Source organism: Pan paniscus, chromosome 3 (assembly GCF_029289425.2).
Source record: "Pan paniscus chromosome 3, NHGRI_mPanPan1-v2.0_pri, whole genome shotgun sequence".
Taxonomy (NCBI): domain Eukaryota; kingdom Metazoa; phylum Chordata; class Mammalia; order Primates; family Hominidae; genus Pan; species Pan paniscus.
The window spans coordinates 136324078-136396166 of record NC_073252.2 but is presented as its reverse complement, the minus strand read 5'-3'; the positions used below and the strand labels follow the sequence as shown (position 1 = coordinate 136396166).

General features: G+C 38.5%; 1 pseudogene; it reads left to right on the top strand.

Annotated features, from left to right (window-relative positions):
- The first annotated feature begins 41287 nt into the window (after positions 1 to 41287).
- On the top strand, positions 41288 to 44127 carry LOC100978155 (armadillo repeat-containing protein 1-like; annotated as a pseudogene).
- The last annotated feature ends 27962 nt before the right edge of the window (positions 44128 to 72089 follow it).

Genomic DNA, 72089 nt, shown 5'->3' with positions numbered 1-72089 from the left:
TGGTTTAATGACTGTTTTATCTGATATAAGAATAGCGACTTCTGCTCTTTTTGTTTGTTTGTTTGCATGGTAGCTCTTTTTCCATCCTTTTACTTTGAGCCTGTAGGTGTCATTGCATGGGAGATGGGTGTCTTAAAGACAATAGATTGTTGGGTTTTGTCTTTTTATCCAGTTTTCCGCTCTGTGACTTTTAAATGGTTTGTTTAATCTATTTACATTCATGGTTAGTAGTGATATGTGTGATTTTGATCAGGTCATTGCATTGTTAGCTGGTTGTTATATAGACTTGATTGTATAGGTGCTTTATACTGCCTATGAGCTATGTGCTTAAGCATGTTTTTGTGGTAACAAGTGTCAATCTTTTGATTCCATATTTAGCAATCCCTTAAGGATCTTTTTGTAAGGCTGGTCTAGGTAAAATGTATTCCCTCTGAATTTGCTCATCTGAGAAGGATTTTACGTCTCCTTCACTTATGAAGTTTAGGAGAAATTCTTGGTTGGAATTTCTTTTCTTTAAGGATGCTGAAAATAGGCCCTCAATCTCTTCTGACTTATACAAGTTCTGCTTAGATGTCTGCTGCTAGCCTGATGAGGTTATCTCTTTATGTGACTTGACCCTTCTGTCTAGGTGCCTTTAAGCTTTTTTCTTTTGTATTGACCTTGGTGAATCTTATGTACACGTGCCTTAGGGCTGGCCATCTTGTATAGTATCTAGCTGGGGTTCTCTGCATTTCTTGGATTTGCCTGTCAATGTGCCTAGTGAGATTAAGGAAATTTTCTTGGACTATATCCTCAAGTACAGTTTCCAAGTTGCTTATTCTTTCTTCTCTCTCAGGAATGCTAATGAATTGTAGATTTGTTCTCTTTATGTAATCCCATATTTCTTGGAGGTTTTATTCATTTTTTAAAAATTCTTTTTTCTTTATTTTCATCTGACTGAATTGATTTAAAGAACCAGTCTTCAAGCTCTGGGATTCTTACCTCAGCTTGGTCTATTCCACTGGTAATACTTTTAATTGTATTATGAAATTCTTGCAGTGAGGTTTTCAAACCTCAAAAATAGCTATTTGAAGAAAGAACCAAAGTAAACTAAAAGTTTTTTTTCGTTCAGCTCTTGGATCATTTTACTGGATTCCTTGGATTGGGTTTTAACTTTCTCCTGAATTTTGATGGGCTTCCTTGCCATCGTATCTGAACTTTATGTCAATCATTCTAGTCATTTTAGACTGGTTAAGAACTATTGCTGGGGAGCTAGTGTACTCATTTGGAAGTAAGGGGACATTCTGGCTTTTTGAATTGCCAGAACTCTTTTCTTCTCATCTGGTGGTCGGGGGATGGGGTTGGTGTTCTTTTAATTGTGGTGAAAGTTGAGTATAGTCAGTTGGCTTCATTTATGAATGCTTTTAGAGGGCCAGGGCTCTGTACAGTATCTTTATGTGTGGGTGAATTCTTGAACTTGGTTTCACAAGTGTATGTATTAGCAGGATAATTTTTGTTGTTGTAGTTTGGACTGTGATCCAGTAGATGGCAGTTAAGTGTAATGGCTGGTAGCTAGGTTAATACCCAGCCATGGGGCTCTTTTGTATTTCCTTGTCTTTGCAGTGATGCTCTGTTGTTGTTGTGGCGGAGGGAGAGATGGTCCCCTCGTCAAATCCACTCCTGGGCCTTGGTGGATCTCCCTCTGAAGACTTGCATTGCACGTGCACTTCTTTTGTTAGGTCTCCTGGGCTGTGGGGCCCTGTCAGGTAGAAGCTGCAGCAGGGAGATATGCCATAACCTTTCTAAACTGGCCCTATGGAGGACACACACCCTACTCTGCCCTGGCCTGAGAACCTGCACATCTCTCCCCTCTCAGTGGTCTGAGGGTGCAGCCTCCTCCACAGCTCTAGTGCTGGCCACAGATCTTGGCTTCATACTTCCAAGCTGTGCACCACAGTCCTGGGGCACCAGGATGCCTTGTGGCTCACAGTCAGGTTCTAGCTGCACTAGGGGATCCATTGTGCTCCTGGGTCACTGGGAAAGTACTCAGGTGCAGCACTGCACTCAGGCTGGGCTTTAGGGGCTGTGCTGTGCACTCATTTCTACAGGGCAGCTAGGCATGGGCCCTGGGAGGAGCTGCCAGGCAGAAGACATCACCGAGCAGATGCAGATGTCCCAGTCCCCCAGCGAAGCTGGCTCCACTCTCTCCTGGCTTGGAGGACAGTTAGGTCATGTGCCTCCTGGAGGGGGATGAGGAGCCCTGGGTGATGGGTGTCTATGGCCACTCTCTGCTGGAGCTGCCCAATGCACAAAAGCTCCCAGGCCCCACACTGTCTGAAGACCTATTTCTGCCTGTACCCCAGGGAGATTTCCCCTGCCAGCTCATACATCCATGGGGGATGTGGGGTCCCCTTATAGCTAGGATCCCAGAGGTCCACGGTAAAAGTGAGCAGTCCCTCAGTTCCCTCACTCACCCCTTTCCCAGAAGCCATTCTGGGCCAGAAACTTGCCCTGGTGTTCAGGTACCCCATGCAGGGTTCACAGCTTCCTCCCACTTCAGCCTCAGCTTCACCATTGCCTCTCCATCCACTCTTGGCATTTTCTCTCCAAAGATCTGCTAAAATATGGTGGTTTATTTGATAATTTGGATTCTTTTGGTTGGAGCAAGACTTCCTGGCTGTGTCTAGTCAGCTATCTTGTCTGTCACCCTCACCCCAGCAGCACTTTTTCTTTTTTTTAGAGACAGAGTCTCACTCTGTCACCCAGGTTGGAGTGCAGTTGCACAATTATAGCTCACTGCAACCTCAAATTTTTGGGCACAAGTAATCCTGTGCCTCAGCCTCTTAAGTAGCTGTAATTACAGAAATGGCTATCATATAATATGTTTCTTTTAGTCTCCATGATATACATTTGTTTAATCAGTGATATTACATGACTTAATTATGATTCTCCACTATGTCTTGTATATGACAGCAAACCTGCCTTTGAAAACTTGTTCCTCAAAGGTAACAATTTTGATCACTCTTGCAGTAGATGGAAGGCAAAGTATGTATATTTTCTAATTGAATGTATCATTTCTCCATAACAAAGTCACACAAAGCATGGTCATACGATGGAAAATACACTAAACTGTAGGTTTTTAAAAAAATGTTTTATTTATTTATTTTTCAGTAGAGATGGGGTTTTACCACGTTGCCCAGGGTGGTCCCGAACTCTTGGGCTCAAGCGATATGCCTACCTTGGCCTCCCAAAATGTTGGAATTACAGGCATGAGCCACCACATCCAGCTAATTTTTAGATTCTTCAAGAGGATCTATTTAGTTCCATTCCATTTTATTTAACAAGTACTTTTGAATTAACAACTATAAAATACTAGGCTTGTTGATATAGGTAAAATAAAGTCATGTATGACTGTTATCCACGGTCCAAAATAACATTATGGCATAAGATTAGGTGGTTCCTGGCTGGTAGTACATTAGGCTTAGTCAAAATCTTTCTAGTATAAGCTATAAGAGACACTATGGAAGTCTTCATGTACAATACTTTTAACAAACCCAATTCAAGTCTTAATTCTAAGTGCTATTCCCTAGTACTGATGTCCTGAATGTCATAGCCTGTTGCTGTTCATAATTGCTTTTGATGGAGCTTAAGACAGCATGACCTTTTCCTCCCTGGGTCTTATCACCACAGTTTTACCCTTAAATCTTGTTCTGGATTCATAAGAAGACCCAGGTTAGTAGCAGAAATAGCCCACGACAGTGCCTCAACTATCAGGAGAGAAAATGGAATTAATTACTCCTGATAGTACTTACACTTCTGAAACAGAGACTCATTTACTTATTGGGCATATGAAGGACCAAGATTAAAGTAGAGGTACCAACCACTTATTCCCTTAATATTCACCTCTAGACTCAAGGTAAAATAAGTTTGCTGTCCAGGTATCCTTCTTTAATGAAACTGGCTACCAATAGGTGCCATATCCGTCAAGCCTTTTGGACTGCAACTTATCTGCTGCTGGGCTTCTATTCAGAAACCAAAGAGTTGACTTAGTTTTCAAAGCATCATCCGAAGGAGAGAAGTGTGCTAGTCAGAGGCCAGTTTCTGGTTCTCCCAGTGATTTCTCAGTCCCTTTGTACCAGAGGAGAGAGTCTGATCCTCACTAATCCACTTCATCAAACTGGTCACATCAGAAAAAAACTACCTCCTAACCAGCTTGTTTCTTCTGCTTGAGAATGTTCTAGAAACAGAGATACTTCTTATTGAATCCTTTGCCTTTTTTAGCAGAGAAAAATATAGTAAATCTAAAATAAAAATACAAAAGATCTGTTGCTATTCATTTTCTTCTCTCAAATAAATATAAACCTAAATATTTTCAAAAATTTCAGGTACTTATTTTCCTTTTTCCTTAGGTATGATAGTCAAAACAGTACATTTAAAGAAATCCCTTTGTTCTTTAGCAGTTTATAGTCTGTTAAGGGAGATAATGCTGCAATAATACATGCTAGATGAATGGTACTGTCAGGAAATGACAAGTATTCCACCAGTTGACAGCTTCTCTTATGAGGATAATAGGATGTTTCCTCTTCCACAGAGATGCACAATCTCAGCCAAGAGGAGATGTTTGGGGTCTCTCAGTGGACACAAGATACTAGGAAGGGTTAAAACATATCAAGTAGTTATTAATTTCCACATTTCATTAAAAGGGAATTTCACTGGGAAATAAAGAGGAATGAAAACTATAATTGTAGCAGATTTTTATCAAAATAGAAAAATAAAAGTTTCTTTTCAGTCTATCAGAAATTTCCCAGCTCGCCTTCTACTTTTCACAATACACCCTCTCCTTCACTGATGAATTTACTTCCCTTAGCCACTGTTACTCATGTAGCAATTTACAAAAAAAGGCTTTCATAGTTAAACAGAGTATTTTTCTATTAAAAAAAAATCCTACAGCATTGAAGTAGGAGCATCTTTCCCTTCTCCTTCTTCAAACCTTTCTCCATCCTCGATGGTAATTTTCTAATTGCACCCATTCTTTATATGTCCCTCTGTGCCTTCTTAGCAGTTCCCCAGGTGGTTAGAAATGTTATTTGAAAGACACAGATACAGATGCATGTTATGCAATTAATAGGCCTTCACTAAGTGGAACCAATAGACCATTACAACGAATCTGTGCTGTCCACACTATCTCTCTTCATCTTTCTCTCTCCAGCAATAACCTGACCAAATGGCTAAAGAGATATGAAAACCTGTCTCTTTATCCCACTCTGTTTTAAGTGCCAAAGAAGAATAGGGCACAGATAATGAATTTGTACTTTCAGCAACAAATGTGCAAATTCTTCCATTCCAAGTATGCCTCCTGTCGAGGCTGCTGAATCAGGAGTTGTACCATTTACAATAGGAAATGGAATAATTTCCCTACTTCAACCCAGGGAGAGGCCGTATCCTGCAATAAATGGTCTGGCCGTATAAATAATAAAGTAAAAATGGGCCTAAAGCTGCCGGGATTTTTGTTTGCAGGAAATAGGATAACTCTAAGCAATTTATGGTACTGCTTCCCAGCTAGAGTCCAAGGGCTATTTAGTTAGTAATGGCAATAACAGGAATGGCTTCATGTCAAGATAGAGCCACAAGTACTAGGCAGAAAGGGAGCAACAAATATTAAAAGAAGTCAACTGCCAGCACGAGTTGATTGCAACTTGTGGCACTGGGGAAAATGGAGCATGCCAGGAGCATTAGCAGTGAGAACCAGCCATCGAAAAACCTCGGAGGCCAATAACAACTCAAATCCCTTGAACCCTGACTTGCTGAGGAAAGAGACAAAGAATAATTTATGAGCACTGGAGGCCTGATCTGTTAACACATTATTATTTTTGTCAGTCAGAGTAATTACTGACCTGAAAATACTATGGATATGCATTAAGAACAACATTCCTGGAGTGATTGCATGAAGTACAAATGCAGCAACAAATCCTCAATGTTCCCTAATATCAGATTCCATTCTCAATATTATTTAGTAGCTCCCACTTACTGAGCACTTACTATGTGTGGGTGTTACAAAAGATTTGCATGTTTTATCTCATTCAGTGCTCACCATGACCTTATGAGGTAGGCACTGTTATTAGCTTCATTTTACAGATGAGTAAGTAAAATAAGCACAAGAAACTATGCCACTTAGCCAAGGAAACAAACAAAATTGGTAAATGTAGATTCAGGAGTCAGACCCAATTCTGTCTGACTTCGGAGCTTGAGCCTGAATAACTATCTCATATTGTCTCATGTAATAAAAAAAACAAACAAATAATTATAGCATCCTCAGCTGACATGTTTTACATGCTTAATATACACTAAACATTGGGCTAAATATTTGTTTGTTTTTTGTTTTTGAGATGGAGTCTTGCTTTGTCACCCAGGCTGGAGTGCAATGGCACCATCTCGGCTCACTGTAACCTCTGCCTCCTGGTTCAAGTGATTCTCCTACCTCAGCCTCCTGAGTAGCTGGGTTTATAGGCAGCTGCCACAACACCTGGCTAATTTTTGTATTTTAGGTAGAGACGGGGTTTCACCATGTTGGCCAGTCTAGTCTCAAACTCCTGACTTCAAATGATCCACCTGCCTTGGCCTCCCAAAGTGCCAGGATTACAGGTGTGAGCCACCGTGCCTTGCTTGGGCTAAATGTTTGAATAAACTGGGATAGGATAACCCCTGTAACAAACAACCCCAAATCCTTTGTGTATTTTAATATAATACAAGTTTTTTTTCTTTTTTCTTTGTTTTGCTACCACATGTCACACGCCAATGAGGTAAGCAGAAGGTAGGTGTGGGTGGTTCCATGCAGTCATTCGGAGAACCAGGCTTCTTCCTAGTGAATATTCAACATGTGTACTCCAAAGTTACCATAAAAAGAAAGAGTGAGAGATTATGAGAAAGGCACACCTAATCTTAACTGCCTTAGCCCAAAACTGACCCAACCCTTGGGCTCATATCTTATTGTTGATAACTAGTTACTTGGCTCACCTAGATATATGGTTGCTGCAAAACAGAGTTTGTGCCCAAGAGGAGTAACACATTTGGTGAGTGTCTAGCTAGTTCCTGGCAGAGTATTTTACCTGCATTAGTTCATACTTCACACAACTTTATGAAGTTATTCTTTTCATGATAAAAATGAGGAAACAGATACAGAGAGGTTTTATTTTCTCAAGATCAAACAAGTAGTTGTTAGAGGTGGGATTATGATGGAGGGGGAATGAAAAAGAGATTCTCACACATGACAAAAATAAACATTTGTAAGCATTCTTTATCTTGTATCTGTTTATAATTTCATGGAATTATCACCAACAATTTCCTCTGTAGTTATTTCCTATATCCAAAAAGTAGTTCTCTAGCTCTGCTCACTTATTGCAATTCCCTGAAATAACTTTTCTTTGTTATCTCAGGGCTTTTGTATAACCTGCTGTTCTATTGTTTTTTGACTTGAGCCACTTTGACGCATCCTTTAGGTCAGAGCTTAGATAGCACTTCTTTAGAAAGTCCCCTTTGATTTCAATGCCTGAGTTAGGGATTTTGCTATGAGCTCCCTTAGCATCCTGGGTTTCCCTGGTCATCATACTTGTCACACTGTACTTTAACTTTTGAGTAATGGATCTGTCTTTCTTGCTATAGGCTAGGTTATTCCATAGCAGAGATGTGGTCTAGCTCATATATCTCTGCATCCTAGCATCTAAGGTGTCTGGTACACAGTGAGAGCCAAATGAATATTTGTTAAATAAGTGAATGAATGAATTAATTCCTGTATATTTTCCCACAATACTCTGAAGTCATACTCACCCCTCCATGGCTTTAATCTCAATAATTCACTATTCCTTCTCTTAGCTTCTGAATCTAAATCATTCAAGTACTCAGGTAAGCCTGAGTACTTAAATATGCTGGATATTGTAGTAAGCCCTGGGAAGATTCAAAGGAGAAAATTAATCCTCTTGTGCTGTCAAGGAGCTCACAATCTAGGGAAGGATAGAGGCTCTATTCTATCAGGGTTCAGGATGTAACCCTGAATTATGATGCAATCTGGTAAGGACCACTACAGAGGTATGTGGAAACCAGACTTTGTGAGGGCCCAGAGAAAGTAGTCACTGGGGAGGTAGGGAAAAGCCTCCAGTGAGAAGGAGACCTATGAGCCGGACTTTAAAAAATATGTCAGATAGAGACAAAGTGGATGGTCATCAAACACACAGGAAATCACATAAAACAAGTGAGGAATATGTAAATATTTCATTTTTGAAGGATATATATAAGAAGACAACCCAATAAAAATAGGCAAATTATTTGAAAGGCTATTTTATGAAAGAAGATAAAAGAATGACCAAAAATGATACATGAAAAGTTGCTCAACATCATTAGACATGAGAGAAACTCAAGTTAAAACTGCAGTGAGATGCCTCTGTATACCCACTTGAATGGCTAAAATTAAAGAGACCTAAATATCAAGTACTGACTGGCAAGGAAGTAGAGCAACTGGAACCCTCATACAATGCTGGTGGGAATATAAAATAGTATAGCCATTTTGGAAAACTGTTTGGCAGTTTCTTATAGGGTTAATTATACACTTTCCTGAAGACCAAGCCATTCCACTCCTAGATATTTACCCAAGAGAAATGAAAATATATCCACACAAAGATTTGTACATATGTTTTCCTAGAAGCTTTATTCATAATAGACAAAAACTACAAATAACTCAAATGTCCCTCAGTAGGAAAATGGATAAACAAATCATGGTATACCCATAAAATGGAATATTCCTCATGAATAAAAGGAAACAAACAAATGATATACCCAACAGCATGGGTGAATCTCGGAAACATTAGGCTGAGTGAAAGACACCAGACACAAGAATACATGCTGTATGGTCCCATTTATATAAAATTCAAGAATGGACAAAATCAATGAACAGAAAGGTGATCTGTGGTGACCTAGGGCCAGAGGTTGGAGAGTGAATGACTGCAAATGGACATGAGTAAGCATTTTGGGGTGATGGAAGTATTCTATATCTGGATTGTGACTGCCTGTGTTTGTTAAAACTTACCACGTTGTATACTTAAAATGGGTACATTTTATTGTGTATAATTTTTTTCCTCAATAAAATTTATTTAAAAAGTAAAACAAAACAAGGAGATATAGAAATGTACCTTTGAGACATGGCAAGAGGTCCAATGCAGTCATTATGCAGACTTTGTTTGGATCACTATCTTGAAAGGCATGCTGAGGTGAAGAGATATGCTGAGGTAATTGGACTCTACTCCATAGGCCAATGGATTTCAATTTGTTTACCATGACCACAGTAAGACATTTTATATTGTGACCCAGTCTCTCTCTCTCTCGTTCACACATACATGCAATTTCATGTGCATGCACACACCAACCTGAAAGAAAGTGTTCCATCAAACTATTCTAGTCAACCACATGTGCCACACTCTGATAACTTTTCTCTTCAAGTAGACTATACGGTGGCTAGACAAAGTAAATTAATTCCACAATTTGCCAATGTATTGTGTCTGTGTAGCTTGAAGAAACAAACTAGAAGAACCATCAACATTTTTTATTCAGATAAGTGACATATTTACAGAACTCTGGAAATCATTTAGAGGATAAAAAATAATGAGGGTTTGGAGGAAGAGAGATTAATTAGAAGATTATCAGAATAAGAATAATAGTACTTATGGTTGCTTACTCTGTGTCACATGCTCTTCTAAGCTTTTTACATATAATTTTACATAATCCTAATTGCAACACTGTCAGGTAGGAATAACTACTATCCCCATTTTACAGAAGAGCAAACTGAGGTTAGAGATATTAGGAACATGTTAAAGATCCTGGAATTAATAAGGACCAAAGTAGGAATGTGAATCCTAATTTATCTGACAGCAGAGATTAAATTCTTAATCTCCAGACTCAGAGGCCTCTGGGGAGATGTGAAGGCAGGAGTGTAGGGATGGAGAGGGAGAATGGAAAGTTATTACTAAGATGGACTCCTCAGGGGTTGGCGATCCAGACTAATGTAGAATTTACAGAGCAGGAGGAATTGTGGTTGACTCTCAACTTTTTAATTTGGATAACTGGGTGTATGGTAACACCATTGATAAGTGTGGAGAACACAAAATAATTTGTTTTGGTGGATAGGTAAGGGAATTATAATGGGGAGATAAAGAGTTTGCTTTGGGACACATTAAGTTTGAAATGCCCTTGAAGCATCCATGCCAGACACACCTATCTGCAGTTACAGTAGAAGGATCTGACCTCTCTCTTGCCATCTCTTGGTCTGCTTCATTGTTGGTCCCATTATCATTACAAAATGATTGCCAGCAGATCCGGGAGTCACAGACTTCCTTGTTCATTAGCAGAAGACAATAGCAATGGTCTTGTCTATTAGCTCTAATAATGCTGATTGGGCAGATTAAGCTACCTACCCACTCCTCCATCAGTCATTGCAATTAAGTGTACTATGAAAATCTCATTTCTCTCTTTGGAGCAAAATAGGGTCACTCAGACCCTATGGACCACTGAAGGGAGAAGGATGGTGAGAAAAATATGGCTGTTCCTAGAAGCTAAATAAATGAATCCTGGATAGCAGTAACAACAGAAGTCCATTACATGAGGCTATTCTTGACTCAAGCACAGTGGACTACTTATTGACCCCAAAACATCATGCGCTTTCTTGCATTAGGATCTTTGATAATGTTGTGTCCATTGCCAGGAATGCCCAGCCCTTTGCTGGATGAAGTGCTACCAACCTCTCATTGCATTCAATGATGCCAATCTATCTAATTAAATGATCTTGAATTGTCCTGCCTCTGAACCTTGTAACAATGTTTATCTTTCTTTCAGGCCTTTATCTTATTCTGCCTTTGTGTTACAGTTATTTGTAACCCTTTGTGCCCCTTACTTGTCTTGTTTTCCAATGATCTATAAGCTGCCTGAGGGCACGTGCTGTGTACCTCCAAGAGCACATTGTCCAACAATACACGTTAGAGTGGGTGTTCATTACAGGTTTGCTGACAGGAATTAATTTCAAGGAATTGTTTTATAGATCTGACCTGAGAGACATATGAAATAACTTGTTTTCACATGGAGACACATTTGAAAGAGACCCTATATTTTTCACTGTTGTTATTACCAGCTGTTCACAATGGAATGAGAAGTATTTGCTCTTTGATTAGATTTTAAAATTGAAACAGCTGCATGTGAGTTGAGCTCAGAAGAATATATGACAGTTTTATAGAGACATTTGGCAGTTGGATCATGAAATGAAAGTGTTGCCACTGTAAAACTATTATTTGTCCTGGGGAAGTTCTACAACAAAGGAAAAATAATTTTGCTTTTGTAAAGCATAAAGGCTGATAGATGGTAATTATTTTCTGCTTGGCTGCAATTATGACTTCCTAACATAATATAGTATATTAATGACTGTGCTGTGTTAATTAGAGAAATAGGTATATTACAAATATGAGATTTTAACACTGGCAAGGTATTTGAATCCTTAACTTTATGGAAAATGGTGTGAAACATTATTTTTCACTGTTGTGGCTTTGGACTCACAAAGCCAAAAAATTTGAGGAATGAATGTATAGCCTTATCAACACAGAGGATCAACTAATTGACATATTTTTGCACAATTTGTTCCAAGAAATGCTAAATCTGAGATGGGAAAGATGCAAATTCTATAACCTATGGTTATAGAGGGGGGAAAAAAAAATCTAATCCTATTGCTCTCTTCAAGTGACCCCTGGCCATTTTTCTCTTGGTTGTAAGGTTGTTTGTTTTTCTGTGTACTAATTAGATATAGATGCAGACCTAAATTTTGGAGTGTATGGTTTAAGTCTGGTTAAAACAAGACTTCTGTAGGGATTATCAGGCCTTTGTGCTGTTCTCAGGATCTTGTGTCTTTCTCAGGTGTGTTTAGAGGCAGCATCACATTATACCCCTTGGGAGCAGATAAGAGTAACTGGAGAGCACAGTTAATGATCGCTCTCCTACCTACTCTCTTTCACAGATTATGCTCACTTTTTCCCACTGATATACTGGCAACGGTTCTGAGGGAATAGTCATGATGAAAATAGCCAACATTTATTGAGTCCCAATGACATGCTAAACACTTTACATACAATCCTATTAGTTAGGTATGATTATCATCCCCGTTTTACAGGTGAGCAAATTGAGACTAGACTTGGGTTAAATAAATTTGCCCAAGGTTATATAATTAGAAAATGTTGGGATTTGAACTGTAAATATTTGCTTATTTTTTGGTCACTTTTACAAATATACTCTTTCATTGCTGTGACCTTCATTTCTAAAATGAGATGATAAAAAGCTGAATGTCTTATCAAAATTAATCAAACAGTATTTATAAACATATGCCTTGATCTGAATAGCTGTGTGCTCAGGGTGGGCAAAGTGAATCCAAGTATGGCCGAAGTGGCAACAGTGGCACTGCTCTTTTTTTCTGCCTTGAAATTAAAGTTTGAGGCTACATAAATATACAAATATAATCAATTTATTTGCCCTTTTAGTCTTTGAGGTTGAAAACCTAGTTTTAACAAAAATCTGTCAGTGCATAGTTAATAGATTCAATGTATATGCATCCATCTCCAGAATATATAAGGTTATGATTTTACATATTTGTCATAAATGGCTGCAGCATCCATATATTATTAGACTGAGCTTTTCTAATAGGGATAAATGTGCTGCACTGTGGACTCTCAAGATGGCAAGATACACAACTCATGCTCAGTGAAGCAGGGGGAAATATATTATCCCTCTGCCATGCTGTGACATGCATATATTCCATTCAAGCTTCATGAGGGCATTAAATCCAGAGACAGATTTAAAAAAAAATACAGAGACAGACTTCCATGCTGGCTTTTATGAAAGTTTCTGTTGGCTCAGTATTATTTGTGTAGTGTGCAAAAAGAGAAATTTTGTTAAAACACTATATTTTATAAGTTTTTTCTCCTGCAAGTTACATTTCTCTAAATTGCCTGAAAATCCAGGGAGACTTTTAATAAATGATAGGGAAAGGGTTCTAGTTCAGCAATGTGGAAAACATTTTTACACAGTTACTTACAAATTATCAAAATAATGTAAGTTCAATATTTTATTTCCTAAAGATCATAGGTTTTACCAAACTTGTTTTGAATAATTGTTTTCATCTGGCATGTTTCCTTTTGTACTTTTTGTGATAGCATTTTAGAACTAAAAATAAAGGCATCCTTCCTTAGTTAATAAACTTTATGGCAGATACTGATCATTTTATTCAGAATGGCTAAAGAAAGGATGATTTGGTAGTAAATTTTCACAAGAGGTATTATTTTCAATTTTTGTTTTTTACATAGGACAATACGCGAGTCAAACTAGTGGAACTGTTCGGCGGAGGGTGTTCCAGTAGCTCATAGAAAATACCCCACAATGCCTGTTTGCGCTAAATGTCAAACCAAGTCTAGAGTCAGAACTGTGTTGCTGAACCTCAGAGATCAAACATTATGATCATTAACTCTGTGGAGATATACACGTGAAGAGAGGACTTAAAACTCTGGGTATCACCTTCCTTGGCAACACTAAATAGATTTCAGGAGGGCATTAAACATACGATTGAAGCTAGATTCCACTTTGATCTCTGAAACAGAAATGGCATTGTAAATGATAATTTTACATTTGCACAGAAAACTTGACGATAGCTTTAGTTTAAGGAAGGGAAAACTAAGACTTGAGACTAAGCATATCAGTCATGATTCAGTTCAGTTGGCTTGATAGAGATAGCATTCTCTCTCACATTATTGAAGGCTGGAGGTTCGTATTCCAGGGTTGATGTGGCTTCTAAAAAACTGTTAGTGACTCATACTCTATCTAGCTAACTGTTTTGCCATTTTTAGGACGGTCCAGGATGATGACTAGAACTCTAGCCACTGTGTGGAGGAAGATATTAAAAGGTAGATAAGGAGAACCTGTCACGTTCTTAAAGGAAGTTTTCTAGAAGCTGTCTCATACCATTTTTCTTTATGTCTCATTGGTCCAAATTTAGTTCCATGGGCGCACCTAGCTGCAAAAGAAGTTGGGAAATGTAGTCTTGATTCTTGGAGCCATCTGCTCAGCTAAGGAGTTGAGAGTTCTTTCTAAGAGAAAGGCAAACAAGACATTGAGGTGCTAACCTACTATCTCTGCTGCAGTGAGATTAAATAATTGCTTAGGATCTTACAGTTTTCTAGTGGCAGAGATTAGAAGTATATCCCTTGATGGTACAGTACTCTTTAAATCAAAGAAAATGGCCCTCTAATCTTATATGGGGCAAATTTATGTATAGAGGGAAATGAGAATAAAGGTCATTATTATTATGTTAAAGTTAGGTTACAAAGTTTGGTTTTAAGCATCCTTCCATTCATGCATAGTTGCCTATGATAACATGATTTCTATTATATTTTTATCCCCCTCAGTTTAAAATAAACTTAAAAAGCCTTCTTAGAATATAAAGATTATATCCAAATTTTCCATCCATTAACATTGCTGAAACAATGATAGTCAGAGGATCATCTAGCTTCTGACCATAAATCTCAAGTGGGCAGTTTGCCCTGCCCGGACAGCTGTTAGTGTTCCCTGGTCAGCTCAGTCCAGCACCCTCTGGGACACTGCTTCACATCTTCTCTTGCTCCTCCAGCATCTGACACCCTTTCCCTTCACATTTAATTGATGGTCTTGTTTCATTTCACTGAGAGAATAAAGAAAAACACAAGATAATTTCTGTTACTTCCTACCACTATGAGTCCACCTGTGCCTGTATCCATATACTTGGCCTTTTCTTTTGTTATAATGCATGAAAAACCCTGTTTCTTTTGAAGCCCAGTTCCGCATTTATATGCTGGGTCCCATCCTTCTTGCCTGCTCAAGGACTTTGCTCCTGCAATTATGTTCTCTTTCTCTGACATTATTTTCTCCTTCCCTATCCAATCATTTCTACCAACATCCAAAGACATTCTAAAATCTTCCTTGACAAAATCCTTTACTCCAGACCTGATGTCACATCCCCTTTCAGGTGGGATTTCCTTGAAAGAATGATTTAATAGTCATTCCTTGGCCCATTCTACTATGGCTTTCATCCTCAACACACCACTGAAATCCTTCTTATCAAAGTTACCAATGATTCTCCTTTTGCCAAATCTTGTGGACATTTCTCAGTCTTAATCTTCCTTGAAGTATCAGTAGCACTGAACCCTGTTGTACGTTTCCACCCTCTGGAAGCATATTTTTTTTACTGGCTTGGGTAATTCTATTGGCCCCTTGTTTTATTCCTACAGCAATTGTGCCTTTCCATTCTTTTTTTGCTGGCTCCTCTTCTCCCTGATCTAAAGATTTTGGGGTGCTTTCTCTTCTTTTTCTATGCTTTCTTCCTAGGGAAGTTCGTTCAGTACCATAGCTTTAAATATCATCTATTTTTTGGTGGTTCTGGAATTTATAGCTCCCGCCCTTTCTTTTCATGTGGACTCCAGATTTTTATGCCAAACTCTCTCCTCAACATATCCACTTGGTGTCTAAAGAGGATGTTCAAATTTAACATGTTCAAATTAGAGCTCTTGATTCCCTTTTCCTAACCATTTCTTCTTCACATTTTAGAGAAAGACATTCTCTGCTTCTGATGGTACCCACAAGACTTTTCCTCCAAGTTGAGAGTTACAGAGTTAGCTGAGTAAAATGTAAACCAGATTATGTAAGTCATTTTTCTATTCAAAATCCTGCAGCAGCTCACTCAGAACAAAAACACTGCTTCTTACTATGGCTTTTCAGAATCCATTAGATCTGGCCTCTTTCTGTTCACAAGATTTCATTTCCTACTACTCTCGCTTTAGGCTCTATCACACTGGCTCTTCGTGTTTCTCAAAAATACTAATTTTCCATTTCCATTAGGACTTTTGGACATGTTATTTCCTCTGTAAGGACCACTTCTCTGATTCATATAGGTCTTTATTCTAGATGAGCTTCTCAAATGAACCTACTGTGGGTGTGCACAGTCCCTTCATCTTGATCCCTTTACCCAGGCTTATTTTTCCACAATACTCATGACTACGCAAGACTGCATGACAGGTACACAGACAATTTTGGTTTCTTTATTGTCTATCTCCCCTACAGTGTAGGTTCCATGAAGTTGTAGGCTTTGTCTTGCTTACTCTTTTATCCCCTAGATATGCCTAGAGAAGTTCAAAATGATATATATGCATGTGATATTAATATGTGAGTGAATGATTCTGCAGCCTTAGAGAGGCTTCAGTTAGTTACCTAAAGAAAAACAGAATTTAAGAAATGTTCTCATTTAATCTCTGCTGGATTGTTTAGCCCTCATGCCTTTGCTCTTTCTGGAAGAACATATCAGTATGAAGCAAGATCAAGAGTAGCAGGGAAGCAAAGGTCAGTCTGATGCATACTCTGCAAGGTTTGCATTCCAAAGATGGCATTATGGTCAGAAACAGATCCATTAGCTGCTTGAGTACATGTTGTACTTCAAACACGGAAAAACAGGGAGAATATTCTTCTGAATCAAGCAATAGCCTAGAAAATCCTGGTTGCCAGAATGCCTCTTCTCCTCCAAAGGATCACAACTCCTCACTAGCAAGGGAACAAAACTGGATGGAGAAGGAGATGACGAATTGACAGAAGTAGGCTTCAGAAGGTGGGTAGTAACAAACACCTCTGAGCTAAAGGAGCACGTTTTAATGCAATGCAAGGAAGTGAAGAACCTTGATAAAAGGTTACAGGAACTGCTAACTATAATAACCAGTTTAGAGAAGAACATAAATGACCTGATGGAGCTGAAAAACACAGTACAAGAACTTCGTGAAGCATACACAAGTATCAACAGCCAAATTGATTGAGCAGAAGAAAGGCTATCAGAGATTGAAGATCAACTTACTGAAATAAAATGTGAAGACAAGATTAGAGAAAAAAGAAAGAAAAGGAACAAACAAAGCCTCCAAGAAATATGGGACTATGTGAAATGACCAAACCTACGTTTGATTGGTGTACCTGTAAGTGCTGGGGAGAATGGAACCAAGTTGGAAAACACACTTCAGGATATTATCCAGGAGAACTTCCCCAACCTAGCAAGACAGGCCAACATTCAAATTCAGGAAATACAGAGAACACCGCAAAGATACTACTTGAGAAGATCAACCCTAAGACACATAATTGTCAGATTCACCAAGGTTGAAATGAAAGAAAAAATGTTAAGGGCAGCCAGAGAGAAAGGTCAGGTTACCCACAAAGGAAGCCCATCAGACTAACAGCTGATCTCTCGGCAGAAACCCTACAAGCCAGAAGAGAGTGGGGGGCCAATATTCAACATTCTTAAAAGAATTTTCAACCCAGAATTTCATATCCAGCCAAACTAAGCTTCATAAGTGAAGAAGAAATAAAATCTTTTACAGACAAGAAAATGCTGGGGATTTTGTCACCACCAGGCCTGCCTTACAAGAGCTCCTGAAGGAAGCACTAAACATGAAAAGGAACAACCAGTACCAGCCACTGCAAAAACAAACCAAATTGTAAAGAACATCAATACTATGAAGAAACTGCATTAACTAACAGGCAAAACAACCAGCTAGCATCATAACGACAGGATCAAATTTAAACATAACTATATTAACCTTAAATGTAAATGGACTAAATGCCCCAATTAAAAGACACAGAATGGCAAATTGGTTAAAGAGTCAAGACCCATCAATGTGCTGTATTCAGGAGACCCATCTCACATGCAAAGACACACATAGGCTCAAAATAAAGGGATGGAGGAAGATTTACCAAGCAAATGGAAAGCAAAAAAAAAAAAAAAAAAAAAAAAGAAATTCAGGGGTTGCAATCTTAGTTTCTGATACAACAGACTTTAAACCAACAAAGAGCAAAAAAGACAAAGAAGGGCATTACATAATGGTAAAGGGATCAATGCAACAAGAAGAGCTAACTATCTTAAATATATATATCCAATACAGGGGGACCCAGATTCATAAAACAAGTTCTTAGAGACCTACAAAGAGACTTAGACTCCCACACAATAATAGTGGGAGACTTTAACACCCCACTGTCAGTATTAGATAGATCAGCAACACAGAAAATTAACAAGCATATTCAGGACTTGAACTCAGCTCTGGACCAAGCAGACCTAATAGACATCTACAGAACTCCCCACCGCAAATCAACAGAATATACATTCTTCTCAGCACCACATCACAGTTATTCTAAAACTGATAACATAATTGGAAGTAAAACACTCCTCAGCCAATACAAAAGAATGGAAATAATAACAAACAGTCTCTCAGACCACAGTGCAATCAAATTAGAACTCAGGACTAAGAAACTCACTGAAAACTGCACAACTGCATGGAAACTGAACAACCTGCTCCTGAATGACTACTGAGTAAATAACAAAATTAAGGCAGAAATAAATAAGTTCTTTGAAACCAACGAGAACAAAGACACAACATACCAGAATCTCTGAGACACAGCTAAAGGAGTGTTTAGAGGGAAATTTATAGCACTAAATACTCACAGGAGAAAGCAGGAAAATCTAAAATGGACACGCTAACATCACAATTAAAATAACTAGAGAAGCAAGAGCAAACAAATTCAAAAGCTAGCAGAAGACAAGAAATAACTAAGATCAGAGCAGAACTGAAGGAGATAGGGACAGAAAAAACCCTTCAAAAAATCAATCAATCCAGGAGTTGTTTTTTTTTTTTTTTTGAAAAGATTAACAAAATAAATAGACCGCTAGCCAGACTAATGAAGAAAAGAGAGAAGAATCAAATAGATACAATAAAAAATGATAAAGGGGATATCACCACTGATCCCACAGAAATACAAACTATAAAATTCTATAAAAACCTCTAGGGAAATAAACTAGAAAATCTAGAAGAAACACACACCCTTCCAAGACTAAACCAGGAAGAAATCGAATCCCTGAATAGACCAGTAACAAGTTCTGAAATTGAGGCAGTAATTAATAGCCTCAACCAAAAAAAAAAAAAAAAAAAAAAACCCCAGGACCAGACGGATTCACAGCTGAATTCTATCAGAGGTACAAAGAGGAGCTGGTACCATTCCCTCTGAAACTATTCCAAACAGTAGAAAAAGAGGGACTCCTCCCTAACTCATTTTATGAGGCCAGCATCATCCTGATACCAAAACCTGGCAGAGACACAACAAATAAAGAAAATGTTAGGCCAATATCCCTGATGAATATTGATGCAAAAATTCTCAATAAAATACTGGCAAACCAAATCCAGCAGCACACTAAAAAGCTTATTCACCACGATCAAGTTGGCTACATCCCTGGGGTACAAGGCTGGTTTAACATATGCAAATCAATAAACATAATCCATCACATAAACGGAACCAATGACAAAAACCACATGATTACTTTAATACATGAAGAGAAGGCCTTTGATAAAATTCAACACCCCTTCATGCTAAAAACTCTCAATAAACTAGGTATCAGTGGAATATATCTCAAAATAATAAGAGCAATTTATGACAGACCCACAGCTGATATCATATTGAATGAGCAAAAGCTGGAAGCATTCCCTTTGAAACTGGCGCAAGAGAAGGATGCCCTCTCTCACCAGTCCTATTCAACATAATATTGGAAGTTCTGGCCACAGCAATCAGGCAAGAGAAAGAAATAAAGAGCATTCAAATACGAAGAGAGGAAGTCAAATTGTCTCTGTTTGCAGATGACATAATTGGATATTTAGAAAACCCTATTGTCTCAGCCCAAAATCTCCTTAAGCTGATAAGCAACTTTAGCAAAGTCTCAGGATAAAAAATCAATGTGCAAAAATCGGCCAGGCACGGTGGCTCATGCCTATAATCCCAGCACTTTGGGAGGCCAAGGCAGGCAGATCACGAGGTCAGGAGATCAAGACCATCCTGGCTAACATGGTGAAACCCCGTCTCTACTAAAAATACAAAAAATTAGCCAGGCGTGGTGGTGGGCACCTGTAGTCCTGGCTACTCGGGAGGCTGAGACAGGAGAATGGCGTGAACCTGGGGGGTGGAGCCTGCAGTGAGCCGAGATCGCGCCACTGCACTCCAGCCTGGGCGACAGTGAGACTCCGTCTCAAAAAATTAAAAATAAAAAAATCAGTGTGCAAAAATCACAAGCATTCCTATACAGAGAGCCAAATCATGAGTGAACTCCCATTCACAATTGCTACAAAGAGAATAAAATACCTAGGAATACAACATATAAGGGATGTGAAGGACCTCTTCAAGCAGAACTACAAACCACCGCTCAAGGAAATAAAAGAGGATACAAACAAATGGAAAAACATTCCATAGTCATGGATAGGAAGAATCAATATCATGAAAATGGCCATACTGCCCAAAGTAGTTTACAGATTCATGCTATCCCCATGAAGCTACCATTGACTTTCTTCACAGAATTAGAAAAAAAACACTTTAAATTTCATATGGAACCCAAAAAGAGCCCACATAGCGAAGACAATCCTAAGCAAAAAGAAACAAAGCTGGAGGCATCATGCTACCTGACTTCAAACTATACTACAAAGCTACAGTAACCAAAACAGCATGGTACTCCTACCAAAACAGATATATAGGCCAATGGAACAGAACAGAGGCCTCAGAAATAACACCACACATCTACAACCATCTTATCTTTGACAAATTTGACAAAAGCAATGAGGAAAGGATTCCTTATTTAATAAATGGTGTTGGGAAAACTGGCTAGCCATATGCAGAAAACTGAAACTGGGCCCCTTCCTTACACCTTATACAAAATTAACTCAAGATGGATTAAAGATTTAAAGACTGTAAGACCTAAAACCATAAAAACCCTAGAAGAAAACCTAGGCAATACCATTCAGAGCATAGGCAAGGGCAAAGACTTCATGACTAAAACACCAAAAACAATGGCAACAAAAGCCAAAATAGACAAATGGAATCTAATTAAACTAAAGAGCTTCTGCACAGCAAAACAAACTATCATCAGAGTAAACAGGCAACCTGCAGAATGGGAGAAAATTTTTGCAATGTATCCATCTGACAAAGAGCTAATATCCAGAATCTACAAGGAACTTAAACAAATTTACAAGAATAAAACAACCCCATCTAAAAGTGGGTGAAGGATATGAACAGACACTTTTCAAAAGAAGACGTTTATGTGGCCAATAAACATGAAACAAAGCTCATCGTCACTGGTCATTAGAAAAACACAAATCAAAACCACAATGATATACCATCTCACACCAGTTAGAATCGCGATCATTAAAAAGTCAGGAAACAACAGATGCTGGAGAGGATGTGGAGAAATAGAAATGCTTTTACACTGTTGGTGGGAGTGTAAATTAGTTCAACCATTGTGGAAGACAGTGTGGTGATTCCTCAAGGATCTAGAACCAGAAATACCATTTGACCCAGCAATCCCATTACTGGGTATGTAAATTATTCTACTGTAAAGACAAATGCACACATATGCTTATTGCAGCACTATTCACAATAGCAAAGACTTGGAACCAACCCAAATGCCCAATAATGATAGACTGGATAAAGAAAATGTGGCACATATACACCATGGAATACTATGCAGCCATAAAAAAGAATGAGTTCATGTCCTTTCCAAGGACATGGATGAAGCTAGAAACCATCATTCTCAGGAAACTAACAGAAGAACAGAAAACCAAACCCACGTGTTCTCACTCATAAGTAGTAGTTGAACAGTAAGAACACATGGACACAGGGCGGGGAATACTACACACTGGGGCCTGTCAGGGGGTAGGGGGCAAGGGGAGGGATAGCATTAGGAGAAATACCTAATGTAGATGACGGGTTGATGAGTGCAGCAAACCACCATGGCACATGTATACCTATGTAATAACCTGCACGTTCTGCACATGTATCTCAGAACTTAAAGTATAATAAAAAAAAGTAAGAACTATAAAAAAGAAATGAAATAAAGAAAGTAAAATCAAAGAAAAGAAAAGAATGTTAAGCTCCTACCTTCCCATGGAGACAGGTAGGCATGGGCCCTATTTTTCTTGATCATTACATTACAAAGGGATGGCTTCCAAGTTGTTGAGAAAGACAGTCCTGGGTCGTGGAAGGTACATCTTAAAAGAAGAGAGAAAAAATTTACAATTGCAAGTTTTCTAAAGTACATGCTGTGAGGAAAGGGACTCAGGGCTTATAGTCAGGTTTTGGCCTGAACAAACAGTAAATTCATTTGGCAGCAGTGAACTGTCTCAGGAAGGCATTTTAAGGGGGGCTGGGATTGTCATCCTAGGGAAATGGCCTTTTGGCAGCATTGAACTGTCTCAGGAAGGCATTTTAAGAGGGCTGGAATTGTCATACTAGGGAAATGGCCTTGAGCGAATAAAAACTATGCTAGGGTTTGTTCAGGTCTCTTAGTGTGTGTGTGTGTGTGTGTGTGTGTGTGTGTGTGTGTGTGTGTCTGGGGGTCAGGTGGATGAAACTGTGCTGAAATTTGCAGTTCTTATAGGCCAAAGTTGAGGCCTAGTTGAGAAGTGGGCTCAGAGAAGCCTGAATAAAGTTTGGTCATGAAGAGGGTCTTTGTCAATGGTGATCAGCTAAAACCCACCATACATCACTGCTTTTTCCTATACCATCCTTTTGTCAAGGGGCAACTTTTGATGATTAAAGACAAAGTTGGAGCTCAAAAAAAAAAAAAAAAGAAAGAAAACCCTGGTTGCAAAGAAACATGCAAATTTCATCTTTTCTTTCAAGCTCATCTCTCTGTTTCACAGAGGCATTCATTCCACAATTGTAGAAATGTATTAGGTTTGAAAATCATTATCAGGATGTTCAGAGTCACCTCAAGGACACCTGAGGGGGGGGGATCAATGTAGTTAAGTAGAAAAAGGAGATGCAGAGGACCAGGAGAATTTGTCTCTGGCATCTCTTCAAAGTCTTTTTGATGTGACAGCATTACCTGTGGCACCCATTCTCTCACACTTTTACTATCCATTTCCATAAAAAGCAACATGTGTACTTTTCTGCTTCAAGTTACTCCTGACAGAGTTTGACTAGATCACTTGAACAGGGGTGAGTCAAAGCCATTTGTTATGTGGAGGTGGAAGCAGCTGTTTACTACCAGAAATGCTATCCTGCTAGAGGAAGAAAACGTGTCTCCTAAGTGAATATAAATAATCCAGGTTATGAAGAGCTTTATTTCCTGTCTATTTGGAATACCTCAACTATAGTGTACAAAATCCAATAAGGTTGTTTTACCCAAATTTTGTCAAACAATTAATCTCAGTTATTGTATTTCTAATTTAAAAGAGCCACTATATGTATTTAGCTTGGTTTAGCTTGAGGTATGGGGCACCAGCTGTGGCCTGTTGCTCATGTTCTGTGATTGCTGTGATTGCCATTGTAGGCAAAAATTTAAAGAATATTGCCTTTGGTAAAGGTCTGATTCTGTATTCAAGCACCAGATACCTGAGTACTCTTATAATCACCCCTAGATGGATTGCTAATCAGCCCTGCATTGACTCTGGACTTTCTTTTGCTCCTCTCCTTACTTTTTTCATAACAAAAATACTTATTAGAGTAAGGATTAAGATGGCGGATAGGTAGTTGGACTAGCTTGCAGCTCCCACTCAGATGGACAGAGCATGTGTGGAAACTCACATCGTGAACTTTTGCTTCAAGAACTACTGCAGGAACACATTAGGAAAGCCGAAAGAATCTACAGACCCTTTGAAGGAACTGGATCACCACTGTGGGCTCCTTGAGATGCCGAAAACCTGTGAGTCAGCTTGCTTTCCTAGTGGAGAGGCTAGTATTCTGAGGCACGTTCTCAGCCCTGGCCACCAGGCACCTGGAAATAGATTCAGTGCTGTTGTGGGGGGCATGGTGGGAGTGAGACCGGTCTTTAGAACTGCAGGCTGTATGGGAGCTGGGTGAGACCTGTGACTGCTGGCTTTCCCCAACTTCCCTGGCAACTTGTGTGACTCAGCGGAGGCAGCCATAATCTCCCTGGGAAAATAATTCCATTGGAATGGGAACTACACCTTCATCCTCCACAGCAGCCACAGCAAGCCCTGCCCAAGGAGAGGCTGAGCTCAGACACACCTATCTCTGCCCCAACCTGGTGGTCTTTCTCTACTTGCCCTGGTAGCCAAAGACAAAGGTCTCTTGGGAGCTGCATGACACTGCCCACTGCCTGAGAAATCTGAATACTTAACCAGGTGTCCCTAGGGCAAGTTTCCATCCTACCTATAGTACCACAGCTGATGTGCTCTTGAAAGCGCCACCTCCTGGCTGGAGGCCAACTGACACAAAACCAGTGCAGAAACAAAAACACAACCAAGAACCCTCACAGAGTCCACTTCACTCCCCTGCTACCTCCACCAGAGCAGGTGCTGGTATCCAGGGCTGCAAGATGTGAAGATGGATCACATCACAGGACTCTTTGCAGAAACTTATCAGCCTGGAGCCTGATAGCTCCACTAGATGGCTAGACCCAGAAAAGCAAAAACAATCACTGCAGTTTGGCTCTTAGGAAGCCTCATTCCTAGGGGAATGGGGAGAACACCACATCAAGGGAGCACCTCATGGGATAAAAGAATCTGAACAGCAGCCCTTGAGCTGCAGATCTTCCCTCTGACATAGTCTCCCCAAATGAGAAGAAACCAGAAAAACAATCCTGGTAATATGACAAAACAAGTTTCTTTAACACCCTTAAAAGATCATGCCAGCTAACCAGCAATGGATCCACACCAAGACAAAATCTCCAAATTGCCAGAAAAAGAATTTAGGCCAGTTATTAAGCTAATCAAGGAGGCACCAGAGAAAGGTAAAGTCCAACTTAAAGAAATGAAAAACATGATACAGGATATGAATGAAAAATTATTCAGTGAAAAAGATAGCATTAAAAAAAATCACAACTTCTGGGAAAAAAAGGACACACTTAGAGAAATGCAAAGTGCACTAGAAAGTCTCAGCAATAGAATTGAACAAGCAGAAGAAAGAACTTCAGAGCTTGAAGACAAGGCTTTTGAATTAACCTAATCCATCAATGACAAAGAAAAAAGAATTTAAAAAAATGAACAAAGCCTTCAAGAAGTTTGGGACTATGTTAAACATGCAAACCTAAGAATAATTGGTGTTCCTAAGGAAGAAGAGAAATCTAAAAGTTTAGAAAACGTATTTGAGGGAATAATCAAGGAAAGTTCCCCTGCCTTGCTAGAGATCTAGACATCCAAATACAAGAAGCTCAAAGAACACCTGGGAAATTCATTGCAAAAAGATCATTGCCTAGGCACATAGTCATCAGGTTATCTAAAGTCAAAACAGAAAAGAATCTTAAGAGCTGTGAGGCAAAAGCATCAGGTAACCTGTAAAGGAAAACCTTCAGATTAACAGCAGATTTCTCAGCAAAAACCCTACAAGCTAGAAGGGATTAGGGTCCTATTTTAGCCTCCTTAAACAAAACAATTTCAGCCAAGAATGTTGTATCCAGCGAAACTAAGCTTCATAAATGAAGGAAAGATACAGTCTTTTCCAGACAAACAAATGCAGAGAGAATTCACCACTATGAAGCCAGCACTACAAGAACTGCCAAAAGGAGCTCTAAATCTTGAAACAAATCCTCCAAATACACCAAAATAGAACCTTCTTAAGGCATAAATCTCACAGGACCTATATAACAATAACACAACGAAAAAAATCCAAGGTATTCAGGCAACAAATTACATGATGAATAGAATAGTACCTCACATCTCAATACTAACATTGAATATAAATGTCCTAAATGCTCCACTTAAAAGATACAGAATGGCAAAATGAATAAGAATTCACCAACCAAGTTTCTGCTGTCTTCAAGAGATTCACCTAACAAATAAGGACTCACATAAACTTACAGTAAAGAGGTGGAAAGAAGATATTCCACGCACATGGACACCAAAAGCAAGCAGGAGCAGCTTGTGAAATGACCACACTGCCTAAAGCAATCTACAAATTCAATGCAATTCCCATCAAAATACCACTCTCATTCTTCATAGAATTAGAAAAAAAAATCCTAAAATTCATATGGATCCGAAAAAGAGCTTGCATAGCCAAAGCAAGACTAAGCAAAAAGAACAAATCTGGAGGCATCACATTACCTGAGTTCAAACTATACCATAAGGCCATAGTCACCAAAACAGCATGGTACTGGCAGGAAAATAGGCACATAGACCAATGGAACACAACAGAGAACCCAGAAATAAAGCCAAGTATATATAGCCAACTGATCTTCAATAAAGTAAACAAAAACATAAAGCAAGGAAAGGACACCCTTCCTATTTAACAAATGGTGTTGGAATAATTGGCAAGCCACATGTGGAAGAATGAAACTGGATGTTCATCTCTCACCTTATACAAAAATCAACTCAGGATGGATCAAGGGCTTAAATCTAAGACCTGAAACCATAAAGATTCTAGAAGATAACATCAGAAAAACCCTTCTAGACATTGGCTTAGGCAAAGACTTCATGACCAAGAAGCCAAAAGCAAATGCAACAGAAACAAAGATAAAAAGATGGGACTTAATTAAACTAAAAAGCTTCTGCACAGCAAAAGAAACAATTAGCAGATTTAACAGAGAAGACACAGAGTGGGAGAAAATCTTCACAATCTATACATCTGACAAAAGACGAATATCCAGTATCTACAAGGAACTCAAACAAATCAGCAAGTAAAAAACAAACAATCCCATCAAAAAGAGGGCAGAAGACATGAATAGGCAATTCTCAAAAGAAAATATACAAATGGCCAACAAACATATGAGAAAATACTCAACATCACTAATTTTCAGGGAAACGCAAATCAAAACCGCAATGTGATACCACCTCACTCCTGCAAGGATAGTCATAATCAAAAATTAATAGATGTCGGTGAGGATGCAGTGAAAAGGAAACAATGTTACAGTGTTGGTGGGAATGTAAACTAATACAACCACTATGAAAAACAGTGTGGCAATTCCTAAAAAACTAAAAGTAGACCTACCATTTGATCCAGTGAATCCCACTGCTAGGTATCTACCCAAAGGAAAAGAAGTCATTATACAGAAAAGATACTTGCACACGCATGTTTATAGCAGCACAATTTGCAATTGCAGAAATACGGAACAAGCCCAAATGCCCACCAATCAATGAGTGGATAAAGAAAATGTGATACATAATACCATGGAATACTACTCAGACATACAATGGAATGAAACAATGGTATTCACAACAACCTGGAGGTAATTGGAAACTATTATTCTAAATGAAGTAACTCAGGAATGGAAAACGAGACATTGCATGTTCTCACTCCTATGTGGGAGCTAAGCTATTAGGACTCAAAGGCATAAGAAGGATACATTGGACTTTGGGGACTTGGGGGAATGGGTGGGGGGTGGCAAGGGATAAAAGACTACACATTGGGTACAGTGTACACTGCTGGGGTGGTGGGTGCACCAAAATCTCAGAAGTCCCCACTAAAGACCTTATTCATATAACAAAACACCACTTGTTCCCCTCAAAACTTTTTTTTTTTTGAGACGGAGTCTCCCTCTGTTGCCCAGGCTGGAGTGCAGTGGCGTAATCTCGGCTCACTGCAAGTTCCGCCTCCTGGGTTCACACCATTCTCCTGCCTCAGCCTCCCGAGTAGCTGGGACTACAGGTGCCCGCCACCACGCCCAGATAATTTTTTTTGTATTTTTAGTAGAGACGGGGTTTCACCTTGTTAGCCAGGATGGTCGTTCCACTCAAAACCGATTAAAAAATGTATCTACGGCTAGATAATGCAAAGATGCTCTAATAACAAACCAATGAAATAATTAAGGATTCAAGAGAATTTACGGTGTTACTTCTCCCATGGATATATTATTAGGAATAGGGTGTCTAATTTGGAATTTTAGGCAAAAGATGCTTTTGGACTGGGATAGAGGAAGATTCGCTACAACCCTTTTATTTCATGTAGGTGGCTACCTACTCAGCCCACCAATTAGATTGTCCCTGCTTTGGGTGTAATATTATAAGTCAGGCCAGGTTCTGTTTGGCTGTTCTCCTTCTAATCAGGCTCCAACTGAAATCTCTACCACTGTAGATTTGGTGCTCTCATAACTGGCTTTTAAACAATTGTGTTTAATTTCTTTTTCATTTTTATGTATACTCTTGATATATATCTTTGGCAAGTCAGTGAAAAATATTTCTTTGTAAATTTGGCCAAAGTCTCTGCCTCAACTAAAGGGAATTGTTAGCCTAAAAAGACTTCTTGTTTTTTGATGGTGATTCCTTTTGGACAGAGCAGGTAACTCACCTGGAAGAATTTCAGAAAGATCAATGGAGCATATGCTAAAGGAAAAAATCTATTGAAGCATACATCTACTATTTTTTTTTTAGTTTTGGATTTGAAATCTCTCTTTTTCTAACTCTTTTCCCATGATCTCTGTTAAAACAGCTAGCTCTTCAAATCATTAGGAAACTTCTTATTGGACTTTTATCTCAATGCTCAAGGCTAGAAGCTGCTGAAGGCTAGAAGACAGTGTGTTTTATTTTAAGTTTATCTATATGGCCAATAGCAGGATGCTTTCTTTTTTTTTTTTTTTTTGAGACGGAGTCTCGCTCTGTCGCCCAGGCTGGAGTGCAGTGGCGCGATCTCGGCTCACTGCAAGCTCCGCCTCCCGGGTTCACGCCATTCTCCTGCCTCAGCCTCCCGAGTAGCTGGGACTACAGGCGCCCGCCACCACGCCCGGCTAATTTTTTGTATTTTTTAGTAGAGACGAGGTTTCACCGTGTTAGCCAGGATGGTCTCGATCTCCTGACCTCGTGATCCGCCCGCCTCGGCCTCCCAAAGTGCTGGGATTACAGGCGTGAGCCACCGCGCCCGGCCAGCAGGATGCTTTCTAACTGAACTAAATCCCTTTTGTCATTTATTTTTATGATAATAGTAAGATCTGTGAACATTTTGGAGTCTTTGGGATAAAAGAAAATATCATTTTTAACTTTCACTGCACTTACCACTCGGGACCATGTATTGTTCATTTTCTCTTAAGAAATCACCCAAATAGATCAACTGCTCCATATGGCTTTGGAGAAATGGAAAATACTGATGGAAAAGGTGCTGGTGACCACAGCAATACACTTGCAACTGCCATTTAGATTATCCCTTTGTAATCCTCTGTTCCACCTCGCTGAGGCTGGTAATGTGAAAACCAAACCAAGTGCCCCCAGTGCATAGCAGAGGGATTGCTGAGCTCCTTGCACCAACCCCATTGCCTCGCTCAATCCTTCTCATGTGGATGTGATCTTTTTATGGGCACAGAGTGCCACTGGGGGGCTCCTCATCCCTTCTTTATTTTCTGAGGCAGTGCAGATGTGGCATCAGCATTTGCTCTCGTCTTTCTTGTTGGAAAGACATTTGCTGTTGTAGGATACTGTGCTTAGTTCCTGCTAGTAAGTGGCCTAAACACTTGCTACTCAAAGCGAGGTCCCTAGATGAGCAGAATCAGTATCACCTGGAGGCTAGTCAGAAATGCAGAATACCAGACTCTATCCCAGACCCAGTGAATCAGAATCTGTATTTTAATAAGATCCCTGGTAATTCATACTCACATTAAAGTTTAAGTTGGAGAAGCACAGCTTTATGTTGCTTCATTTATTCAGCTTCGGTTGCCAGAGAAGACTCACGGGAAGTGCCACAGACATTACGTTTCTGATTTGTTCCCTGGCCCTTGTGTCCTCAGGTAGGAAAGTGCGGTGGTCTACGTTCTGTCCTAGTTTGACAAGGTAAACCTTTCGATTTTGTGTTTAGGTGTTCTTTCATGCTTAATAGTTGATCTTTGGGAAAAGAAATCAATATTTGCCCACAAGTCATTCATTTTTGGGCCTGTTTCAAAAGAAGAAAAGGGTTGATGAATATTCTTAGCATCTGCCACAGCTTTTATAAAGCTGCAAATCTTTTAGGTCAGCAGAGACTCTGTGATGACTACTAAAGTGTACAAATACTGTTTGAAAAGGCACTGCAAAAAATTTTTACCTAAGGCATGCTGCTTTTTCCTTCAGTGAAGCAGCCAACACAAAGACCACTGGGGCAAGTCTTCAAAGGGGGAGCTTCTCTGCAGAAAGTGGCTCAGTGGGATTTACAACAAAGGACTTCTCAAGATCAACAGCACTTTGCTGACATTGGAGTGGATTGGAGGATTGAAAATAGGATTAAAACAAAATTAAGACACAATAGCAATAGTGGAGAGATCCCGTGGGGCCTGTAATGGGGTCCTGTGGAAGAAGAGGAATAATCGAGCAGTTTTCCTGAGATTCTAATAGGAAGCTGTTGAAGTTGATAAACTGAAGTAGTGTTTCTTTCTTGCATGCTTGAAAATAATTATGATTTCCCCCCATAGATACCAGTACATATAATGTCTGTATGTGACATATTTCTAAGAAGTTTTAAAATAGTTGAATTGATTAGCTGTTATTATATGCTTGAGTAAATATAGTTCCTTAAATTCAACTATTTTTGCAGCTCTCCAGTTCAGTTAATATAATTTACATATGTAGACCCAGACACTGACTCTTTAAGCAAATGAAATGACAACATGAGATGGCTCATTTAAGACTGGTTTTTATAATGCTTATCATGTCAGTATGACAACATTCTCTACTTCCAATTTGGAGAAGAACTTAAGGTATTACAATTTTGAAGCTATTTGGGAAACAAAAATCAAAGTAAGGCTGCATATTAAGACTCAGCATCAGAATAGAAATACAAGTGATGGCAGATTTCCCATGAAAACATTAGGGCCTCAGCATATGGTCATACACATTGTGCACTGCACAACTTTAGGGGGTGACATTTACATGGTCTCCATGGATGCCATTCCAGAGTTATAAATGTGGCATCTGTGAATATTGTCATGATCCCAGTGTGTTCCTCATAAATTTTCAGTCTTACTCGTTTTTGGTAAAATTTTAAATTCTCTAATTAGTTTAGAGTCATGTAAAGTTTATAAAATAGCTCCAAAACACTCTTTACATATTTTTTCATTTAATGTATGAAATCTTATGAAGTGAAAAGCCAGCGGTTTTTTTCAAAAATGGAGGAACATGCTGGAATACTGTTTTGGAAACTCTTTCTCAGAATTACAGTCGTACACTGGCATTTATACAAAGATACAAACTCAAGTGGCATTATATAATAAAATATTTTATCAGTGTTACTCACTGTTGTATGTTGATTGAGAGTGTGGGGTATGGAGTCCATGCCTGAAATGGAATCTACCCTCTTTCACTAATGAGTTATGTGTTCTTCTTAACCTTCTTTATCTGGAACACGAAGATGGTGATAGTATCTACCTACTTCATGTAAGTTGCTATGAAGATTATATGTGATGATCCACATAAGCCACTATGAATAGCATCTGGCATAGACTGTAAATAAACATTAGGAACTATCCATTTTAATCTAATAGACGCAAGTTCTGAATCCAGCCAAGTTCACATTTAGCTTTATCATGGAAACAAAAGAGGAAGAAAAGATCATTTAAACCCTACATTTACAGGTAGAATATACTATGAGGGAAATGGTAACTTTTACTCTGTTCATCCTCTTCTTCCTGGTGTGCATTATAAAGAAATAGGATGAATGTCATTGAAAAGACTTTGGGTATTTTCTGGGCCGATTGTTAAAACTTCTGCTTTCTTACTTCTTTCCTTTATCACAAGGTGAGTAGGAGCTGTCCACCAATCCCTAGCTCATGGAGGAATTGTACTTCCCTGCCCACATGAACTTGGGTGATGCCATGTGGCTTGCTTTGACCAATGAAGTGTGAGAACAAGTGATGTTTATGACTTTTAGGAAGACTCTTTACTGCTTGATTAATTAAGCTTTCTCCCACTTCTTCAGTGATTGTTTAAACACAAGCAAGTTGGATCCCTGAGAGGCTGTGAGAGCAGAGGCCTATGATGGACACATAGCATGAGGCAGATATAAAACTGCTGTGGTTTCAAACTGCTGAGATCTTGAGGGTTGCTTGTTATTGCAGCATAACTTGCCCAATGTAACTTCCTTAGGGAAACTTGTGAGGGCATTACACAGTGTTGGTTCTCAGACATGCTGTGAGTGAAAGTGGCAGATTATGTTCTGGAGATGGTCAGTATGTGGCATTCCTTGTATATATTAATCTTCTGAGTTTTTTAACATTAGAAAATCTAGGAATTATGTTAATAAATTAATTTATATAGTAAGCCTTGAGTAATTAATATTACATATTAAAACATAATTCCATGTCTTAAAATTAAACATGGGACCTCTAATAAATTAATCTTGCCTAGTTAAGTCCAACTTTTTTTTTCTTGAGTTGAGAACAGAATAGAGTCTAACAGACTCTAGTTAGGTTGAATATTGAATACATTTCAATATGTTTGAGGTTGAATATGTTTCCGTATATGACCCTTAATCTCTTGTATTTCTGAAGAATTCCAAGTAAAACTGATTGAGGATAAAAGACTGCAAAACTACTAATTTTCTCAAGAGAAAATAGGAGAATATTAGAATACACACAAAGCAATTCTTTTTTGTAACATGGCATTGAGCCAGCAATCAGATATAAAATCATCATTGATTCTTATATATTATTCATGGTGTTGTGAGAAGGTGATATACATGCAATGCAGCAATGATTGCTATATTCTGAAGTGTTTTAAACCCACTCTAAAGAAAATAGAAAAGTGTCTCACAAAAAATCCTTTGAAAACTGTGGAATTAAAAACATTACTAAAAGTCTAACAGGATTAGAAAAATATTAAAGGGTTTAGAAAACAAAGTATTGTGCATTTATTTCTAGAATAGAAAATTTGTATTTTATACACTTAAAATGTTATTCTATAGCTGATTGAAAGACATAAATAGACAAAACCATGGATTCATAAGCAGTAATTTCTCTGATAAACAAATTTCATTAGGAAAATAGACATAAATAATATGAAAAACTAATGTTTTCAAAAGCTTAACTAAAAATATGAAAAGGAAGACAGGCAACTGACTTATCCAAAATTAAATTCTGTATTTCATAGGACATTTTAAAGTTCTGTATTCACCAATCATATCCATTTTGCTGTATTTTAAATAAAATTGTCTTAAGTTCCAATGTTGGTTTAAAAATTAATCTTAGCTGGGCGTGGTGGCTCATGCCTGTAATCCCAGCACTTTGGGAGGCTGAGGTGGGCTGATCCTGGCCACCTCAGGCCACTGCCTGTACTGGTCACTGTACAGACAGTCTGGCCACTGTCTCTACTGAAAAAAAAAAAAACAAAAAAAACTACAAAAATTAGCCAGGAGCAGTGGAAGGTGCCTGTAATCCCAGCTACTCAGGAGGCTGAGGCAGGAGAATTGCTTGAACCCAGACGGCAGAGGTTGTAGTGAGCTGAGACCGCGCCACTGCACTCCAGCCTGGGCGACAAAGTGAGACTCCATCTCAAAAAAGTATAATAATAATAAAATAAAAATAAAAATTAGTCTTGATTATTCTGTTATCTTAGCGATAGGTGATAGATGTATCTAGGGTTAGATGAATTTTTACTCTCACCAGTATACGCAGTTTTAGTTACCTATTAAGAATGACACTAGCTTGTTTATTCAGTAACTCACATTGAAGATTTTTCTATGTCCCTGCTTAATAGTATGTTATTTATTTATTTTTTGAGACAGAGTCTTGCTCTGTCACCCAGGCTGGAGTGCAGTGACACGATCTCGGCTCACTGCAACCTCTGCCTCCCGGGTTCAAGTGATTCTCCTGCCTCAGCCTCCCGAGTAGCTGGGATTATAGGTATGCACCACCACGCCTGGCTAATTTTTGTATTTTGAGTAGAGACGGGGTTTTACCATGTTAGTGAGGCTGGTCTCGAACTCCTGACCTCTGGTGATCTGCCCGCTTTGGCCTCCCAAAGTGCTGGGATTACAGGCGTGAGCCACTGCACCCGGCCAATAGTATGTTATTTTTACAAAGGTTATTTCATGTAATCGTCCTTCCTCATTATAGAGGTGAGAAAACTGAACCTCAGAGAGAGTAAAGGAGTCACTGAAGGGCGTTGGTACAGAGAAACTTCTGTGGGCCATCTTCAAAAATGTGTAGCCTATTTCAGATCTTACTAGCCCACATATGTGATTTCACTGGATTACGTGTGGATGTATAAAAAAAAGAGACAGACAGAGAAATGGCACCAATCACCTAGTTCCCTGTTCTCCCATCCTTTGCCTCTGAGTAGATTAATGCATCTGGTCTTCCGTACTCTTTGGGTGGAACTGTAGTATGGCAGACATTATGTTAACGGCTTCTTTGGACTTCAGTCAGGGCTGAGAACCCTGTCTTTCCCACCCTAGAGAGACAAGAGCTGGAATACTGGGTCCCAGGATAGCCTTCCAATAGAAGGCTCCATTGTCAATTATGGCAGTCCAGCACCTGTTCCTCTCTTGGTACAGAGACTTTTAAAAATTCAATTTCCATACAATCCACCTTTTTATTACATTATACTCTCACCCTTAATTGCCTTTCACTATTAAATTTGGACTCTCTTATGTCAGCTGACAAAAATTCAAGCTGTTGCATAGTGGAGCCGTGGGCTAGGTGACGATTCATTTTCAGCAGTATTGACTTTTGTATGGTTGTTTGTCCAATGATTTGAATATTTGATTGCATTTTATTTCATTATTTAAAAAAAAAGGAAAATGGAAACCTGAAAGTGTTTAGCATAATTATAATGAAGCTGAGATAGAAATTCTTTCACCTGCTGAAAGTGGTAAATGTTAAATACTTATTGGCACTAAGATGGTTTCTGTGTAACAACCCATAAATATGAAAAAATTAAAAAATGTACGTTTCATAAATATAATCATACTCTACTTAAAGGAGCCATGTTATTTAAGTGTGGGAAAAGGTGCTGTGGCCCAGATAGATTTCTACCTCTCTTCCTCACGATAGCTGGTATGAATGTAGAGTAAATTCCAGTGGAATTGTCTATACAAAATAAATTTTAAGAAATATTAAGCAAAGTGGCTGATCTTGATCATTTACAATTATTGAATGTAGCTTCATATATATATTTATTTTGCATTTCTTCCTAATGAGAAAATAAATTCGATAGGAGTAGAGATGTTGTCTTGTTCGTAGTTATAACCACAGCACATAGAACAGATACTAGCCCAGAGTAGGTACTCAGTAGACACTTGTGGAACTCATGAGTGAGGAATTACTATTTTACATAGCCATCCTCATTATATGTGTCTTTGTGTACACCCATAACTCCCTTATGTTTTTTTAGAAAAATATTATCCTCTAGCTTTAAAATAATTCTTTGCTTATTTTGCCATTTTTTTTTTACTCTGTGTTTTTAGGCACAATTACAGTGACTAGGAATTTATTGAACTTAAAAATGTACTAGATATTTGATGGCTGTGGTATACTGCCTTGCAATCTACTTTTTTGCACAGCCTTTCATATACTTTGTAAAATTCACCCTGACGTGTGTGAGAGTTTTTTTTTTTTTTTAAACAATTCCCTAGGTTTTGCTTCTGAATCTTTTTCTGAGTATTGTTATATCTGATGACTAAGCATTTCCTGGGTGAGTTCAGAGAGCGTCCTGTCAGTTGGCTTTTGATTTTCAGTAAAATTCAAGTTCTCACAGTTAGTTTTCTTCCTGTCCAAGGGCTTGTGGACCAGTATAATTTCCATGGCCATTAACTGCTGTGCAGCTTCAGCAGTGCAATGTCATTGAGTGACAGTGCAAAAATGAGGTTTTATCACCTGTTCTAAGTTCTTTACTGCTCTAGTTTCTCAGGAACATTCCATTTCATGGACAAGCAGCAAATTTAAAAAGCACACCAAAATAGGCCTCTGTGTATCTGTGCAGATGGGGAAAGGTTATACACATCGCATAAAAAAGAACAATACAGCCCACACATTGAAATCTCACTGGCTTTCTATTAATTTGCCATGGAACTGTGGAGCGGCTAAAGAAAAATATGAAAATAATGTTCTCAAATTTGAACCAGGTAGTTTAGATGCTCCAAAGTTGCTTTTTTGGTCCCATGAATCATTTTCAGAATTACACAGCATTGAATTGGCTACCTGAAATTGTTGGAATTAGATGAGGAAATATTATAGATCAGGGTATCATGGATTCTGAAGTTCAGCCTGACTTTTTCTTATTTCTCTCATTTGAATTCCTTTTATGAAACGGAATTTTTTTTTTCATGTAAAACTACAGAAATCTTAACTGTACCCTCCCTGGACAATCTGTGTGCCTGTTTTCCCTGTGTCTCATTTTATCTTTGTTTCTCCTTTTTTCTTCCCTTTTCCATTCAAGGCAGCCCATGTATGGCTGCTATTTTGCTGGGAAGATCATTGCATTGTCTATTTTCTTTTAACATTCAAATGCTCAACTTGAATTCCTGTCTGTTTAGACATCATGTGAGAATGGTACGCATTGGAGTTTGAAGACATAATTTCTTTTCTCCTCTTTCCACTCCTTTTCTCTGGCAGCCCTGCAGAATAGCTCATTGCTTTGCATTTCTAAGCATTCAAGTGTTTACAGACTCTAACGATCCTGATCTCTCACTTACTTCTTATAAGCAGAAAATGATAGCTAAGCATGGCACAGTTCCTGGTGAACCTGCTTGGAAAGCAGCAGACAAGCAATGCCAGGGTATGGAAAATAGCCATAGGTATGCACTTTGAAAGGAGCTGTCCCGTCAACTGAATTGCCACATTTAATGGTATGAGGACTGTTCAACTTTATTTTCAAGGAGAAAAGAAATTTGAAAGATGTATTTGAAAATTTTCCTGATCAGTCTCTTTTTGAAATTCAGCCTAACAGCTCAAAGGAAAAAAAAAAAAGTAATACCTAATGAATTAAACAGCTGGGGCCAAATGGGAAGGGAGGGTTACTGTAGTAGGATAATTGTTCATAGGGAAACAAAGCTAAATGTCCATAGTAATTAGTACCGTATTTTTCTGTATACATTAACCCACAGGAACAGGCTCTTAAGAAGTAGTGCTGTCGTAAGAAGAATGGATTAAAATCTACAAGATACCAATTAGCATTAGACTTGTATTTCATTAGGGTACAGGCTTACATTAGCTATATCATCCCTGGGATTCCTAGATGGGAAAATGTCAATGAATATAGCTGTACTTGAAAAGGGTCCGAACTTGGAATGACTTGGGTGCAGTGGCTAGACACATGGATTAGATTCAGGATTGAAGATTATAAAATCCAAATAAACACAGGAAGTGTGGAATTGGGGTCACTGTTGGGGAGAGGAAAATCAGGCACAGGCATTGACAAAAGTACACATAATCAGGACAGTATTTACATGCCAGGCTGGATTTTAAGCACTAGGCATGAGTTGCCTCAATCCTCACACAACTCTTAGATGTGACGATTATCTCCAGTTTATGGATGAAGGAACATGCTTGGACAGTTTAGGTAACTTGCCAAGATCACACAGAAAATAAGTGGCAGGGCCAGGGTTTGAGCCTATGCTCTTAACTCCTACAGCGTCCTTTAAGTAGGCGAATACTTTGGGAGCCCTTGTCTAGAGTTTAGAGAGTGACTGCCTCAGAGATTCATAGTGGAGGTGTATGAGTGAGGTCAGTTAGGAAACATTTGGAGGCCAGTAATGGCTTACAATTTAAACTTGTTTACTGCTTCAGTAACTGCAAGTTCAGCGCTATTGTGGGCATCATGGCTGAGTCCATGATGGCTACAGGTTCAATTCCTTGTGATCCTTTTGACTCTGCCCTCCTCTGAATGGTGGCTGGTGGGAATGTGCTGCAGCAGTTCCGGATCTTATATCAGCAAAGGAGACTGGCCAGATGAAAAGTAATGGTTGTTCCCTGGTGCTGTTCCAGAGGAGCAAGGTAAAACTTTTTTTTATGCTTAGAGCAGACCTCTACCACAATTCAGGACTCTGAATCCAATCACATTGCTAATGGCAAATAGCAATTAGTCCCATTGCTAATCCAGTTATTGACAAAGGGCATGGGATTACACCTGGACTATGAGGGGCTGGAGTGGGGCTAATCTTACCTGAGCCATATGAATTTGTGGAAGTGGGCAGAAAACTTAGATAAATTTGCAGATCCCTGAGGGAGAGGAAAGAGGAGTAGGAGTTGGGTGGCCACTCAATGGCTACTCCAGAGAGGCCAGATGTGGAACTATTGAGTATCACACAAACCCAGGGGCCCAGTTCTTAGAACTGGTGGATCTGCGTAGAGCTTGATTCAAAGTTCAGGTACTTGATTTGATACATAGCTCTAGAATGGAATAGAGTTTCTTCTCTCTCTTCTGCCTGGGGAAAATTGGTTTGGGGTAGTAACTTCCTATGACTACTAGAGCCAAGTTGATTATTACAAAAAGAGGCTGAATATTTAGCCTGTCAAGTTGGCAGGACTGGTATACTTTGGATATCACATATAAATCTCTCTTTTATTTACTATATTTCTCAAAATTTATTTTTTTAACTTTGGCTTCTTAGGCTTTATTTAGGGAGTGAAATTTTATCGATCAACTGATTTTTAGGGTTGTTCCTAAACATAACTGTGAAGTTGGGAAAATGTTCCTTTGGTCTCCTATGTTGTGTTGTAGTGCAATAATGACAAATACAGTGTCCTGTATAGCCACTGCTGCCTTTGACTTCTGTGGCAGATGTCAATCATTTATCATGGTCCTGTTTCCTGCTAAGCATGGTTGTAGCTAGAAATTATTCTCCATTCAGTGATCAAGGGAGCCACTGCATGGCTGGGACAAGAAGTGAAAATTATTTTCCATTATTGTTTGAGGATCTCTGTCTCTGGGAGGCGGCATAGGAGAGTAGGAACGTGATATTTGGCATCGAACAGGCTTGGGTTTGAATCCAGGGTTTGCCACTAACTAAGTTGGCAAATTAACTTACTTTTCTAAGCCTGTTTCCTCCTATGTAAAGTGAGATAAATAACGCCAATTTTGTAGGCTGTTTTGTGATATTAAATGAGACGGAATATGTGCTATTCTTAACACATTTCATGGATCTTAAATGTTAGTTCATGTTGCCTTTCTACCAAAACTTAGACCAAGGAGAAATTATAATGAACAATTATTCTCAGCACCATGCACAGTATTAGTGTTTAAAGGAGCGTCCCTTTAACGAAAGGAATAAACTGTCATAGTGTTTTATATATTACATTTAGAGGTTGAATATTTTGAGCAGGGGCTTCACTCACTGAAACCACTCAGACCACCACTGGTTCTGCCTAAGGACATGGCTTGATTTCAGTTTTCAAAATGACAAACTTGGCAGAGACTCATGTTTTAGGGAATTACAGAGGGAAGAGAATCCATAATTTTTACCCTTGAGGAAGTCAAAACCGAGGTACACAATGACAAATAAACATACTGTAGAATACAATTAACTAAAGCCTGGAAATAGACCCACATAGGCTAAATTATAGCTACATAAATGTATTCATTTCTAAAATATCTGCATAGGCAGGCAGATCAATGGAACAGAATAGAATCTTAAGTAGGTCCAAACACTTCAGGGAATCCAGTGTATGATAAAGGTGGCATTTTAAATCAGTGAAGAAAGATGGATTATTTAATAGATGGCATTGAGACGTTTTCAGTCATTTAGAAAAAAAATAGTTCTGTGTCTCACTCCTTGCATTAAAGTACATTCTAGATTTGCTATTTTGAATTTCTACCAAAGCTTTAAAGATAAAATGCAAAACTAAAAAAATTTTATAAGGCATCATGAAAAAAATTTAAAGTAATCTTGGAGTGGGTAATATTTTCCTAAGTAAAAAAAAAAAAAAATCTAAGCAGATATTAGCAATAAAAGAGGTAGAGCAATAAATTTTACTATAAAATATTAAATTTATTTCATGGAAAACTACAGTAATTAAAGGTAAAAGGCAAAATTAAAAAAAAAAAACCTGGGCCGGATGCGGCAGCTCACGCCCGTAATCCCAGCACTTTGGGAGGCCGAGGCGGGCGGATCATGAGGTCAGGAGTTCAAGACCAGTCTGGCCACCATGGTGAAACCCCGTCTCTACTAAAGATACAAAAAATTAGCTGGTGTGCTGGCGTGCGCCTGTATTCCTAGCTACTTAGGAGGCTGAGGCAGGAGAATCCCTTGAACCCAGGATGCAGAGGTTGCAGTGAGCCAAGGTCGCACCATTACATTCCAGCCTGGGCGACAGGGCGAGACTCAGTCTCAAAAAACAAAACAAAACAAGAAAACCCTGTACTTTGTACACATGCATCTTCATCTCCAACTGCATTCCAGAGAGGTTGTACAAATTTTTACCACATCTGCACTGTATATGTTCTATATCCCCTCTATATATGTATAAAACATTAGTATAGGCCAACAAGAAAAATATAAATGACCTCACAAAATAGGCAAAGGATATGTATGAAAGAGGAGTTCAGAAAGAAAAATACATTTTTACACATATTAAAATATCTCAGTCTCATTCATAATTAAAGAAATACAAATTCAGACCATGAAACAATTTTTTGCCTATCATAGTGGCAATAGTTATAAAATACGGAAATTCACAGTGGCTAGGGGTGTAAGGATACAGGTACATATGCAATGCAGGTGTTGTAAAAATTGGTACACCCTCTTTGAAATGCAATTGGACAATATTATTAAAATTTAAAACATGCCAATCTTGTAAGGCCTGCTAGCAAATGTAGCAATTTGTCCTCTGATTTTAATTTCACCTGTACACAGAGAGGTCTGAAAAACAAAAGCCAGGAAACAGCCATATGTCCATCAACAGGAGACTGACTAAACAAATTTTGATGTGGTCATATAATAAATTGTTGTATTTAGTGTATCTACATATGCTGATATGGACAAATCTTCAAGATATATCATTAAGTTAAACAAAAGAAAGGTACTTAATAATGTCTATAGACGTATATTTACATGGAAAATTTCTGGAAGAGCATATGAGAAATGGTCGATGGCATTTATCTACAGGGAGTGGGACTCAGGGACTGGGCTGAGAAGAAGACTTACTTTGCTTTGGATACCTTTTTGTGCTATTTTGAATTTCCAACTGAAAGCATGTGTTATTTTCATAATAAGTCGATGAACCAATAGAGACAGAGTGATGAGCAAACCATTGCTTAGGAATTTTTCTAAGCTAATTTCTTTTGTTCATGTTGCAATTAGTGTCTCCTTCATATCATCAAATCAAAAACAAGAATGAATTCTTATCAGAGGGTGGGAAGTATTGAAGCACTTCTGAAAAATAGGAAAGAGAGAGATTCAAAGTGATACACCATGAGGGAAATGTCTCCTGGGCAAGTTGAGCTATTTGCCAGTCCTCTCTCTCACAGTTAACAGACAGCAGGAGGGAAGAGGCCTTGGGACAATCACCAGGTACTATCTATTAGTTGCCACAGCTGGGATGGTTGCCTCTTTCTGGACCCTTGCTTTTTTCTGAGAATGGGTCAATAATCATATGTGCTCATATTATGAGGCTACTGTGTGCACTGGATGTACAAATAAAGTCACTGTGTGTCCTGACTCTGCAGAGGTAGAGAGGTGTCCTTGGTGGTTACTAAGATCAGGAGAATGAGGAATTCACTTCACAGAAGAGACTCTACCAATATGTCTCACTGGGTACCGTGTCTCACCATTCTTCCACAATAACCTTGGGCAGGATAGAGTAGCAAAGACATAGAACTGGCATTCTCAAAAACAAAGGTGCTTGGCCGGGCAAAGTGGCTCACACCTATAATCCCAGCACTTTGGGAGGCCGAGGCAGGCGGATCATTTGAGGTCAGGAGTTCGAAACCAGCCTGGCCAACACGGAGAAACCCCGTCTCTACTAAAAATACAAAAATTAGCTGAGCATGGTGGCACATGCCTGTAATCCCTGCTACTGGGGAAGCGGAGGCAGGAGAATCAATTGGCCCTGGGAGATGGAGGCTGCAGTGAGCCAAGATCGTGCCACTGCACTCCAGCCTGGGTGACAGAGTGAGACTCTGTATCAAAAAAAAAAAAAAAAAAAAAAGGTGCTCAAATAACACTGACTCATTGAACACTTGAAAACAAGCATCTCCTTTCCCCACCGCCAAAGAGCGCCTTGCTCTTTGGCTCCCTGAGTTAGTCTGGTTGTTTGCGATCGCCGACGCTGTGGCTGTGAACCGAGGGGCTCACGCCGCCTGGGTTTCTACCTCATCCGTAGGTGTGGCCCTGATGGTGCAGCAGGCTCTGAACTCCTAAAGCTCTGGAGCGAATTTAAAATTTTATTCATGTGCATGGCATAGAAGATGAATTCTTCCACCTCCACCATGAGTGAAGAGTCTGATACTCTATCGGTAGTTAACCAGTTAGGGGATATAGCAGCAGATCCATTAAACAGAAGAGCTGTAGTCCAGGATCAGGGATGTCTGCCTTGCCTTATTTTATTTATGGACCACCCCAACCCTCCCGTCCATTTGGCTTTGCTCGCTCTTCGATACTTGGGAGAACACCGTGCAAACAGAGAAAAGATGAAAGGAGAACTGGGTATGATGTTGAGCCTACAAAATGTTATACAGAAAACTGCAACTCTGGGAGAAACAAAACTTCTGGCCTCTGAAATCTATGACATACTTCAGTCCTCCAATAAGGCAGATGGTGATAGTTTCAATGAAATGAATTCATATTGAAGGAAAGCTCAGTTTTTTCTGGGAACTGCAAACAAACGTGCCAAAACAGTGGTTTTGCATATAGACGGCCTTGATGATACGTCTTCGAGAAATCTATATGAAGAGGCTTTGTTAAAAATTAAAGGTGTTATTAGCTTTACTTTTCAAATGGCTGTTCAAAGGCGTGGTGTGAATCCGTTCAGATTTGAAAGCTGAGGCTTTCGCATCAGCGAGAGCATCAACCAAGGTTATGAAAGCTCCGTAAGTTGTGAAAAGTGAAAGTGGAGAAGAGATGCTGGTCCCATTCCAAGACCTTCCTGTGGTAGAACAGAACACAGGGCTACCTGACTACGTGTCTGAAGATGAGAGTCCCACAAATGAACAGTACAAGGTGGTGTCCTGGGTCAGCTCATACCCAGTGGGTGGAACTAGCTGGCTGAGCACAGCTGCAAACTTTTTATCCAGATCGTTTTATTGGTGACTTCAATTTGGGGTTCAAGGACTGTGTGAACCAACCAGGGGCCAGTTTTCCATTGTTGTGGTGAACTGTCAAGTGCAATTTGCAATGAGTTATCATGAAAAGCTTTTAGATTACATGATTGCATATGCTACATTTTACATTTTATTGGACATTTTACCCCACTGAGTGGTAAAAAGAACAGAGGCTGTGGATGGAGTTGCTTTGTTTATGAAAGTATTTTGTTTTTTCTCTTTCATTTAATTGCCTTATATTTTATAAACCATGGGTCCGCTGTTAAAACCAAACATGGGAGGAGGTTCCAAGATGGCCGAATAGGAGCAGCTCTAGTCTACAGCTCCCAGTGTGAGCGACGCGGAAGACGGGTGATTTCTGCATTTCCAACTGAAGTACCAGGTTCATCTCAATGGGGTTTGTCGGACAGTGGGTGCAGCCCACGGGGTGTGAGCCAAAGCAGGGCGGGGCATCACCTCACCCGGGAAGCGCAAGGGGTCAGGGCATTCCCTTTCCTAGCGAAGGGGAGCCGTGACAGATGGTACCTGGAAAATTGGGACACTCCCTCCCTAATACTGCGCTTTTCCAACAGTCTTAGCAAATGGCACACCAGGAGATTATATCTCTGATGAACATCAATGCAAAAATCCTCAATAAAATACTGGTAAACCAAATCCAGCAGCACATCAAAAAGCTTATCCACCATGATCAAGTTGGCTTCATCCCTGGGATGCAAGGCTGGTTCAACATACACAAATCAATAAACGTAATCCATCATGTAAACAGAACCAAAGACAAAAACCACATGATTATCTCAATAGATGCAGAAATGTCCTTTGATAAAATTCAACAGCTCTTCATGCTAAAAACTCTCAATAAACTAGGTATTGATGGGATGTACCTCAAAATAATAAGAGCTATTTATGACAGACCCACAGCCAATATCATACTGAATGGGCAAAAACTGGAAGCATTCCCTTTGAAAACTGGCACAAGACAGGGATGCCCTCTGTCACCACTCCTATTCAACATATTGTTGGAAGTTCTGGCCAGGGCAATCAGGCAGGAGAATGAAATAAAGATGTTCAATTAGGAAAAGAGGAAGTCAAATTGTCCCTGTTTGCAGATGACATGATTGTATATTTAGAAAACCGCATTGTCTCAGCCTAAAATCTCCTTAAGCTGATAAGCAACTTCAGCAAAGTCTCAGGATACAAAATCGATGTGCAAAAATCACAAGCATTCCTATACAGACAAACAGAGAGCCAAATCATGAGTGAACTCCCATTCACAATTGCTTCGAAGAGAATCAAATACCTAGGAATCCAACTTACAAGGGATGTAAAGGACCTCTTCAAGGAGAGCTACAAACCACTGCTCAACAAAATAAAAGAGGACACAAACAAATAGAAGAACATTCCATGCTTGTGGATAGGAAGAATCAATATTTTGAAAATTGCCATACTGGCTAAAGTAATCTGCAAAGAACTTAAACAAATTTACAAGAAAAAATCAAACAACCCCATCAAAAAGTGGGTGATGGATATGAACAGACACTTTTCAAAAGAAGACATTTATGCAGCCAACAGACACATGAAAAAATGCTCATCATCACTGGCCATCAGAGAAATGCAAATCAAAACCACAGTGAGATACCAACTCACACCAGTTAGAATGGCAATCATTAAAAAGTCAGGAAACAACAGGTGCTGGAGAGGATGTGGAGAAATAGGAACACTTTTACACTGTTGGTGGGACTGTAAACTAGTTCAACCATTGTGGAAGACAGTGTGGCGATTCCTCAAGGATCTAGAACTAGAAATACCATTTGACCCAGCCATCCCATTACTGGGTATATACCCAAAGATTACAAATCATGCTGCTACAAAGACACATGCACATGTATGTTTATTGTGGCACCATTCACAATAGCAAAGACTTGGAACCAACCCAAATGTCCAACAATGATAGAGTGGATTAAGAAAATGTGGCACATATACACCATGGAATACTATGCAGCCATAAAAAGGATGAGTTCATGTCCTTTGCAGGGACATGGATGAAGCTGGAAATCATCATTCTGAGCAAACTATCACAAGGACAGAAAACCAAACACTGCATGTTCTCACTCATAGGTGGGAATTGAACAACGAGAACACTTGGACACAGGGTGGGGAACATCACACACCACGGCCTGTCGTGGGGTTGGGGGAGGGGAGAAGGGGGAGGGATAGCATTAGGAGATACACCTAATGTAAATGACTAGTTAATGGGTGCAGCATACCAATATGGCACATGTATACATATGTAATAAACCTGCACATTGTGCACATGTACCCTACAACTTAAAACATAATAAAAAAAACCAAACAGATATATACAGCTTTACATTTTATTTTACATGAAGTGCGTCATTAGGAAAACTCGTTCTCTCCTCAAGCCTCAGGACCTACCTGAAGAGAAGCTTTCTTGTAGCTCAATTTGTGCATCAATTACCGAATATTTTACTCTATGAAAGATACGTGTTTTACTGTGAAAGATACATGCTTTGGTACTCTTCACTGAAAGCTGAAAACATTTCTTGTTACCCTCTTTTGTGCCTTCTTATTTTGCCAACCATGTTTATAGAAAGGACATTACTAATGACATTTTGCAAATTAAAAACATTCATTTGAACATAGTAGTCCCCTAGAAAAAGAACTCTACAAAAATTTTGCAGGCTTATTCATTGTAATTTTAATAAAATTAACACAAAATCTGTCAAGAAGGAGGAAACATGTATGTTAGCAAAGTGTTTTTGGAGACTATTCGAATGTGACCAAATGTGGTTCTAGTTGACTTCTTTTCACTTTGGTTTATATCAGCTCTTGAGAGTTAAGTCTGACCATAATATTGCAAACAACTGTAAATGGTCTCTAGGCCTTACTTTGTGATTATACATTATCTCTTGCTAGAAAAAAATAATGGCATAAAGAACTGACAAACTGAAAAAAACAAAAATCAAATGCCTATAATACCATAACGCCATTTTGGTATAGAGTCTAACTTTAAAACATGAATTGCTTGACAGAAGCCTATTCAGTAGATGTTTCTTTGTATTGCCTTTTGTGAATTTATTATGAAAATGCTGCAGTTGTATTGAATGAAAAAGACCCAAATTATTGCTTATGAAGAAATAAAGCCAGCATTGATCACTTAATCCTGTTTTTTATGACTAGCCAGAAAAAAAGAACTTCAGTGAAGTTAAGATAAATAAATACGTATACATATAATTTTTTTGGCAGATAAGTGCTAATTACATATATGTGATGCTTTATTAAATTTCTGAAATATTTGGTAACTAAAATTTTCCTTTTGGAAATTAATTAAATCCAGATATATGTTAATATGGTATGACTAAAAACAAATAGGAAGAAATTGAAATTCCTTTTCATCCACATGTAGAGCTACTATTTTACTATTTGGAGAATGTGATGTGAAAATTGGACCCTAAAGGGTTTTCTTGTGTTTTCATTGTAAAATACCATCACCAGTGAGAGTCTTGAGTTCACTAACATTGTGACCTTCTGGAGGGAGTGTTACTGGGGGTTATTGAGGATGATATTTTTTTCATGTGTCTTGTTTCTGATTCAAGTGACATGCACAAACTGAAAAAAAAAAAACTTTCAGGGCACCTATTGCTCTAAATGCATAATATAACTTGCTGCCAGAACCAGATGTGTTGAAAAAAAGAAAATAAAACCACCTTCTTTCTATAGCCACTAAAGCAAAGTTTACTGTTGTAACGAATTTGTATTTTATTTTTCATTGCCACACATCTGCTTATTTAAAAACTATATCCCTTTGGTAGTAATTGCTCAGGACAAGTAGGTATTACAACTTGATGTTTGTGTGTTCTAATTCTAAGTGTTCTTTTATTCCAGATCATATAGAGCAGCAAAGGCAACTGTAACAGCATTTTTTGAAATACATATTTTGAAACTGTAAAATAATAAAAGGTAACATAATTAAAATTGAGTGGATATTAAAAAAACAAGCATCTCTATATTTGAGACACTAAATACACTAGAAGAACTAGTATCTAAGAAAAACAGTTAAGATAGCAAACAGAAGTATTAGAGTAAACATAATTAATATCTTCAGGGCTATGCAATGGAATTTCAAGGATATTGCAACCATGAGCCATAAAGTACATTAAATTGAAATATATTTGTTGAAATAAAGTCATATGGTAAATTTTTCTTACTTAGTTTTATGAGTAATTAATTTTTTCATTAATTCAACAAATACGTTGTCTATACTCATTGTTAGGCACAGCAATATCTTGTTATGTGTAATAATAGTATACTTTTCTATAAGTTTGCAAAGGATTTTTCTCATTAGCTCCTGATAACATCCCTGTAAAGTGAACAGGGCAGGGCAGGGCAGCTTTTATAGTTCATTTTACGCATCAGGGGATGTGGGTTGGAACAGAGTTAAATGTCTTGCTTACAATGAAACAATCAGTGACAAAGCTGAAATTCACATCCAGGATTTAAAATTTCAAATACATAGCTCTTCTAAATTACATGGCTACTGCAGGAAATGTAATGCCTATTCAACTTTATAGAGTGAAATAGCCACTATGACATTTTCTGAGGTCAGGGTACAATGGCACCGAGAAGATGTGCATGTGAAGAATTATTGGATTTTTGTTTTCTACTTGTATTTTTGAAACATCACCAAGCACAAGATTTCTAGAGGCAGCTTCTATGTATACATAACAACTTGGATTTATGGTCTCAGGAAATAACACAGTAGAAAACTTAGGGAGATGACTTTTTAAAAAGTTTTGTAGGCTGTCTGTTTCAGCCTGAAAGAAGTAGGTCATGAGGGTGGCCACAGATTTCTCAAGGTATTTAAGATTTTTTTATTTCAGCTGAAACTCTGCTTATCCCCAGATTTTGCCAGTGATGGCATGAACTAGGACTAAGGAAAATCTCCTGATCCACCCGTGTTTGTGTGTTAGGACTTATTCGATGCCTGAAGCTCCAGTTTGCAAGGATACTGGGGTAGCCGTTCAACCTGATCGCAAATGTTCTTATCCCCATGGACATCTTCCAGGAATAAAATAGTTTCCTGCAATTCTATCTGGATTCTGAGAGCTTGTAAATAGACCGAGCCTTTGCAGGTGATGCAGCACAATGGATGAGCTTGGTGCCATTGAACTGTAAAGTACCATGAAGAGTGTCTGAAAGTTGAAATTAACTTTTTATTAGCATGACACAGCTGTGGGCTGTTTCATCTTGTCAGCAGCAAATTTCTGGTTCTCTCACTTGCCTTTTCATAGACCTCACATTGGTTCACCTCCAGCTATTCCTGCCGTTCTAACAGGCACTGTCCTGCTCCTTGTCCGCTTTTTCTAGTCCTACCGCTTCTTTTTGTGCCTTTTTGATGTTTCAAAAGAAGCGTGGAATGTGATAGACCTTTCATTTTCAAATGTGCTTTTACTGGCTTTGATGCTGCATCAGAGCAATAGCCTGGAAAGATTGGGTGAAGGAGAAATGAGGGACCAGCTCTCCAAAGGGCTGAGTGAATAACCTCAGATATGCTATATTTTCCTATCTATGTCAAGAATGTGGGTTAAACAATAAGTCTTTGCTTCCCTACATTTTGCAAGCCACCTGTCAGGTTTGTTGTCTGGATACCTAACAAAATATAGGCCTCCACTGATCAGACTTGACCAGATTTGAAGTGGAATAATCCTTGATTTAGCAGCATAGCAATGCACACTTTCTTCTTTGTTTCTCTCTTCTGAATAATTAGGGTTAGGGAGGCAGTTCATGCTTTGTCTTCTATGTACCTTGTCTTTCTCCATTTGGCCACTCTAATAGGCATCTTGCTTTTGCCTGTGAGCATTTAAAGCCATAACCTTTTGAAAGAAATAACCTGAAACAGCTGAGAATGTATGAATATTTGCTCTGCTATGCAGTTTTGATTTCTGGAACATCATGTTTCAAATTGCAGTGGAAACAAAAGGCCTCTTTATGACATCCAGTAATCATACATTTTGTTCTCAAAAGATTTGTTAAACTTAAGATGCTATAGAAGGTCATTTAATGATTAAGGTAGAACAACAAAAAAATTAAAAATTCATCATACATTATCAATATTTTTGGTTTAAAATATCCAGTTATTTGTCTTTTCTGTGATTTTAGCTATGTGGAAAAGAAAAGTATTGCACTCTGCCTTGTGGAGCCGGGTTAGTGAGAGTGAAAAAGTTCTTCTCTAAAGGATATAAAGATATCTGCATTGATACCATTTGAATTCCATTATTTGAACAACTATAATCTCACACAGTACATTCATCAAAAAGTTGAATTCACAATTAAAACTAGAGGCAAACCTCATAGGCCTAAATTACTCTAAGGATAGGAGAGTTTAGATTGTCTTGTATTTAGACTTCAACCATCACTTCATTAGGTGGTCCCAAGTTCATTGAGTATTCTTGTCACCTTAAAAACAATGGCTCATTTATCTCATAGGAATCTAGGAAGAATATACATCAGGCAAGTTAAATGAAAACACAGTCTAATTGCCTAAGGAAAATATACTCAATTTATTTAAATTACTGTTTTGTTCTCCACGCATTCTAAATGAGAATATGACATAGACTTGAGATGAGGGTCTTTTAGTTCCTTTATTCCTTGTCGGAAATATCCTAGAACAGTTAATTTGGCGAATATGTGATTTTAAAAATATGTATTTAATAAATATAACAGAAATATGTTCTAGAACCAACTGTAAATTAGATAGAATAGGTTTGCTTGTGAGAAATGCAGCTCTTCAGAATATACCAGCACTGGAGCCCTTGATATCTTTATTTTTTGTGTCATCTCACAAGGCAGAGATGATAAGGATTTGTAGATCTGAGTTTCTCAGGGTATGGACCCCTCCATCACCTAATGGCTTTTCCCTTACTGATTAAGGCTACCCAATTAAAAAAATCCCCTGAATAGTTGTATTGTTGACTACAAAGCTGAGAGATCTGGTTGTATATAGTGTTTTTGTTGAATATTTTTGTTAGCTTTAAATTCTGTTTAATATTTTAAGGACTGAGTTTCACATTTATGGCACATTATATAGCAGATATAATAGACATTAAAGAGTTAGGCACAGACATTTTATAACTGGAAGCCTGGTCATTCACCTTGTGGAGTTAGAGATATAGAATATGAAATAAAATACCATAACTATGGAGAGGAATATCAATTGCAAACAATGTTCTGCTCCAAAAACTATGGAGACAATTATGCATTTGGGCTTTTGGTTCAGATTATTCCATGTTTAACAAGTGAGCTAGCTTGTTTTCCCTAAGTGCTTCTAGGAATTCTCCTTAAAGAAAAGCACAAAATTGGGAATATAAGAGAGTATAAGGACTAGAGGTCAAATATTTAAAACTGAAAATTAGCTAACTTAAAAATGGTTCGATAAATTCCATTTAGAATGCTGCCCTTGAGATGTGGCTTATTCCATTTACTTTGAATATTTCAGATTATATGTTGAGAAGTGACATTGACTTTAAGTTCTAAAGGTGAATGTGTACTTTAGTTATGCTTGATTTTGAAGAATGTGCCTCATAATTTGAGAGCTTCTCATATATGTTTTTAGTTCTTTTAAAAAAATTACAATGAAGTCATACCTTGGAGATATTGCTGGTTTGGTACCAGGCCCCCACAATAAAGCAAATATTGCAGTAAAGTGAGTCACCTGAATATTTCGGTTTCCCGGTGCATATAAACGTGTGTATAAATGATATGTTTACACTATATTGTAGTCTATTAAGTGTGCAATAGCATTATATCTAAAAGACAATGTACATATCTCAATTAAAAGTACTTTATTACTAAAAAATGCTAACGTTCATCTGAGCTATCAGTGAGCCATAATAATTTTGCTGGTGGAAGGTATTCCCTTGATGTCAATGGCTGCTGACTGATGAGAATGGTGGTTGCTGAAAGCTGGGGTGGCTGTGGCAATTTCTTAAAATAAGACAACAATGAAGGTTGCTGAATTGATTGACTTTTCCTTTTATGAAAGATTTCTCTGTTGCATGTGATGCTGTGTGATTGCATTTTACTCACAGAAGAACTTTCAAAATTAGTCATTGTTCTCAAACCTTGCCACTGCTTTATCAATTAAGTTTACATAATATTCTAAATACTTTGTTGTCATTTCAAGAATGTTCACAGTATCTTCATCAGGAGTAGGTTTCATCTCAAGAAACCATTCTTTGCTCACTCATTACAAGCATCTCCTTCTCCATTATTTTATCATGAGATTGCAGCAATTCAGTCACATCTTCAGGTTTCACTTCTAATTCTAGTTCTCTTGCAATTTCTACCACATCTGCAATAACTTATTCCACTGACGTCTTGAACCCTTCAAAGTCATCTATGTGAGTTGGAGTAAACTTCTTCCAAATTCCTGTCAATGTTGACATTTTGACCTCCTCCCGTGAAGTACGAGTGTTCTTAATGGCATCCAGAATAGTGAATCCTTTCTAGAAGGTTTTCAGTTTACTCTTTCCAGATCCATCAGAGGAATCACCATCTGTGGCAGCTATAACCTGATAAATGTATTTCTTAAATAATTGAATCCCTGAATAGACCAATAACAAGTTCTGAAATTGAGGCAGTAGTAAATAGCCTACCAACCAAAAAAATAAAAAAAGCCCTAGGACCAGACAGATTCACAGCAGAATTTCCATCACAGGCACAAAGAAGAGCTGGTACCATTTCTGGTGAAATGATTTCAAAACATTGAAAAGGAGGGACTCCTCCCTAACTATTTCTATGAGGCCAGCATCATCCTGATACCAAGACCTGGCAGAGACACAACAACAAAAAAGAAAACTTCAGGCCAATATCCTTGATGAACGTCAATGCAAAAATCCTCAATAAAATACTGGCAAACCAAATTCAGAAGCACATCAAGAAGCTTATCCACCACAATCAAGTTGGCTTCATCACCAGGATGCAAGATTGGTTTAACATACACAAATCAATAAAAGTGATTCATCACATAAACAGAACTAACAACAAAAACCACATGATTATCTCAATAGATGCAGAAAAAGCCTTACATAAAATTCAACATCCCTTCATGTTAAAAACTCTCAATAAACTAGGTATTGAAGGAACATACCTCAAAATAATAAGAGCTATATATGACAAACCCACAACCAACATCATACTGAATGGGCAAAAGCTGTAAGTATTCCCCTTGAAAACCAGTACAAGACAAGGATGTCCTCTTTCACCACTCCTATTCAACATAGTATTGGAAGTTCTGGCCAAGACAATCAGGCAAGAGAAAGAAATAAAGCGTATCCAAATAGGAAGAGAGAAAGTCAAATTATCTTTGTTTGATGATGACGTGATCTTATATCTAGAAAACACCATTGTCTCAGCCCAAAAGCTTCTTAAACTGATAAGCAACTTTAGCAAAGTCTCAGGATATAAAATCAATGTGCAAAAATCGCTAGCATTCCTACACACCAACAACAGGCAAGTAGAGGGCCAAATCATGAAAGAACTCCCATTCATAAATGCTACCAAAATAAGATACCTAGGAACACAGCTGACCAGGGAAGTGAAGGACATCTTCAAGGAGAACTACAAAACACTGCTCAAAGAAATCAGAGAGGACACAAACAAATGGAGAAACATTCCATGCTCATGAATAGGAAGAATCAATATCATGAAAATGGCCATACTGCCCAAAGTAATTTATAGATTGAATGCTATTGCCATTATACTACTATTGATATTCCTCATAAAATCAGGAAAAACTGTTTTAAAATTCATGTGGAATTAAAAAAGAGTCCAAATAGCCAAGACAATTCTAAGCACAAAGAACAAAGCTGGAGGTATCATGCTACCTGACTTCAAATGATACTATAAGGCAATAGTAACCAAAACAGCATGGTGCTAGTACAAAAACAGAAACATAGACCAATAGAACAGAATACAGAACTCAGAAATAAGACAACACACCTACAACCATCTGATCTTTGACAAACCGGACAAAAACAAGCAATGGGGAAAGGATTCCCTATTTAATAAATGGTGCTGGGAGAGCTGGTTAGCCAAATGCAGAAGATTGAAACCGGACCCTACCTTATGCCATATACAAAAATTGACTCAAGATGGATTAAAGACTTAAGCCCAAAACCCTAAACTGTAAAAACCCTAGAAGAAAATCTAGGCAATACCATTCAGGACGTGGGCACAGGCAAAGATTTCAAGTGTAACAAAAGCAGAAATTGACAAATGGGATCTATTTAAACTACAGAGCTTCTGCACAGGAAAAGAAACAATCATCAGAGTGAACAGATGACCTACAGAATGGGAGAACATTTTTGCAATCTATCCATCAGACAAAGGTCTAATATTCAGTCTGTAAGGAACTTAAACAAATTTACAAGAAAGAAACAACCCCATTACAAAGTGGGCAGAGGCCATGAACAGACACTTCTCAAAAGAAGACATACATGCGGCCAACAAACATATGAAAAAAAGCTCAACATTACTGATCATTAGAGAAATGCAAATCAAAACTACAATGAGATACCATCTCACACCAGTCAGGATGGCTATTATTAAAAAGTCAAAAAACAACAGATGCTGGCAAGGTTATGGAGAGACAAGAATGCTTTTACGCTGTTGGTGGGAGTGTGAATTAGTGCAACCATTGTGGAGAAAATTCTTCAAAAACCTACAGGCAGAAATACCATTTGCCCCAACAATGTTATTACTGGGTATATACCCTAAGGAATAGAAATCATTCTATTATAAAGATACATGCATGGTATGTTCATTACAGCACTATTCACAATAGCAAAGACGTGGGATCAACCTATATGCCCATCAGTGATAGACTGGATAAAGAAAATGGGGTACAAATATATCATGAAATACTATTCAGCCATAAAAAGGAAGGAGATCATGTCCTTTGTAGGGACATGAATGGAGTTGGAAGGCATTATCCTCAACAAACTAATGCAGGAACAGAAAACGAAGCACTGCATGTTCTTACTTATAAGTGGGAGCTGAATGATGAGAACACATGGACACATGAGCAGGAACAACACACACTGGGGCCTGTTGGTGGGGTAGGGGTGGGAGATCATCAGGAAGAATAGCTAATGGATGCTGGGCTTAATACTTAGGTAATAAAATGATCTGTGCAGCAAACCACCATGGCACATATTTACTTGTGTAATAGACCTGCACATCCTGCACGTGTACCCCTGAACTTAAAAATAAAAGATGAGAAAAAAAAAGAAAGTTAAAATAACTCCTTGATCCATGGGCTGCAGAATGCATGTTGTGTTAGCAGGTGTGAAAAAATTCTTCTTGTATATCTCCTTTAGTTTTTTTATGACCAGGTGCATTGCCAATGAGTAGTCATATTTTGAAAAACATTTCTTTAAGTAGTTGGTCTCAACAGTAGATTTAAAGTATTCAGTAAATATTAAAATATTAAGCCATGCTATAAACAGATGTGTTATCAAACAGGCATTGTTGTTAGGTTTATAGAGCACAAGCAGAATAGATTTACCATAATTCTTAAGGGCCCTAGATTTTCAAAATGGTAAATGAGCATTGTCTTCAATTGTAAGTCATCAGGTACATTAGCTCCTAAGAAGAGAATTACCCTGACCTTTGAAGCTTTGAAACCAAGCATTGACTTCTAGCTATGAAAGTCCTAGATGGCATCTTCTTCCAATAGAAGGCTATTTTGTCTACATTGAAAATCTCTTTTTTTTTTGAGATGGAGTTTCGTTCTGTCACCCAGGCTGAAGTGCAGTGGCGTGATCTCGGTTCACTGCAACCTCTGCCTCCCGGGTTCAAGCAGTTCTCCTGCGTCAGCCTCCCAAATAGCTGAGATTACAGGCACCCACCACCATGACTGGCTAATTTTTGTATTTCTTTAGTCAAGACGGGGTTTCACCATGTTGTCCAGGCTGGTCTTGAACTCCTGACCTTAAGTTATCCACCCACCTCGGCCTCCCAAAGTGCTGGGATTACATACATCAAAAATCTTTTGTTTAGCATAGCCACCTTCATCAATTATCTTAGATAGATTTTCTGGATAATTTGCTGCAACTTCTGCATTAGCACTGCTGCTTCACCTTACACTTTTACATCATGAAGCAACCTCTCTGCTAGTTTTAAACTTTTCTTCTGCAGCCTCTTCACCTCTCTTAGTCTTCATAGAGTTGAAGAGAGTTAGGGCCTTTCTCTGGATTAGGCTTTGGTTTAAGGAGATGTTGTAGCTGGTTTGATCTTCTATCCAGACCACTAAAATGTTTTCCCTATCAACAATAAGGTTGTTTCTCTTTCTTATCATTTGTGTGTTCACTGGAGTAGCACATTTAATTTCCTTTAGGAAATTTTCCTTCACATTCACAACTTGGCTGTTTGGCACAAGAGATCTAGTGTTCCGCTTATCTCAGCTTTTGACAAGCCTCAATCATTAGGCTTAATCATTTCTAGCTTTTGACTTAAAGTGAGAGAGATGTCACTCTTCCTTTCACTTGAACACCTAGAGGCCATTGTATGGTTATTAATTGGCCTATTTTCAATATTGTTGTGTCCTAGGGAATAGAGAGGCCTGAATAGAGGGAGAGAGATTAGGGAAGAGCCAGAGAGCAGAGCAGTCAGAACACACACATTTATTAAGTTCACTGTCTTATATGGTTGCAGCTTGTGGTGCCCCAGGACAATTATAATAGTAACCTCAAAAATCACTGATTACAGATTACCATAACAGATATAACAATAATGAAAAAGTTGGAAATACTGCAAGAATTACCAAAATGTTACACAGAGACAAGAAGTAAGCAAACGCTGTTGGAAAAGCAGTGCTGATAGACTTGCTTGACATGAGTTGCCACAAATCTTTAATCTGTAGGAAAAAAATGCTATATCTGTGAAGTGCAATAAAGCAAAGTGCAATAAACCAAGGTGTACCTGTATATGTCTTCTCATTGTAGATGATATATACAATGAAGAGTATGCAAAACAAAATGCTAAGCCTCTCTTTTGCTTTCCACCCTTCTATTCTATATTCTTTCCTAACTATAACTCCTATAACTAGTGTTACAGATTCTTGCATCCTCTTTTCTATTTATGAATATGGATTCATACACATTGTTATATGAAAACTTATGCATACAAATAAATGTCTATTAGAGTTCTCCAGAAAAACAGAACCAATAAAAATATATATACACACACATATATATGTGTCTGTCTATATATGTATATGTGTGTATATGCATATATATATGTGTATGTGTGTGTGTGTGTGTATTTAAAAAACAGTCATGATGTTTTGTTCAACAATGGACCACATATACAACAGTGGTACCATAAGATTATAATGAAGCTGAAATTTCCTATCACATAAATACTTATGTTACTATTTCCTTACACTATTCAGCACAGTAACATTTGTACAGATTTGGAGCCTAGAAGCAATAGCCTAGGCTACATGCTGTGGGCTATTGCTCCTAGGTTCCAAATCTGTACAAATGTTACTGTCGTGAATAGTATGTAGTAGGCTATATCATCTAGGTTTATATAAATACACTCTATGCTGTTCATACAGTGGCAAAACCACCTAATGATGCACTTCTCAGAATGTATCCCTCTCAGCTGATGCACGTGTGTGTGTGTGTGTGTGTGTGTGTGTGTATACACTAAAGCAATTTATAAGGTATTGGCTCATGTAATTATGGAGGTTGAGGGCTCCCATGATCTGCTGTCTGCAAGCTGAAGACCCAGGAAGGCCAGTGGTGTAGTCTGAAGATTTGAGACCTGGAGAGCCAATAGTGTAGATTTCAGTTCATGTCTGAAGATGTGAGACCCAGGAGTATCAACGGCAAGAGGAGATCGATGTTCCAGCTCAAGCATTTAGGCAGAGAGAGGGAGTGCCAATCATCCCTTCCTCTACCTTTTTTTTCTATCCAGAGCCTCAATGCATTGGATGATGCCCATCCACATTGGGCAGAGTAATCCTCTTTACTCAGTCTACAGATTTAAATGCTAATCTCTTTTGAAAACACTCTCACAGACACACCCAGCAATTATGTTTAACCAGATACCTGGACATCCTGTAATTCAGTCACATTAATGATAAAATTAACTATCATGACATGAATATTTTAAAAATACATGGGATTAAATATGTAAATTTTGGTCTGTGATTTGCAATTTGCTGTTGTTTTTTTCTTAATATCATGCCGTATTTTTCTGTATTGGCCTATTTAGGGTTACCTCTATTTTTTTTTCACTGACTGTATAGTGTTCCATGGCATGAATGTGTCATTATTTAACCACTCCCTTTTTTGTGATCATTAGGATGTTTCTATTTTTTTTCTTTTTTAGCATTTCAAAACAATGACAAAATTAACATAAATGTGTGTGCATCTTTTATGTACTTAAAAGAGAATTTCTTTTGGATAGATTCCTAGAAATGGAATTGCCCAGTCAAAGAGCACACATGATTTAAGACTGGATAAATTCTGCTGGAGTTGATATTCAGCTGGTGCATACTGGGGACAGTGTGTTGGCAGGACCTTAACAACTGGTGGTAGCTGACATCTGTTCAGAAGAGCTAATGCCTGTGCCAAACTGGATGTTAAATTCTTGAATTTTATTCCTGACATTGCCTTTCAAAAAGATTTCATTAATTTATACTCATTTCAAAAGTGTACAAAAATGCCTGTTTCTTGCATTTCTCACACGTACCTAATTTTTTTAACTGTTGCCAATCTGAGAGATAAAAAATGATTAAAAGGAGTTGCTGTTCAATAGATAAGTTTCAGTTATGCAAGATGAATAACTTCCAGAGATCTGCTGTACAGCATTGTGCCTGTAGTTAGCAATACTGTATTGTGCACATATAAATTTGTTAAGAGGGTAGATGTCATCCTAAGTGTTCTTACCACAATAATACCCACCCCCTGATATTTTATTCTAAAACTTTGTAGTTCCCTAATAATCGGTGAGGTGGTTTCATCTCGTAAGTTTGTTGATCATTGCTGTTTCTTCTGGGAATTGCCTATTAATTTTTTGTGTTATTTGCTACTGGGCTGTTTGGCTTTCTTTAATAAAAGGTCAAGTAATTTTTATATATTATAGATCTTAAGCTTTTGTAGAATATACTACAGATGTTTTCTCTCTGTCAGTCACTTGTCCCGGACTCAGTTTTTAGTGTTTGTTATAAACAGGCTTTTAATTTTTATGAGCTAAAAACTGTCAGTTTATCCTTTAGGACATTTCTTCTTTACAGCTTGCTTAGGGAGGCCTTTTACATTCTAAAATTATAAAAATATCCTTCTGAATTTCCCCCTAACAAATGCACACACAAATTTAGTTCTTTAATCCATCTGTAGTTTGTAAATGCTGTATTCAATGTTGCAGCCCTAGTTATGGAACTGGGATCTAAATTTTTTTTTCCTTACAAACAGTTGATTGTCTTATACCATTTATTGAATAGTCCATGTCCTCCCTTCATTTTAAATATCAATTTTATTATAAATTTTATAACTAAAATTCCCATGTATGTGTGGGTATGCTTCTGGTCTCTATTCTATTGACTTGTTTTTTAATTTCTGCATGATACCAAATTGTCTCAATTAGTACAATATTTTAGTATGGTTTGCTATCTGGAGGGCAATATCTGCAGATGCTCAGTATAAACTTGGACTTTTTCTTGATTTAATTGTGTCTTCATATCTCAATTATCTAAAACAGTATTTTTGTTTTTTCCACTATTTTTCAGTTTTCTAGCTTTCAGCAGCTGAATTCTGATTGTACTCACTTGTCTCCAGTGCTTCAAATTTTTCATTGTTTTCCTACTTAAGTTGGTATTTCTTTTTTTTTTTTTTTTTTTTAATTTATTTTATTTTTTTATTTTTTTTTATTTTTTATTTTTTATTTTTTTATTTTATTTTTATTTTTTATTATACTTTAAGTTTTAGGGTACATGTGCACATTGTGCAGGTTAGTTACATATGTATACATGTGCCATGCTGGTGCGCTGCACCCACTAACTCGTCATCTAGCATTAGGTATATCTCCCAATGCTATCCCTCCCCCCTCCCCCCTCCCCACCACAGTCCCCAGAGTATGATATTCCCCTTCCTGTGTCCATGTGATCTCATTGTTCAATTCCCACCTATGAGTGAGAATATGCGGTGTTTGGTTTTTTGTTCTTGCGATAGTTTACTGAGAATGATGGTTTCCAGTTTCATCCATGTCCCTACAAAGGATATGAACTCATCATTTTTTATGGCTGCATAGTATTCCATGGTGTATATGTGCCACATTTTCTTAATCCAGTCTATCATTGTTGGACATTTGGGTTGGTTCCAAGTCTTTGCTATTGTGAATAATGCCGCAATAAACATACGTGTGCATGTGTCTTTATAGCAGCATGATTTATAGTCATTTGGGTATATACCCAGTAATGGGATGGCTGGGTCAAATGGTATTTCTAGTTCTAGATCCCTGAGGAATCGCCACACTGACTTCCACAATGGTTGAACTAGTTTACAGTCCCACCAACAGTGTAAAAGTGTTCCTATTTCTCCACATCCTCTCCAGCACCTGTTGTTTCCTGACTTTTTAATGATTGCCATTCTAACTGGGGTGAGATGATATCTCATAGTGGTTTTGATTTGCATTTCTCTGATGGCCAGTGATGATGAGCATTTTTTCATGTGTTTTTTGGCTGCATAAATGTCTTCTTTTGAGAAGTGCCTGTTCATGTCCTTCGCCCACTTTTTGATGGGGTTGTTTGTTTTTTTCTTGTAAATTTGTTTGAGTTCACTGTAGATTCTGGATATTAGCCCTTTGTCAGATGAGTAGGTTGCGAAAATTTTCTCCCATGTTGTAGGTTGCCTATTCACTCTGATGGTAGTTTCTTTTGCTGTGCAGAAGCTCTTTAGTTTAATTAGATCCCATTTGTCAATTTTGTCTTTTGTTGCCATTGCTTTTGGTGTTTTGGACATGAAGTCCTTGCCCACGCCTATGTCCTGAATGGTAATGCCTAGGTTTTCTTCTAGGGTTTTTATGGTTTTAGGTCTAACGTTTAAATCTTTAATCCATCTTGAATTGATTTTTGTATAAGGTGTAAGGAAGGGATCCAGTTTCAGCTTTCTACATATGGCTAGCCAGTTTTCCCAGCACCATTTATTAAATAGGGAATCCTTTCGCCATTGCTTGTTTTTCTCAGGTTTGTCAAAGATCAGATAGTTGTAGGTAAGCGGCGTTATTTCTGAGGGCTCTGTTCTGTTCCATTGATCTATATTTCTGTTTTGGTACCAGTACCATGCTGTTTTGGTTACTGTAGCCTTGTAGTATAGTTTGAAGTCAGGTAGTGTGATGCCTCCAGCTTTGTTCTTTTGGCTTAGGATTGACTTGGCGATGCGGGCTCTCTTTTGGTTCCATATGAACTTTGAAGTAGTTTTTTCCAATTCTGTGAAGAAAGTCATTGGTAGCTTGATGGGGATGGCATTGAATCTGTAAATTACCTTGGGCAGTATGGCCATTTTCACGATATTGATTCTTCCTACCCATGAGCAAGGAATGTTCTTCCATTTGTTTGTATCCTCTTTTATTTCCTTGAGCAGTGGTTTGTAGTTCTCCTTGAAGAGGTGCTTCACATCCCTTGTAAGTTGGATTCCTAGGTATTTTATTCTCTTTGAAGCAATTGTGAATGGGAGTTCACTCATGATTTGGCTCTCTGTTTGTCTGTTGTTGGTGTATAAGAATGCTTGTGATTTTTGTACATTGATTTTGTATCCTGAGACTTTGCTGAAGTTGCTTATCAGCTTAAGGAGATTTTGGGCTGAGACGATGGGGTTTTCTAGATAAACAATCATGTCATCTGCAAACAGGGACAATTTGACTTCCTCTTTTCCTAATTGAATACCCTTTATTTCCTTCTCCTGCCTGATTGCCCTGGCCAGAACTTCCAACACTATGTTGAATAGGAGCGGTGAGAGAGGGCATCCCTGTCTTGTGCCAGTTTTCAAAGGGAATGCTTCCAGTTTTTGCCCATTCAGTATGATATTGGCTGTGGGTTTGTCATAGATAGCTCTTATTATTTTGAAATATGTCCCATCAATACCTAATTTATTGAGAGTTTTTAGCATGAAGGGTTGTTGAATTTTGTCAAAGGCTTTTTCTGCATCTATTGAGATAATCATGTGGTTTTTGTCTTTGGCTCTGTTTATATGCTGGATTACATTTATTGATTTGCGTATGTTGAACCAGCCTTGCATCCCAGGGATGAAGCCCACTTGATCATGGTGGATAAGCTTTTTGATGTGCTGCTGGATTCGGTTTGCCAGTATTTTATTGAGGATTTTTGCATCAATGTTCATCAAGGATATTGGTCTAAAATTCTCTTTTTTGGTTGTGTCTCTGCCAGGCTTTGGTATCAGAATGATGCTGGCCTCATAAAATGAGTTAGGGAGGATTCCCTCTTTTTCTATTGATTGGAATAGTTTCAGAAGGAATGGTACCAGTTCCTCCTTGTACCTCTGGTAGAATTCGGCTGTGAATCCATCTGGTCCTGGACTCTTTTTGGTTGGTAAACTATTGATTATTGCCACAATTTCAGCTCCTGTTATTGGTCTATTCAGAGATTCAACTTCTTCCTGGTTTAGTCTTGGGAGAGTGTATGTGTCGAGGAATGTATCCATTTCTTCTAGATTTTCTAGTTTATTTGCGTAGAGGTGTTTGTAGTATTCTCTGATGGTAGTTTGTATTTCTGTGGGATCGGTGGTGATATCCCCTTTATCATTTTTTATTGCGTCTATTTGATTCTTCTCTCTTTTTTTCTTTATTAGTCTTGCTAGCGGTCTATCGATTTTGTTGATCCTTTCAAAAAACCAGCTCCTGGATTCATTAATTTTTTGAAGGGTTTTTTGTGTCTCTATTTCCTTCAGTTCTGCTCTGATTTTAGTTATTTCTTGCCTTCTGCTAGCTTTTGAATGTGTTTGCTCTTGCTTTTCTAGTTCTTTTAATTGTGATGTTAGGGTGTCAATTTTGGATCTTTCCTGCTTTCTCTTGTGGGCATTTAGTGCTATAAATTTCCCTCTGCACACTGCTTTGAATGCGTCCCAGAGATTCTGGTATGTTGTGTCTTTGTTCTCGTTGGTTTCAAAGAACATCTTTATTTCTGCCTTCATTTCGTTATGTACCCAGCAGTCATTCAGGAGCAGGTTGTTCAGTTTCCATGTAGTTGAGCGGCTTTGAGTGAGATTCTTAATCCTGAGTTCTAGTTTGATTGCACTGTGGTCTGAGAGATAGTTTGTTATAATTTCTGTTCTTTTACATTTGCTGAGGAGAGCTTTACTTCCAACTATGTGGTCAATTTTGGAATAGGTGTGGTGTGGTGCTGAAAAAAATGTATATTCTGTTGATTTGGGGTGGAGAGTTCTGTAGATGTCTATTAGGTCCGCTTGGTGCAGAGCTGAGTTCAATTCCTGGGTATCCTTGTTGACTTTCTGTCTCGTTGATCTGTCTAATGTTGACAGTGGGGTGTTAAAGTCTCCCATTATTAATGTGTGGGAGTCTAAGTCTCTTTGTAGGTCACTCAGGACTTGCTTTATGAATCTGGGTGCTCCTGTATTGGGTGCATAAATATTTAGGATAGTTAGCTCCTCTTGTTGAATTGATCCCTTTACCATTATGTAATGGCCTTCTTTGTCTCTTTTGATCTTTGTTGGTTTAAAGTCTGTTTTATCAGAGACTAGGATTGCAACCCCTGCCTTTTTTTGTTTTCCATTTGCTTGGTAGATCTTCCTCCATCCTTTTATTTTGAGCCTATGTGTGTCTCTGCACGTGAGATGGGTTTCCTGAATACAGCACACTGATGGGTCTTGACTCTTTATCCAACTTGCCAGTCTGTGTCTTTTAATTGGAGAATTTAGTCCATTTACATTTAAAGTTAATATTGTTATGTGTGAATTTGATCCTGCCATTATGATGTTAGCTGGTGATTTTGCTCGTTAGTTGATGCAGTTTCTTCCTAGTCTTGATGGTCTTTACATTTTGGCATGATTTTGCAGCGGCTGGTACCGGTTGTTCCTTTCCATATTTAGCGCTTCCTTCAGGAGCTCTTTTAGGGCAGGCCTGGTGGTGACAAAATCGGTCAGCATTTGCTTGTCTGTAAAGTATTTTATTTCTCCTTCACTTATGAAGCTTAGTTTGGCTGGATATGAAATTCTGGGTTGAAAATTCTTTTCTTTAAGAATGTTGAATATTGGCCCCCACTCTCTTCTGGCTTGTAGGGTTTCTGCCGAGAGATCCGCTGTTAGTCTGATGGGCTTCCCTTTGAGGGTAACCCGACCTTTCTCTCTGGCTGCCCTTAACATTTTTTCCTTCATTTCAACTTTGGTGAATCTGACAATTATGTGTCTTGGAGTTGCTCTTCTCGAGGAGTATCTTTGTGGTGTTCTCTGTATTTCCTGAATCTGAATGTTGGCCTGCCTTGCTAGATTGGGGAAGTTCTCCTGGATAATATCCTGCAGAGTGTTTTCCAACTTGGTTTCATTCTCCGCATCACTTTCAGGTACACCAATCAGACGTAGATTTGGTCTTTTCACATAGTCCCATATTTCTTGGAGGCTTTGCTCATTTCTTTTTATTCTTTTTTCTCTAGACTTCCCTTCTCGCTTAGTTTCATTCATTTCATCTTCCATTGCTGATACCCTTTCTTCCAGTTGATCGCATCGGCTCCTGAGGCTTCTGCATTCTTCACGTAGTTCTCGAGCCTTGGTTTTCAGCTCCATCAGCTCCTTTAAGCACTTCTCTGTATTGGTTATTCTAGTTATACATTCTTCTAAATTTTTTTCAAAGTTTTCAACTTCTTTGCCTTTGGTTTGAATGTCCTCCCGTAGCTCAGAGTAATTTGATCGTCTGAAGCCTTCTTCTCTCAGCTCGTCAAAATCATTCTCCATCCAGCTTTGTTCCGTTGCTGGTGAGGAACTGCGTTCCTTTGGAGGAGGAGAGGCGCTCTGCATTTTAGAGTTTCCTGTTTTTCTGTTCTGTTTTCTCCCCATCTTTGTGGTTTTATCTACTTTTGGTCTTTGATGATGGTGATGTACAGATGGGTTTTCGGTGTGGATGTCCTTTCTGTTTGTTAGTTTTCCTTCTAACAGACAGGACCCTCAGCTGCAGGTCTGTTGGAATACCCTGCCGTGTGAGGTGTCAGTGTGCCCCTGCTGGGGGGTGCCTCCCAGTTAGGCTGCTCGGGGGTCAGGGGTTAGGGACCCACTTGAGGAGGCAGTCTGCCCGTTCTCAGATCTCCAGCTGCGTGCTGGGAGAACCACTGCTCTCTTCAAAGCTGTCAGACAGGGACATTTAAGTCTGCAGAGGTTACTGCTGTCTTTTTGTTTGTCTGTGCCCTGCCCCCAGAGGTGGAGCCTACAGAGGCAGGCAGGCCTCCTTGAGCTGTGGTGGGCTCCACCCAGTTCGAGCTTCCTGGCTGCTTTGTTTACCTAAGCAAGCCTGGGCAATGGCGGGCGCCCCTCCCCCAGCCTGGCTGCCGCCTTGCAGTTTGATCTCAGACTGCTGTGCTAGCAATCAGCGAGATTCCGAGGGCGTAGGACCCTCCGAGCCAGGTGTGGGATATAGTCTCGTGGTGCGCCGTTTTTTAAGCCGGTCTGAAACGCGCAATATTCGGGTGGGAGTGACCCGAGTTTTCCAGGTGCGTCCGTCACCCCTTTCTTTGACTCGGAAAGGGAACTCCCTGACCCGTTGCGCTTCCCAGGTGAGGCAATGCCTCACCCTGCTTCGGCTCGCGCACGGTACGCGCACCCACTGGCCTGCGCCCACTGTCTGGCACTCCCTAGTGAGATGAACCCGGTACCTCAGATGGAAATGCAGAAATCACCCGTCTTCTGCGTCGCTCACGCTGGGAGCTGTAGACCGGAGCTGTTCCTATTCGGCCATCTTGGCTCCTCCCTCCAATATCTTAAGTTGGTATTTCTGGGCACAAGTTGCTTCTTCTCCTGTGGCTAAGTGTTTTATTGGTGGAGATATTAATGAATTAAGTTATAGGCAAGAATATTTTTTATAAAATATTATGAAATATTATGATTTTGTATAATAGTTTACAATGTTACAAAAGATTATTAGCTTGAGTTTTTAGGTTCACCTGATTCTTTTTGCAAGCCATGTAGTATTACATGGTATGAATGCTCCATAACTTATTCAACCACTCTATTTTTAGTGATTATTATATTTGCCTCAATTTTTCAAAATTTTCTTTTCCAAATAATGATGAAAAAAATCAATGTACATACATCTTTGTGCACTTAAAATGAGAATTTCTTTGGGATAGGTTCCTAGAAATGGAACTGCTGGGTCAATGAAATAAATGTCTGTGTTATTACAAGAGCAATGCTAATTACATTTAAGATGGCTAAGTCTTTTCTTCCTCACCCTCTCTTTTTGAGAAACTGGCTCCCAAGTAACAATGAGACTGAAGACAAAAGTGCAGAAATGTACTTATGAAACTCTAGGACGGAAGTAGAACCTGATATCACCCTAAGTGAGGATAAACAGGCGATGGAAGGGTGGAGGCTGACATGGTAGAGCCAGGGAAGACAATGTGGGCAGGGAGAATGGTGGCAAGAGAAAAGCTGAGTCCTCGAGGCTTTGAGAGGCACAAGGAGAACTGAGCTAGAGCAGCTCCAGACTTGGAGCTCAGGCAAATGGAAGGTGGAAGAAATCCTGACTGAGCACAGGGGGACTAAGTAACTGGTGAGGCCCCCACCGCCTCCCAAGTGTGCTCCCAGAATGCCTGCAGTTTGCTGCCCACAGAGGAGATTGTGGTGTCTTCAGAGAGGGCCGTCCTAGGAGAAAATACCTGACAAAATAGGCATCTGAAGCCTTGCATGCACTGACACCTCCACCAAATTCCAGACACGTGTTTATCTCCACCAGATGTTCCTTACATATCTCAAAATCCAAATCTGTACTCTATTTTGCCTCTTAAATCTGCTTTTTATACCCATTTTAATAGTAATACTGCCATCAGGCTAGTCTCTCAAGCCAGAAAACCCGGTCATCATTGATTCCCTCTTTGTACTTCTCAATAATGGAGTCTGTTAATTTTCAGTCCTTAAGAATCCTCCACATCTGTCCTGAGGACAACTTCCACTTTAGTACATGGCACAGAATCTCTCTGCAAGCTGATTTAACTAGTCTCCATCTTTCAGTCTGGCCTCATTAAACCTGTACTCTGAAGCCTGCAGGCGGCTGTACCTAAAATGAAAATCTGATCGTCATCCCCAGCCCCACTCAGAACCCTTGGGCTGTTGTTCTTACTACCTGTGGCACTTCCTCCCTCAGGCCCCCTGAAGGGTTCTAAAATTTTATATACTCCAGTGTTAGCTGAGCAGTGATCTTGAAATGCATATTCCTGGGCCCGTTTTAATTCAGTAAATGATCCTAGATGATTCTTTGCAAATGTTTTTGGCTTATAATAAGAAACTGGGGGCTACAGCATCCTGTAATAAATGCTTAAATTCCTTAACATGACATATATGGCCTTTAATGCCCTGCTTTTGCCCACCATTTGTCTTCTCACTTCCCATTTGTTTGTGTTTCAGGGTTATCGAACTGTTATTTCTCCCCCAGTCATACCATTTTGTTTCATATCCTTGTACATGGAACCCTGTCTTCCTTGCTTCAGACCTTCAGTGTCTTAACTCAATTGCAAGTACATGAAACAGGGGTTCTTAACCCTGAGTTGATGGCTCTGAGAATCTATGATGTTCCTGAAATTAATATGCAATATTTTGTGCATTTGAGTGTGTGAATATATATAAATGCATCAATGCAAATATCTAATTTTTCTACAAAGAGGTTCTTTCCATTTTCATCAGATTCTGAAAGTGGACCATAGTACCCCCCCGCCACCAAAAAAAGAGTAAAAGTCCCTGATGGAAGGATATACATAACATTTTCTTGAATTCAGTTGAAAAAAATCCATTTGAATAATTAATTTTTACTCAAGCTGACACAGTTGATGACTAACGTGTGTGTGTGTGTGTGTGTGTGTGTGTGTGTGTCAGAGAGGATAAAACCAATATAGTTCATTTAGATGAGAGTAAGATCTGTTCCCTGGTAGCTTTAATGGCATTCCTTATTCTGGTTTCAGTGGGGAACTAATGTGTATTTTAGAATAGGTCAGGCCAAAAATACTTGCACATGTCCAATATCCATTAGAGAACAAAAGTTTTATTTTGTTTTTTTAACATAAAGTCCCTGAATAATTGATTCTGCTCTTTTCCTTAGTGCGCGGTCTAACAGGATTGATTCTTTTGATTGACTTAACTCTGTTCCAGATCAATAGAACAATACAATTGGCGTTCCCACAACTGCATTGACTGAATCCACTGGCTATTTTGGTGCTGGAGAGAAAGCCCCAGTGTCTGTAATCCAAGTCTTCCTGTTGGTTTCTAGTCTATGCTGGAGGTTCAGTTCAGGAACATTGAGCTTCATGTCAATAAAGTTTTTAGTTTTGTTGCCTTGGGACAATCTCCCAAACTTATCTAGTTGATCTTGGCTTTTTTAAAATGTGCTGGCTCTGGGTGCCATTCAGCCCTACCAATGTACAGCATTGGGAAAATAATGGTTTGGGGGAAAATTGATGTGATAATTTATCAGTAAATTAAGAAAATAGGTTCAGTAAGGCATTCCCATGCATCCCCTCTTCATTAATATTACATATTTATATGTAATTTATCAGTCATATCTGTGAAAATGGAAAGCTAATTGGTCTTGTCTTAATGAATTTGAATACATGCTAACACTTAAGATGCCTGATAGGGTTCAAAAGATGTAGTGAGTTGTTAACAAAATGCCAAATGGAGTAGATAAGTCATGTTCCTATTCTTTTCAGATTCTTTGTTTCTTACTACAGTCAGTGTCAACCCAGATATGATGTCATCCTGGCACTTCATGTCAGTTTGTTTGGTAGGGAAAAAGCAAGGAATAAATAGATGAGCAGTAATTTTCTCTACCTGAACTCAGGCATCCAGAAGGTGTTGGAGGGAATGTCCCAATGTCATTTATCTTGATAATATCACAAACTAACAAAACCCTATGTTGGCCTCGTCCTCTCCTGTTTTCTCTCTGTTGGTATTCTCTGGGTGATGTTGGCTTTGACATGTATGGGCTTTACATCATACCCAAGAGGAGATGGAGGGAGTTTGGTACTGTCTTGGAAAAGTCTGTCAAAAACAGAATTTTAAAATTATATCTGGAGATTTGAAAAGGTGTATAAACATATTCTGTTATTAGGTTTTGACTTTAAGCTTTGTTAATCTATATTTTATGTTTAGTTATACTGGCTGCCACTAAGTAGGTTTTGACTTGAGTAATTCTGAGACAGTGACTTTTGCTGTGAAATCTGTTGTAGTGAGCCACAAAGCTCCAGTATGAGTGCAGAAGTCTTAACAAATGTGAAGACTCTCAATTTGAGAACATCTTTTGGTTAAAAATAAAATTCCCATTTGATTGTGAGCCTTTTAAAGTTAGGGACTTCTGTCATGTCCATGTATCTCTGCACTTGGTTTAAAGCTTGGTATATATTTGGTTCTTAGTAAATATTTAAATGCATAGAAGAATAACAGAAAGAATGAAAGAATTCCCTCAGACAGAGACAGTGGATATACTAGAATCACATTCACTAACTGATATAAATAGTTACCTTGTGCCAAGCACAGAGGTTGCCATATAACATGATATAGAACCTGAAACTTGACAGATTTACATAATTTGATGCTACAGGGCAGAGGCAAGATATAAACCCAATGCATTTCCCAACTTATTACAGAGTTACCATAGATGTATTAATAGAGATTCAAATTTGTAACTTTTGATAGGCATAGGAAGAAATTATCACTAAAATAGAATAATCTTAACATATTTGAATAAAGCATGAAGCTGACAGCAACGTATGAGTTTACTGTAGCCCAGTAATCTAAATACCAGTAGCTGACCCTCCCTCCTCTATCTTACTTCCCTCCACACAGCATTTATGACATTTCTCTGTTAATACAGACACACCTTGTTTTATTGTGCTTTACTCTATTGTACTTTCCAGATTCTGTGTTTTTTACAAATTCAAGGCTTGTGACAACTCAGTGTTGAGTAAATCTATCAGCGTCATTTTTCCAATGGCATGTGCTCACTTTGTGTCAATTTTGCTCATTCTTGCAATATTTCCAACTTTTAAATTATTCTTATTATCTGTTATGGTGATTTATGATCCATCTTTTTTGATGTCATTATTGTACTGTTATAGTATAATATGTCACACACATAGTATAATATGTCATACTATGTTATAGTATAGTATGTCATACCCATAAAACATGGTGAACTTAATTAATAAATGTGTTCTGACTTTTCCACCGACCTGTTGTTCACCTGACTCTCGTCCTGTTCTCAGGCCTCCCTAATCCATGAGACAAAATAATATTGATAATAGGCCAATTTACATCCCTACAATGTCATTTAAGTGTTCAAGTGAATGAAGAGTTGCATCACTTTAAATCGAAAGCTAGAAAATGATTACTCTTAGTGAGGAAAGCATGTGAAAAGCTGAGATAAGCAAAAAGCTAGACCTCTTGCACCAAACGCTTAACCAACTTGTAAACAAACAGAAAAAGAAAGTTCTTGAAGGAAATTAAAAGTGCTACCTCAGTGAACACACAAATGATAAGAAAAAGAAACAATTTTATTGCTGATAGGGAGAACATCTTATTGGTCTGGAGAGAAGATCAAACCAGCTACAGCATTTTCTTAAGCCATAGCCTAATCTAGAGCAGGTCCCTAACTCTCTTCAATTCTATGAAGGCCGAGAGAGGTGAAGAAGCTGCAGGAAGAAAAGTTTGAAGCTAGAGGTTGCTTCATAAGATTTAAGAAAAGACATGCTGCTATAAAGACACATGTACACGTATGTTTATTGCGGCACTATTCACAATAGCAAAGACTTGGAACCAACCCAAATGTCCAACAATGGTAGACTGGATTAAGAAAATGTGGCACATATACACCATGGAATACTATGCAGCCATAAAAAATGGTGAGTTCATGTCCTTTGTAGGGACATGGATGAAGCTGGAAACCATCATTCTCAGCAAACTATCGCAAGGACAAAAAACCAAACACCGCATGTTCTCACTCATAGGTGGGAATTGAACAATGAGAACACATGGACACAGGAAGGGGAACATCACACACCGGGGACTGTTGTGGGGTGGGGGGAGGGGGGAGGGATAGCATTAGGAGATATACCTAATGCTAAATGACGGGGTAATGGGTGCAGCACACCAACATGGTACATGTATATGTATGTAACAAAACTGCACGTTGTGCACATGTACCCTAAAACTTAAAGTATAATGATAATAAAATTTAAAAAGAAAAAAAAAAAGAAGCTGTTTCCATGACATAAAATTGCAAGGTGAAGCAGCAAGTAGAAGCTGCAGCAAACTATGCAGAAAATCTAGCTGAGATCATTGATGAAGGTGGCCACACTAAACAACAAGATTTTTCATGTAGACAAAACAGGCTCATATTGAAAGAACATGCCATATAGGAGTTTCATAGTTAGAGAGGGTAAATTAATGCCTGGCTTCAAAGCTGCGAAGGACAGGGTAACTCTCTTCTTAGGGGCTAATGCAGTGGGTGGCTTTAGGTGAAGCCAGTGCTCATTTACCATTTTGAAAATCCTAGGCTCCTTATGAATTACGCTAAAACTACTCTGCTCATGCTCTATAAATGGAAAAACAAAGCCTGGATGACAGCATATGTGTTTACAACATGGCTTACTGAATATTTTAAGCACACTCTTGAGGTCTACTGCTTAGAAAAAAAGATTCTCTTCTAAATATGACTGCTCATTGACAATGCACCTGGTCATCCAAGAGCTCTGATGGAGATGTACAAGGAGATTAATGTTGTTGTTATGCTCTCTAACACAACATCTATTCTGCAGCCCATGAATCAAAGAGTAATTTTGACTTTCAAGTCTTGTTATTGAAGAAAGACATTTTATTAAGGTATAGCTGCCATAGATAGTGATTCCTCTGATATGTATGGGCAAAGAAGGATAAAAACCTTCTGGAAGGGATTCATCATCTTAGGTGTCATTAAAAATACTCATGATTCATGGGAAGAGGTCATAATGTTAACATAGACAGGAGCTTGGAAGAAGTTTATTCTAATCCTTATAGATGACTTTGAAAAGTTCAGTGGAGGAAGTAACTGCAGATATGGTCAAAATTGCAAGAGAACTAGAATTAGAAGTGAAAACCGAAGATGTGACTGAATTGCTGCAATCTCATGTTGAAACTTCAACGGAGGAGGAGTTGCTTCTTACGGATGAGTAAAGAAAGTGGTTTCTTGAGATGGAATCTTTATGGGAATATGCTGTGAACATTTTTGAAATAACAACAAAGAATTTAGAATATTACATAAACTTAGTTGATAATGCAGCAACAGAGTTTGAGAGGATGGACTCTAATTTTGAAAGAAGTTCTGGGGGTAAAATACTACCAAATAGCATTGCATGCTACACAGAAACCTTTCATGAAAGGAAGAGTCAATTGATGAGGGAAATTTCATTGTCGTCTTATTTTAAGAAATTTCCACAGCCGCTCCAATCTTCAGCAACCACCACATTGATTAGTCAGCAGCCATTGACATGGAGGCAAGACCCTCCAGCAGCAATGAGATTATGACTTGCTAAATGATCAGATGATAGCATTTTTTTAGCAATAAAGAATTTTTAATTTAGTTATATACATTGTTATTTTATACATACTGCAATTGTAC